Below are 50515 nucleotides of genomic sequence, written 5' to 3'. Positions count from 1 at the left end.
CGGTTCTACCACAGACTCTCATTTCACGTTTTGGAAGAGTAATTCATGATATTTACCTTTCTCTTTTGTTTGATATAAGTCCTGTGTGATGTATACTAGGGACTATTTTGCTTTGTTTTCCCTTTTTTCAGCATAAAAAAATAATTTATTTATAACTGCAAAATGCTGGTTGTGATATTGTAAGCTTCATGTGAAATATGACATGTAATATATTGATCTTATTCTTGCAAGATAAGATATTTGACACTTTAAATCAAGTTTTAATATGTTTAATGTGTATTTTACAGTCTATTTATTATATAAAAAACAATCAAATTTAAACTACGTTAAATTTAACTAAAATTTATAACCAAACTACTTAAATGGTGAAATAAGAAAGTCAATAAGCCTAAATCCTGTAAATTTCTTTCTTCCAAATTAGTGTGGAAAAACCTTTCATAAATATTTATAGGAGAAAAAACAAAATAAATTAAACTTATTGTATGATTTAGAATCAAATTATGTATGTCATTTTTTAAAAAATTAGATGAGAAAACTTTTAAAGAAATTAAGGTTTATAAATTTATTAAAACTGGTATTATTGCCCGTGCATTGCACAATTTTTTATAATTTTATTAAATTATTTTATTTAAAGTTAATTAGAAAAAACTATATTTTAGTTATAAAAAATATGTTTTTTTAAAACTTCATAAATATATTATTTATTAATTATAATAAAAATTATTATATCAAACAATACCACTGTAATTACATTAAATAAGATTATAAAATACTACCATTTCATTATGCTATTAATGTAGCTTATGCATTTATAATGCAATATTATAAACTATATTAAAAATAAAAATTATAAGAATTGACATGATTAAAATAAAATACAGTTTATTTTTAAGATTTTGTATAATTTGAAAAATAATTGTGACTAATATTTTTATATTTTGTCAATATTATAATAATAATTATTGTAGTTTTTAATTTTACCTTCACACTTTTTTATCTACCATTTTTTTAACTCATTCCTTTTATTTTTTTTTGTTTTATGCATTTATTATTGTATAATCTTTTACACATCAAATTTAAGTCACATTTAAAAGTAATTTATTTGTTATATATTACTGCAATAATAAAAATATATTTTTTATTTACATATGATTAAAATTAACAGAGACAAAAAATAATTGTAGGAAGCAGTAATAATGCTAAAGTATTTAGCTTGTAGATAATTTTTATAGAAATCTGACTTCAGGTGATTTTTTTAAAATTCCCAATAAAAACATGTTATACAACAAAAATAAAACTTAATAATTGAACTATGTTGGAACTAGGAGCAGTTATTCTCTTGTGAATTTTTACGTAAACATCATCACAGCCATTAAAATATTTAAATTACTTCATAATATTAATACAAATAATATTATAATATAATGAATGGCTAGAATTTTTCCTATACTTGGTTAATGAAATTTTTATAACAAAAAATCTAAACTATATTTATTGCATTGTTTGAGTAACGATAACAAAAAATGATAAAAATAAAATAAAAATATATAAATTATATTAAAAGTGTTATAAATATTATAATTTTTTTATAATTTTAAATATTATTCAATATAATAAATTTATTAATATTGAATAATAAATAAATTTATAAATTTTTAATCTTAAAAATATTTTTATTCATGTTAATTTATAATTTATTCTAATTATATAAATAAAAAATATAAATAAACGTATGCAAAATCACAAACCATGTAATATTAATATTTTCAAAAGAATATTCACCACTAAAATTTTTATAAAAAAGTGATAATATATAATTAAAAATATAGTTAAAGATGGAAAGATATAAAAGATCATCAATAATTGCCATATGAAAGATTAAAAAAAATTATATGCTTAAATAAATGAGAAAAGTAAAAATGAAAAGATATTTATTGCTTTGGGTCTCCCATATTTCAAAAATTGTAACAATTTTGATAAAAACTACATGGGGCCAAATGACCAACTCACGTCCACAAATCACACCTCAATTCCAAGTTTTAAAGTTTCACAATTGAACAATGTGTACATTGGATGACTTATCATTTGCTTAACTAATCAGACATTCGAATTACAGTCAAAACAGCATTCTATGTTTTTAGAAAACTCAATCGATTACGCTCTATGTTAGCCAGGCGGATCAATATTGTATCAGCTGTTTCTCCTTCAACCCATTTTATAGATTCCTGCTCTAATAGTTTTAATACCCGTAGTCGTCTGCGAGACCCTTTAGTGTTATCTTCATCATTTGCACCAATGATAAGCTTGAGGTACTCAAATGCTGATGGGAGAAAAGGAAATATTGCAATTACCACAGAATACAGGGCAGAAATAAATTTTACAAGAATCCAGAAGTTACACTCATCAGTAGTACAACGCCAGTACTTACATGGAATGCCAGAAAGGGAAGAAAGATGACACTTCAGTAGACGTATAGCCTCCTTTGAACCATGGTCACGCAAGTCAAGCACCATTTCTTGTGCTTCTGTAGTCCTGCCAACAAATATAATAAAAGAAATATTGTATTACCTAACATACAAATTTTCCACACAACCACCCCCCTTAACAAAGTAGAGGGAAAAAAAAAACCAATACTAATTTAGAGCAGAAGAGATTGACCTGGTTTCAAGAATCATTCTACTAGATTCTTCATCAGCTTCGTGAGCCTTGCTGAGGAAAAATTGCCCCTGTCATTACCATAGCATGAACAAATGAAATTATAAAATTTGAGTATGGCTAAGAATTTTCATTATCATTGAAAAATACGACAGTTGGAGCTCATGATATCTTCAACATCAACCAAACAAACTTTTCTTACTTCAAATAATGAAAACTAATCCTCGAAGCTCAATGGAACCTCCTTTATTATACCCTCTCTTGATTATTCAGTATTACTAATATAATCTGAATACAAGATATGCATCATTTCACACAGGAGTAAGCACCTGTTTGTTTTGGCCTTGAAAAATCAAATCTTCCATTTTCTAATAAAAAATACACTTCCTATGTGAATCTTTAACTGAGATTGATTCAGACATGCATCCCAATTATTTGCAGTGGTTTTCTACACAATTTTAAAACAAATGGACTCTGAACAGTGAAACAAATTTAGACCTTACCTGCCCTAAAAGTTTTTCTGCTTTGATTTGATCCCCCTGTGTAAATGCATCGACTGCCTGGAGTGACAAGTGACCCATGAGTGTACTTTACAGTGCCCAACGCAAAGAACCCACACCAAGTTATTCCACCTAGTAACTATTTAATGATCAAATGTGGGACAAAATAAAACCCAAACAAAGAATGCAACATACTGCTTTATAATATTCATTCATTGCCGCTCGATACTCCTTCACAGCTTTACGTGCATTCTGGTAGTCTTCCTCATCCTCTGGATCTGCCATAGACAGCATTCAGTCTTCAAATAAAATAAAACTCAACTTCAAAGCAAGATAAAATAAAATATCCATTTATTATGTAACAGGAGGTAAGAAAAAGAAAAGAGTGAATGGATTTTGCTTCTAGGAATGTATCTGCAATTCTTCCAAAATTCCAATTCTTGATCCACATTGAGACCAGTGAATCAACTAATTGCAAGGCAATCATGCTCAGGCTTAGGAAGCTTGTGCAAGTTATAGCAATGGCATCATAAAATATATTTTTTGAAGCTGAAAAAATCTCATACTAGATATATCTTGCACTCAATAAAATATAGAAACATCTGATTCTACAAAAGTCATGTTGCTCAACAAATGAACTTTAAAGAATAAAAAGAAAAGAGGAATCCAAATTACTAGAATAACATGAAGTACCATCAATATTTTCTAGCCGTGAGAAGTTCATGTCTATCTTGCATTCTTCGTTGTATTCTTTGGGAGGTTCAAACACCACATGTCCATATCGTGAATTCTTCTTCAAATCCTTTACAATTCTTTTAGGAGCCTTCTCAGGATGCCCATGATAATTAAACAAACTAGACAAGACTTCTTTCTGAAGATCATGTTTCCCTTTCTGTTGTTTATGTAATTCCATTCCCTTAGTTGAAACTATGTTTCCATCACTGTATTACGAAGCGAATACAAATTATGACCCAAAATGTGGCTTAAAAATGAGTGCTTTACGCCGTTGGAGCGTAATACCAATTTTAAAAAAGATAAAGTAGAATTCCCTGATCTTTAAAAGTGAATAGGATGTTGACAAAAGTAGTAGATATTAACAGAAACCAAAAAGAAAATATACCCTTTGGGATAATTTAAATCCTGAGACTTTTTTTCAGATGAAGGTGCTTTAGATTTTGCTTTCATATCTGAAAACTGCAAAAGGACAGCTAGCTTGAACAGCAATTAAGAATCTAGATGATCATTAGTACTTTAATATAGACATTAAGATATGATTTTCTACATAAAAGGTGAAAGTCAAAAGCTAAGAATATAAAACCATCACCAACAAAGTAGAACAAGAAGCTAGTTTTATTCTAGGATAATAATCAAGTGAAAGAATAAAAAACCTACAAAAGACGTAGACAAAGAATAATGAAAGAATTGTTAGAAAAAAATGAGCACAATATATTTTTCACAAAACATTATGTGATCCTTGCAAACAATTTGGTTATAGAAACAATTTATGTATATCATTAGACATCATTCAAGAGAAGACTGGCATGTGGCAACGACATTCACAACAGGAGGACTTGGAAATTCTGAATTCTATTCTATTTCAATACATTACAATTTACATGTATATATAGAAGTCTAATCTTAATATTTACATGAGAAAATATTCTAGAATATCTCCAAATAATCTCAGAGATAATGACAATGAATACATAGACAATAAATAGTAATAACTATGATATATCCTCAACATTCCTTCCTTAATCTGGTGAATGGATGTCTACCATTTCCTAATCTTTTAGTGAACATGTCTACTAGTTGATCTCGGAAAGGGACATAGGTGATGGTTATGAGACCACTATCAAGTTTCTCTATAGCAAAATGCTGATGAATCTCTATATATTTTTTTTCCTATCTAGTTTTATCAAATGGTGGCCATGGAAAAAATTGGTGACGGTTTTTTAACAATCTGCCATACATATGGTGGGTCATGGCATGTTTGCAATGTGGCAATGTCAGGTAAGCTGTTATTTGCATGGAGGTCACGGCAGTTATGGCAACTATGGCTGAAATTTTGGGAATCTGCCCAAAAAAAAATAAAATTATGTTTGCTGATTTGACCCAATTCCACACTGACCCAACATAAAAAAGAAATCCTAAAATGTAGACTTTCAACTTTGTTGGCCTCTTTTTTCAATCTCAGCTATGTCTTTCTCTCTTACAGCAACCTCCCATCTCCTTCTCTCACCTTCCCTGCTTCCAATGACCATGAGCTCCAGCAACCCTCATCTTCTGGTGAGTAGGTTTTTTTATTGCAGCCTTGTTTTATCCTCCTCCATTCCATTTTTCTTTTTCCTTCTCCTCCATTCTCTCTCTCTCTCTCTCTCTCTCTCTCTTCATATTTTTTGTTTCAACTTTCTTTCTTGGATTTTCTTTTTTTAGTGTTCCTTCTCTGTTTTCATCCATTTTTTATTCCAACACTGTTGCCTTGGTTTGAGCAGTAGTTTTCCTTAACATGGCCTAACAACAAGCTTCCTCAATTAGTCCTATTTTCCTAGTTTTTATCACTTTGTTTCACTTGAGGCTTGGTGGCTTTTAGTTTTTATTGAACTTGTGCTTTGAGACTTAGGCTATTATGTTATTATGAGACATATGATATTATTTGATGATTTTCTATCAATTAGATTCAAGATTTTGACACATGTAGTTAGTTTTTTGTTTTTATATCACATTCTACAACATTTTTTTATATATATTTCTAAAGAGAGAGACTCTCTCCTATTATTCACTGCTTGTAAATGTCTTTCACGTAGATCATGCACGTATTGACCAATAATGCTAACAACATATGCAATGATAGGTCTAGTATGAGAGAGGTTGATTAACTTTCACTAGTCTTTAATTTTGAACTTTGTCTACAATAGAGCTCTCCTCTCTCCTCCTATTTGGTGGCTTTGTTTTATAGTTGCTTCAGTAGCTTTGCATCCCAATATTCCAACTACCTTGAGAAGATCTAAAACATATCTTTTCTAAGAAATGAAAATTCCCTATTTGTAAGTTAAATTCCCAGATAGTACTTCAGTCTTCCCAGATCATTCATCTCAAATTGAACAATCAATTTCTCCTTCAATTTATCTTTTTAATTCTCATCATCACTTGCAATGATCATATCATTTAAATAAATTAAAAAAATGTTAGTGTACTAGTGTTTTATGAAAAAAATATGATCACCTTGACCTTGGCTATATCCTAAGGATACCATAGCCTGAGTAAATCTCTTGAACCAAGTATAAGGAGACTGTTTAAACCCATATAGAGATTTCCTCAACCTGCACACTTCCATTGACTTTGGTTACATTGAGTTGTTGCATGGCTTTTTTAATTTCTAGGGGTTAACACTTAAGTGTCCCAAAAATTTGTCCACTTTATTCGTAAGCCCTTGGGAAAATCTGTGAATAAGTTTAATCACCAAATGATTCACGCATCAAGCATCTTTTTATCCCATGGAATGATGCTGAACATATGTGAACAAGCTATGTTATTGACAAACTATTTTTTAAGATAATATTTTGAACATAGTTTAAATTTTTACAATTAGTCCAATTTTAATGCCTTAAATGATATTTTACAGAAAACAAATAAATATTTAGATTATCATGATATCATGCTTGATTTAATTTGTTAGTCAAAGTTTATCAATTTCAGTTTAATGCATTCTATTGTTTTGGTATATAAATTACCTTGATACTACTGTTTAGAAGTTAAGTTACGTGAAATATGAATTATATAAAAATAAATCACAGCAATTTTTTTTATGAATACTTATAATTGTTAATATTTTAGAATCTTCATTAATGATGTTGAATTGATACCACACCAGATCCTGTTGATTGGTGTGACCACCGGTAACAATGTGTTTGATTTGTTCCAAGTAGCGGTATTTCATATCTAATGGGGAAGAAATTCATTTGCATGTATGTGGTCCTATTATTTATCAGAGTTAATGTTTATCCTTTATTATTAAATACATGGTAATAGAACTCATCTACATGGTAACCATGTTTACTGTGTCAATTACGAAGTTTAGAATTCCTTCTTCAAATAATCTGTTTAGTAATCTAAAACAACCCATTGAAAGAACAATGAAGTTGGGAAGGTGTTTGTAACATAATCATTTCTGCATATCACCTAGAGTCATTTTGATGTTGTATTATTTGTGTATCCTTGCTTCTGTTCATATTGATTTTTTTTTAGGTGATAAAAAGGCAAACCATGGGAAAGCTTTTTAAGCTACATTCTTTAAGTAACTGGTATTATTTCTCATTTCACTGGTCCATGTGATGAGGGATCATGTATTCATTTTTTATTGTCAATCATGTTCTTGCATATTATATATTCACTTTTTATGTATGTTGTGCATAAACAATAATTGTCTTTTGAATTTTTGGCTTAATTACTAATAAACTGTCAATAAACTTAAAAAAAATTGCGTATCCCTTCTAAAAAGTTATTTTTTTTTATTATGCAATGATATTTTTGTCAGATATTGAAATACTAAGTATCATGCATATTTGCATTTGAAGTGGAGATGGAAAATGACACAAACTTTGTCCCTCTAAATTGTTCTAGAGAAAAGTTCAGAACAAGCAGTAACTCTAATAGAAAGTTCTCAACCTACACTTCAAGTTCAAGGTTCAATAGTAGTTTAAACTCAGCCAACTCAAGATGTGGAGTCAACAATTCAAGTTAGAGGAGGGAGTTGTTATGCACATATCATAAATTTGATAGTCAAAGAAGGATTTGAAGTAGTGAAAGGTGGGGTGCAGAAGATTAGGAATAGTGTAGTATATTGGAGTGCAACCCTAAAATGCTTGTCCAACTAGGTTGAATTGAACTTGTAAGATGCTTGACACTGCTATATGTTATAAGGATGTGTTTTCTCGGTTAAGGCAATGTGAGCCTCAATATACTTGTTTGCCAACTAATTCACAATGGGAATGCAGTCAAAGTTTGTGGGAGGTTGAAACTGTTCAAAAGCATAACAGAATTGATTTAACTGCAAATATTTATTTCCCAAAATTTGTGAGATCAAGTTGGCAATTTCCCAATGAATTCCCTCTCCCAATGAAATGATTCAAAAAATGGCACAAAAGATGTTGAAGAAATTTTAAAGCTATTGGACTGCAATTCATGAAATAATGGGAGTTGCTACTGTTTTAGATCCAGAAATACAAAATGGAGTTGCTTGAATTTTATTATAAAAAATTATGAGTGACTCTTTTGCACAAGTTGAAAGTATTAGGCAATTGTGTTGTGATTTGGTTTTACTATCAATTGAAAATGAATCAAGGATCTAGTTGTGGCTCTCCATGTTTAGATGTGGGTAATGTTGGTGATGATGCATTGAGTAACTATGATTTGTTCTTTGTTAAAAAGAAAAAGGCTAGAACTTCTAATCTGAAAACAGAATTAAATCATTATTTAGAGGAGGAAGTTTTACCAAGAATTGCAGATTTTGATATTTTAATATGGTGGAAGTTGAATGGAATCAATTACCCAATACTACAAGGAATTGCAAGGGATGTTCTAACTATTCCAATCTCCACTGTAACTTCAGAATCTGCATTTAGTACCAGTGGTCAAATAATCAATCCTCATCAAAATCGACTCCATTTTACTACTGTTGAAGCTTTGATGTGTGCAAGGAGTTGTTTAAGGAGTGCAGAGAATGGGAAGTAAAGTTTCATACTTTCATCTTCTTTATTACTATGTCTTATGATTTGCTTATTTTATTTTTGTGTGTATGTAAATGGTTTTTTAATTGTAATCTGTAGGTTCAGTTTGTTCAGATTGTAAATCAACTCAAGATATTGCTATTTTACTTAATGAAATGGAATATGATGATAAAAGTATTTTCTACTTGTTTTAAAAAGTATCAAATCAGAATTTATATCCAATATCTAAATTTTCTTCTACATAATATAGGTGGGTCATTGGTTGATAGTGTTGCTTAATGCTTAGAACAGCAAGATCAATTAGTTAGTAGGTTAATAGGTGAGTGTGGTTTGACTAAATATAGGTGATTTGATTTGTGGTTTTTTACTATTATGTATGGTTTACGGTTTGTGATGGAGTTTACTATCAATACATTGGAGTTTGCTTTGCTGTCCTACTTTCAAAAAACTAAAGCGGAATCTATATCACTGACCTACTATTCAGTTCTTCAAAAACTAAACTTATGTCACTTTTACATGCATTTACATCCATTGACTAATGACTATTCAACTCTTCAAAAAGCCAAAGATGAATCACCTATGCAAATCCATTTACAGGAAGTAACCCTCTCCCTTCCCTAACGTCTCTAATGAGGTGGGAAATCAAATTATAGCACCCATTGCAAAGGAATTTCAAAATTTACAAATTATAATCTCTATGACCAAACGTAATGAAAGTTGCGTAAGTAAACCAAGCAGAGCTGGGAGCATAACTATATAATCTTGGCAATCATACTTACTTTTCCTGCCGAATCACCAATAGCTTTCCTTTTGCTCAAAGCTGTAATTGATTGATCTAGTAGTTTTTCCAAGCTCTGGATTATTTCAACAGCTATTTATTAGGCATAGGTAACAAATTCTATTTCTAAAATGCACAACAAAAAACCCATGGAAATTAGAATTGACTTTAGAAAACTGAAAATCTGGGTAGTCTGAATAGGAAAACCATGATTATTAATAATTTACATGTCATTTCACTGTTTATAACAGAAAATGTTAAATAAGTGAATGATGATATCCTCGTCAGATTTACATTGTTTAAACCTACACAAGATTATCGATGCAGATTTTCTTTTTTTAGATTCTAATACGCATCCTGAAAAAGTGGGAAAAGAAAGCAAGAAACATCGACATAAGAAAATTTTTGTGTACCTTCGTCATATCATACCCACAAGTATCTGCATGTTTGCAATAAATCAGTCAGCAGTTAATACAAACTAAAGAAATAATGCAAATGATAATGTAGTTCAGCGGCCTATATGTGTTACTTGTCTCGGTCACTAAATTAATAATAGGTATAAACAATAACTGTCAGCATATTGAAGCATTTAGTAAATAGTCATTTCAATATTGTAACTAAAAGTAAGAATTGAGAAAACAAAGTAAAATCAAATTCATTTAAATAAGAGAATAATGGCACCCAAGATAGAAATTTGAGTGTTAAATTGGTTGAGTCAAGTCCAGGAAGGGAGCATTCAAGACTTGCATCAGATCAACCTACAAACTATTTGAGCTATTAAATGACATATGCAAGTCCATCATAATCATGTTCAATATAACTACATAATAATATAAAGAATTGAGCTATTAAAATGATTTGCCTTTTACAAAACTAGTTCTTCAGTTGAGTAATATATGAGGAAATTTTCTTAGAAATGATTAGCTTAACTTAGCATTGTAAGATATTGTATAAAGAAAAAAAAAATCAACACAAATGATTAATCATGATTCAACAAATCTGGTATGGCTAAGTTGAATAAACAAGAGTGGATAGGAACAACTGGAGTTTTCTACTTATCAAAAGAACAGATGACACAGAATGTCATATAATATTTAGAGAAAGGAGGTTGTAAATCAAAAATACATTAAGGAAATCTCAACAAAATGGGTCGTGAGAGAAAAACAGCTCCAATATCATTTTGAAAAAATAGCAAAAAATGCAAGAATTACATACCAAGAACTTCCCGTATCATGTTTCTGTCAAGCTGAAAGCCATCTCCAAGCATTTTAAATAAGAAATTTTCCATGTCCTGGTGAAGATCATGTTTCAAAGTATTTGGCTTGCTTTTCTCACGCCAGATTCCAGTCATTGGCAGCAAGTTTGCATCCAACTTAACTGGTTTAGTCACACCAAACGACCCATTTGCTGATGGCAAGGATCTAACATAATCCTTGCCAATAATGCTTGAAACAGCACCTGCTGAAACTGCCCGACCTTTCGGCCTTGTGTTTTTTCTTTCTTGGCAAAACTTTTCAAAAGAATATCCATCTGATGATACAGAAGACACTCCAGTCCCGGCATCTGCATCAGAAAAATGGGTGGCAGATGTTGAGGAGCTTCCCTGCATTCCATACAAAATCTCCCCAGCCAAATCTGCATCCCGGCTTGCCTTGCAATAGGCAGAAGCTATTTCTTCAAGAGAAAATACCGAGCCAAAGGCATCAAGCAAGCACTTCAATGCTTTCTCTTCATCACATTTGACTATATTCTGGCCAGAGACTTCCATCCCAATTATGCTTGAACCACACAGTAAAAAAAATGAGATAAAACAATAAAGATAGAATTTATCACTGTTTCAAAATTGAAGGCAACAGGCAAAGAAACACAACATCCCTGAATTATGCATGAGTGAGTTCCTGTGTCAAGAAAAATCAAAGCATCTGTGCTAGAATGCATGTGTGTATATGTGCATATACCCATGATTGTACTTTTCAATCAAGAAAGGTAAATTAGGAAAGAACCCCTAAAGATTAAAAGAAAGTACAATTACCACTGATAGGAGAGCGTTCGAATTGGAAAGTGAAGCCTCTGTCCGTAAATACAATTAATAAGAACTACAAAAAAGAGAGAGAAAACAAAGTTAAAAGAGCCTTGCTACCTTGGAAAATGACTCAAGCACTCAAAGTAACTAAACTAAAGGCCATCGAATCAGATTCTCAAGTCTTAACCCCTTTGTGCCATTTATTAACCTTGAAGAAAAATTATACGAGAAGAATCATCATGTTCCTATTGAAGAATTTTTATTTCTCAGATTCTAACATAAATAATAAGAACACTTAAAATTAGTAATCAAACTGTGCCCCATAGAAAGAAGATAGATAACATTGTACTCAAAGAATCAAAACGGCAAAAATGAAATGTTTGGGGGAAATGGGGGAAGAACGAAACCCATATGAAGTGTTCACAAATTCGGGGTTGCAATTCAGTATAAATAATATATATGTGAGAATCAGTGAAAAAGTGGCGAAAGGAATGAAGGAAGGAGCATACCTGGGAAAGGGTGTGGGAGAAGAGTGGAGAGTGAAGAGTGAAACGGAGTTTAGTGTCTATATATACAAGTTACAACTCCAAATAATAATTGAATGAGGACTTTGGCAAAAAGAAAATGTGCAATGGGACACAAATATGACACGAGATGCACTTCGCGCCTATCTACAACATCGATTTCTGATTTTTTTAAATTATTTTTTACTGAAGTGTTTTATTATCTGTCTGTGAAAATGCAATGTAAAAATTATGAATATATTTTCGTGAATACTTTAAATTATTTTAAATTAATATTAAATAATTTTTATATTTTTGACTTTTTTTTTAATATATAATCATAGACACGAAAATAGTTCTTTCTTTGTAAATATGCAGACCAGATTGAAACTTCCTTAGCACGTTTCTGTACAAAACAAACTACTTCGCCTAGAAGTTTTCCATTTCTCTCTCCTCGGAAGTTTAAATTAAGCCATAAAAAGGAAGAATAAAATTTGCACCTAACGATGCAAGATTTCATGAGTCATACCAGCAAATTGACTGCTATATTATTCATACCAATTGTATTATCCATACTTTGTGCAAGTTCGTTATGAATAAAAAATGTTAAATATTATCTAATAATTTTTACTATATAATATTTATTATCTAAATATATAAATAAAAATAATAAAACTCTAAAATAATATATGTGCCTTCAATAAATTTTAGAGAACTTCTAACAGCATGTTTGTTATAGCGTTAAAATTTCCATTAAATTATGGCAGGTTTTGTAATGAAAATTGAGAAAGGTAAATCGCATTTTTTTGGTATGTGATTTAAACCATGTTAAGGGGTAAACATTTTGATACTACTGTAATACTTATTCTCTTGCAGGTATTTTTCTTTCTTTTTTGTTTAAATTACAGGTAGTTTGTATGAAAGTTAATTTTATTTTTTATTTTTGATAAAAATAACTATACAAAAGTAAATATTACTATTTTAAGGAAATTCACTTTTATTTATTTATTATCCAAGCTGAGAAGTATGAAAAACTAACTAATATTCATTATTGTTTTTATCGCGTTAGTGTCTTATTGAACTCCAAAATTTTACTCTACTTTTTATCCAAGCAATGTTATAGAAAATTTATTTCATTTCATATAATTTGATTTTACTAATTATATATTAGATATCTAAACATAGTTGAATAGTGGAATTTTTATCATCTGTATAGGTTCACCTTTATTTTAAAAAAATTATATTCATAAGATCCAATAGTAAAACTATGTAGCTCTTTAAAATTTGACTGTGCATAGATAAATTTCAAATAAAAAAAAATCTTTTGTCAAAGATTATTTTATCAAAAAAAAAATTGAAAAAAATTCTATCACTGACTCATACTTCACATAATATTAAAAGATTATGACATAATAAGATTCAAAATAATTGAATTGTCTAAGTTGATTTAATTTATATACATAAAAAAATTATCTTTCCATTTTTTTCTTCTACGAATATTTATTAAAAATTTATCTAAATTAAATCTAAGTCATACTGATTAGATTAACTCATGTTCTTGTTAAGGTAACACGAGTCTTCAAGTTTCTGCTCCTGACGTCTGACGTTTTTCTAACCGTTGCTGACGTGGGAGGGTACCTGCAAAAGGCACTCCGATGCTGAAGTCAGGATTCGGTTCTGAGCAATAAATGTTATTTAATAATGAAAAGTCAACCCTTTACTTGTACTTTTACCTTCTTTATATAGGCACTATAATGGGCCAATGGGCCTGTCGAGCCAGTCTTCATTTTAGCCTTTTATTTAAAGTAAATAATATTTTAATTATTACCCTTAATTGGGTTAATTACCTTTTAATCCTGACAAGGGGTATCTGGCCTATTATGCCGAATAGGTACTCGGTTTCCTTTTCTTACAAGTAGGACTGAGTTGATATTTATCCAGTACACTAGCCCCCCAAGCCCGAAGAGGTACGAAGCGAGGGCTTTAAATATCAGTGTTAAGGCTACAATAGGTAGTCGGTTAAGATGTCTTTGACTATACCAAGAGGGGTATTCGGCTAGAGTAAATTTGAATATGCTGAGAGGGGGTATTCAATTTTTAGTGGACGAGTGATGGTAGTAGTTAAACTTGAATGTGTATCAGGTGTACACCAAAGGATATTCAGTTTAGTAACATAATGATACAAACCGAGATAGTAGATAAAAAATCATAATATAAAAATACATAATTTGTAAAGGAATATTCTAGAATGTTGGCTTTTAGGGTTTCGTCTGGCGGGTGTATGAAACGAAAGGGTGCCCAACCTTATCTGTTGATCTGAAAGGGATCTGACGGTTCAACAGGAGAGGCGTCTTTTCATTTGCCTGACACCAGATTCCCTATAAATATGTGGTGGTCCCTACATCCATTTTCTGCTCTGTACCAAAACCTGCACATTGTTGCTCCAAACTGAAAAGTGTTCAAAGATCTTCAGCTTTTCTTCCATACCGACTACTTGTAAGGTGCGTTTTAATTTCTCACTTCTTCTTCTTTCATGGCCGAACCTATTGAGTGGGAGGATTCTCTGTCTGATGTCTCGGGACCGAATACTGTCGAAGTAGACATTATGAACAGAACCGAGGGGAGTAGCGATGTTTCATCTATATCAAACAAGAGGGCTGAAGAAGCACAGGTCAGGGAATGCAGCAACGAAGCCCAGTCGTCTTCTTTGAGTGATACTGACGCTTCTGAACCCTTACTGAGTACTAGTCCCCCAAGGGAAATACAGGTGTTTCCCCCCTGTACAATACCTGGATATGAGTGGGTGCATGGTGAAGTGGTCGCGTACTTTTCTTGTTTTAGGAGAAATAAAAGTCTTCAACTCTTTGTAGATAATTGTGATATTTCTTTGTGGGAGGTGTCTGATCCGTATCCAATACACCTCAATCCCTGCCAAGGAGACGAAACCGAGAACCCTGACTTTGTTTTCCTGGGAGGTGTTGGAATGGCCGACACCTTCTTTATGTATGAATAATGTTTAGAGAATTAGGTATTAAGCTACCCTTTAATGACTTTCAAATGGGAGTTTTAAGGGTTTTAAATGTAGCGCCGACACAACTTCACCCAAATAGGCGGGCGGCAATGCAGGCATTTAGGATACTTTGTAAATTCCATTATATAGAACCTAGTGTAGGCTTATTTCTTCATCTCTTTTGTACCCGCCCATCAGACTTAGCAAGGTGGGTATCCCTAATAAGGCAACCTGAGTTGCCTTTGTTTAAACCTTATGCTTCGTCTTTTAAGGGCTTCAAAACCAGATACTTCAAGGTAACCGTGGACCCTATAGGTAGAAATTATTTTTTTGATAGCGAGAATAATCCTCTCTTCCCCTTTCATTGGACTCGGGCACCTCGCCGATACGACATATTCCCCGAGGACATGTTGTCGGCTAGAGAATTATCAGACTTGGAATTTTTAAGTCCTACCCTGGGATCTACCTGCCCGACACGTAATCCTCGTACTCAAGTCCCTGCTTCCTCGCTGAGATATGGAGGATATGTATTGTCTCGTTTTTAACTTGTATTTGGAATCAAGTTGTATTGATTTGACTTGTTATTTTTAATGCAGGCTTAATGGCTCAACGCGGTGTTGATGTACCGACCTCCCGTCGTACTCTGAAGCAGAGAATACCGAAAGGGACACCAATTGAGGAACATCGTCATCCTCAAATTGATCAACTTCCTGAAGTACCAAAGCCTTGCCCTCCTCCCCGAGACCTTGTTCTTGCTGAAGGCCAATCCAAGAAACGCAAGGACAAGGGCAAAGGCAAAGAGCCCGAGAGGGAGAGAAAGAGAAAACATGCCCACTTGGGTGGGCCGAGCGGTGTAGAGGGGGCCCGCAAGCAAACTCGAGCCGCGGCTACTGAGGGGGGAAGCAGTTCCTCCAACCCTGTAGTTCCTCTAGAAATGCTTGTCGAGGGCTTCCTGACAACCGGAACTCATACCGGCCGGCTGGCTGCTCCTAACCTGTTGTCTGATTCGGGGAAAGAACTGGTCAACAGCATAGAATATGAATCGTTCTGGCGCTGCTATGCAGAACTTCATGTACGATTAACAGCAATGCTCCGAAAGCTAGTTGTGGATCCAATTCTTGAAGTTAAGAAGTTAAAAATTGCCTATTCGGCTTCTGAAGAAGCTTTGGCAGAGAGCAGAGAGATTCAAGCCAGTCTTAAAGAGACCATTCAATCCCTATAGGGTCAGGTTAATCAATACAAGGAGCACTTCCGGATAGTGAAGGACCGGGTTCCGAGGAAACTTTGAGGGTCAAGGAGGAGGAAATGGAGTCGTTAAGGGTGAAGTCTTGTCAGATGGAGGAGGCCCTACGGGCCAAATCTACCTAGATGGAGGAAGCCTTGGCATTTGAAAAGCAAAGGGCTGAAACCGAGATGAAAGCCTTTGTCGAGAAGTGTTCTCAGCAAGTCGCTTATGAACATGAGTCCGGTTTTAACCATGCAATTCGCTAATACCATGGATTCTGCCAAGTTCCGGCCGATTTCCATTTTGACATCACGAAGGACTTCTTTGGCGGCAGGTTTATTCCTTACAACGAGGTTGATGATGATGTGGAGCCTGATGCCGAAGCCCCAAGACGAATCGTCGATAATGAAAATGTTGCTAATCCTAGGTAGCCGGTCCTGATGCCGAGGAAGGGGAGGAAAATTAGAGTTGTTTTCTTTGTATTCATGAGCCATTAGTGCTCAAATTTTGTAGCCATTAATTTTGAAATAGAATCTCTTTTTTCTTCTTCTCTTGTACTTTGTATTCAAAACTTGGTTATAAGCGATTTAACCTTGACCGAGTAAGGGTGCGCAGGAGGGAATTTAAATAGTTCATCTTTAACGAAGTAAAAAATATTTGAGTAAATTCTAATAGCGATTCAACCTTAACCGAATAGGAGTACTCGGGAGGTGATTTAAATAGCGATTCAACCTTAACCAAATAGGGGTATTTGGGAGGTAATTAATTAATTCGACCTTAGCCAAATAGAAATACTTGGGAGGGAATTTAAATGATTTATCCTTGGCCGAGTAGGAGTACTCGGGAGGGAATTAAATTAATTCAACCTTGGCCAAGTAAACACTTGGGAGGGAATTTTAATGATTCAACATTGGCCGAGTAGGGGTACTCGGGAGGGATTAAATTAATTCAACCTTAGCCAAGTAGAAATACTTGGGAGGGAATTTAAATGATTCAACCTTGGCCGAGTAGGGGTACTCAGGAGGGATTAAATTAATTCGACCTTGGCTAAGTAAACACTTGGGAGGGAATTTAAATGATTCATCCTTGGCAAGTAGGGGTACTCGGGAGGGAATTAATTAATAAAAAATGAAGTACTTGAAAGAAATGTTGATTCATAAAAAACTGTATAGCTGAGAAGAAGTATTTTATTGATGAGGTGCCTCATTAAAAACCTTCCCAGGAAAATCCCTTTTCACTTTCTTTTAAGAGGATAAAACCTGGGGGAGGAAAATAGTACACCGATTACAAATTACAAGCTTTTAACTGTAATAATGCTTTAAGTGTGTAACATTCCAGGTCCTCGATATTAGTTTTCCTTCTAATGTTTTCAACTTGTATGCTCCATTGTCTAATCTTGCCGCTACCCAAAAGGGGCCTTCCCAATTAGCTGCCAACTTCCCTTCTCGCCGATCCCTGCGTGCATCTCCGATTACTCGCCATACTAAGTCATTTTCATAAAATTGTCGTGGATTGATTTTGGAGTTAAATTTTCTAGCCATCATTCTTCTGCTCGCCTCAGTCATAATGGCTGCTTGGTCACGCATCTCATCTATTAAGTCCAGGTTGACGGCCAGAGCCTCTGCATTAGCCGATTCTTCGAAACTCTCCCTTCGAAATGAAGGTTCTCCAATATCTACCGGCACCATGGCATCAGTACCATAGGTAAGCCAAAAAGGAGTTTCCTTTGTTATGGTTTGCGGCGTGCACTGATAAGCCCATAGCACCTCGGGCAGCTTTTCTGCCCATTCTCCTTTTGCCGAACCCAATCTTCTTTTTAATTCATGCAAAATTACTTTGTTTGCGGCCTCAGCTTGACCATTAGTCTGAGGATGCTCGACAGACGTAACCCTGTGCTTGATATGAAGCCCTTCCAAAAATTCATTGAATCGCTGATCTGTGAATTGCAATCCGTTGTCTGTTATTAACGCATGAGGGAGACCGAAACGTGTGATGATGTTTTTCTAGGTGAATTTCTATACATTATTGGCCGTGATGGTAGCAAGGGGTTCAGCTTCAATCCATTTGGTAAAATAATCCACAGCGACAATTAGGAATTTATACTGCCCTTTTGCTAAGGGGAAAGGACCGAGGAGGTCCATACCCCAAATGGTGAAGGGCCAAGGAGAGCTAATAGGGCGAAGGGTGTCAACATGTTGATGTAATTGTGAACCGTGTTGTTGACAAGGAATACATTTCTTTACAAACACATGGCAATCTTGGGAGAGTGTTGGCCAATATCACCCAGCTCTGAGTATTTTTGTGGCCATGGTTCGTCCACCCAAATGGGTACCACAGATTCCTTCGTGAATCTCCCTCATGACATAGTTTGCCTAGTTGTCGTCAAGGCATTTAAGCATAGGTGTTGAAATCCCTCTTCTGTACAAGTCTTTGCCGAGAAGGAGGTATTTAGTTGCATGCATTCTTATTTTCTTGGCCGAGTCTAGATTATTTGGCAGGCTGCTATTAGTAAGGTATTGGATAATGGGGGTCATCCAATTGTGAGGCACATTTTCTACATCCAGGCACTCTTGTTTAGCTATGCCCGGTTTAAGGATTTCCTGGTGAATGACGCTTTGTAATTGGCCAGGTTTTCTTTGGCTGGCTAACTTAGCAAGCTTATTGGCTTGTTCATTCATTGCTCTCGGGGTGTATCAAACACATACTTCATCAAATTCAGCTTCTATATTTTTAAATTCTTGGTAATATTGGAGCATGACCGAGTCCTTCACCTGATATGTTCCATTGACCTGTTCGGCCACTATCTTTGACTCACTCCAACAAGTGACACGTTTTACTCCCACATCCCTTGCCAATTTGAGGCTAGCTATGAGGGCTTCGTACTCAGCGTGATTATTAGAGGCTTTAAATCCAAACTGAATGGATTGTTCAATTGTTACAGTGTTTGGGCCTTCAAGTATAATTCCTGCTCCACTACCGGATCTGTTTGATGATCTATCAACATGCAAGTTCCACATATCCCAACTGGTGTGTGGTTGAGCCGTGAATTCATTGATAAAGTCGATAAGTACTTGAGCTTTAAGGAGGCGTCGACTTTCAAAGTGTATATCAAATTGGGATAATTTTATTGCCCATGCTACCAACCGACCAGCCAACTCAGGTTTTCTTAAAATTTTAAACATTGGACAATCTGTCCGTACCACCATCCGATGACTCTAAAAGTAATGTCTTAACCGACGAGCTGTGTGGATTAGGGCAAGCACCACTTTCTCCATTAATTGATACTCGGGTTCGGGACCTTGGAGTGTTCTGCTAACGAAATATACAGGAGCCGGTTTAGGCATTTCTTGAAGTAAAACCGAACTGATGGCGTTATCTGATATGGCCAAATAAACAATCATGTCCTGATCAGATTTCGGTTTTGTTAACACAGGCGACGCTGCTAGCATATGCTTGTATTGGACGAAGGCGACCTCACATTCGTTGGACCAAGCAAATTTTTGGGATTTCTTTAATAATTCAATGAAAGGCCGAGACCTCTCAGCCATTATTGGCAAGAATCTAGCGAGGGCTGCAATCCGCCCGGCCAGTCGTTGAACCTCTTTGACATTCCGAGGGCTGGCCATTTCGATGATGGCTTTACACTTATCAGGGTTTGCCTCAATCCCCCTTTCGGATAACATGAAACCCAAGAATTTATCATTGGCTACACCAAATGTGCATTTTTCAGGATTGAACCTCATACCATGCTTCCTGGCTTCGCCGAATACCTCCTCCAAATGGTCGAGATATTGCTTCAATGCGAGGGATTTAACCACCATGTCATCGACATACACCTCCATGCATTTACCCACTTGTTTCTCAAAAATTTTATTCATGAGTCTCTGGTATATCGCCCATGCATTCTTTAAACCGAATGGCATTACACGGTAGCAAAAATTTGTTGAATTTGTGATGAATGTCGTTTTCTCCTCATCCGGGGGATACATACGTATTTGATTGTATCCAGAATAAGCATCCAAAAAGCTTAGTACCCTGTGACCCGTTGCGCCATCAACCAGGGTATCAATGTTTGGTAGGGGGTATGCGTCCTTTGGGCATGCTTTGTTGTGGTCCGTGAAGTCTGTGCACATTCGCCATTTACCATTGGATTTTTTAACCATGACCACGTTGGCTAACCATGTTGAATACCTGACTTCTCAGATAAAGTGGGCCTGTAGCAGCTTACCCGTTTCTTCTTCTACTGCCTTTACTCTATTACTGCCAATCTTCCTTTTCTTCTGAGCTATCGGTTTGGCCCCCTTATAAACCGATAAGTGGTGACATAGAAATGCCGGATCGATGCCAGGCATGTCCGAAGCTGACCAAGTAAACAAATCAGCGTTATTCAGCAATATTTCCTGAAAAACCTGCTTTTCTTGTACATTCAACCCGACCCCCAAATACCTTACTTGTTCCGGTTTTGATCCAAGTTGGAAAGGCTGCTTATTTTCATTGGGCTCAACCCGACACCCCTCATCTGTTCTAGGATCCAGTTCCACATCCAATTCCTCTCCCAGCCGAGGGGATACAATGTTGACATCTCGGCTGCCCCCATGGAAAGGCTTAAGACGTAGACTTGCAAAATAACATTCTTTAGCTATCTTCTGATCAGCATGAACTGTAACGATTTGGCCTCTTTCAGATGGAAACTTCATGGCCAAGTGTGGAGTGGATACTATAGCCTTCAACATGTTTAGGGATAGTCTGCCGAGTAGTATATCATAGGAGGTATTCGCATGCACCACAAGATAAGTGACTTTTACTCACTTTCCCTCATGCTCTGACCCGAACGAGGTATACAGGTCAATGCAGCCCCGAGTCTCTACTCTTTCTCCAGAGAAACCAACCAACGGTTCATGATATTCTTTGAGCTCTTCTTCTGGGATGCCTAATTACTTAAACGTATTCCAGTACAGGATGTCAGCCGAGCTCCCCTGGTCAATTAGTGTTTTCTGGACGGTGCAATTAAGAATATCTACACTAATGACCATGGGATCGTCCTGCACTAGATCGACTCCTTGAAAGTCATCGTCAATGAATGTAATGGGGGGTCCAGATTCTGCTTCCCAATGAAACATTATTGACAGAACGGACCTGCCTGAGATGCCTTTTCCTGGCCGAATGAGCGGGTCCTCCACCTGCAAACCCTCCAGCTATGGTATTAATCACCCTTTTAGGATACTTCTCACGTTCATCGTATCTTCTAGCTGGGAGTTCCCTGGACCTACTCCTCTGTCATTCAAATCTTTTGTCATCGGATCTGCTCGGCGATTCAGGGTATTGATCTCTTCCTCTCTTAATTTGACCGATGGGATTTGTCTGTACAAAATCTTTTAAATGTCCTTCCTTGATTAATTCTTCAATCTTATCTTTCAGCGATGTACACTCCTCAGTGGTGTGACCCCTATTCTGATGATATCGGCGAGACTTGCTTTTATCTGCCCGAGGAGGGGTGTTGGCACGTCTAGGCATTCTCAATATTTCTGTAACCAATGTCTGATCAAGTACTCTGGACCTACTAGTGTTGAGCGTAGTGTAGGAAGGGTACTTAGGTCCTTGGGGCGGCCTTTCAAGTTCATTTCTTCTCTCATTTCCCTGCCTAGCCTTGAAAACTTCTCTCTTGTCTGTATTTTTTGAATTGGACCCTTGGTCCATCCGTACCTGGTTTTGGTACTCGGACAATTCTTCCATCTGCATATACTTTGCAGCCCGGCTTCTTAACTCGTCTAGGTCGACAGGTGATTTTTTACATATCCTATTAACGAAAGGTCTTGGCTTTAAGGCCGTTGTGAGGTGGTGCATGGCCACTGCTGGCACTAAGTTATGGATCGAAAGGGTCACTTTGCCAAAGCGTTCCATGAACACTATAAGTGACTCTCCCTTTTCTTGGCGAATGTTGACCAGGGCCAAGAATGTTAAGGGATGAGGTCAGCTTGTGGCGAACTGCAAGTTGAACCGTCTTGCGAGTGTTGCAAAAGAGTCGATGGATGAAGGGGGGAGTCGGGTGAACCAACTGAGTGCAGGTCCTCGGAGTGAGGTGGAAAAAATCCTACACCATAAAGAATCGTTCTCGGTGTAAAGACCGACTTGGGTTGTAAAGACATCCAAATGTTCTTTAGGGTCAGATGTGCCATCATATTTATCTATTGTTAAGCCTCTCCAATTATCAAGCAGCTTAGCCTCCAGTATATGGTGAACAAATGGGCTTCAGCTTACGAGATCGTCTCGATCATTTTTAGCTTCAGATTGATAAACCTGTTTTGATTTCTCTTGCAGCGCCGAGGATTCCCCTTGATCCTGGATGATAGGTGTATTTTGGGAAGGGATATGTGTTCTAATCTCCCCTCTCAAGCTAGCATTTTCCCTTCTCAGAGCCGAGAGCTCTAGTGCATCCTTATCTCTCTCCCTTTTCATCTCTGCCATTTCTGCTTTGAGCTGTCTTAGTACAGCTAAAAGGCTCTCATCGATCCCTCCTTGCATCAATACTTCAGGTGTCAGTTCATCTGGTGTAACATTCTCCAACTGTTGCCGAGAGGTTCCTCCCTGTTAAACATGTCCTTCCTGCTAGCTTCTCGTTAGTACCATGTTTAATTCTGAAAAATAAGGTTAATCGTGCCCCACGGTGGGCGCCAAAATGTTCTTGTTAAGGTAACACGGGTCTTCAAGTCTCTACTTTGACATCTGACGTTTTTCTAACCGTTGTTGACGTGGGAGAGTACCTGCAAAAGACACTTTGATGCTGAAGTCAAGATTCGATTCTAAGCAATAAATGCTATTTAATAATGAAAAGTCAATCATTTACCTGTACTTTTACCTTCCTTATAAAGGCACTGTAATAGGTCAATGGACCTGTCGAGCCAGTTTTCATTTTAGCCCTTTATTTAAAGTAAATAATATCTTAATTATTACCTTTAATTGGGTTAATTATCTTTTAATCCTGACAATGAGTATCCAGCCTATTATGCTGAATAGATACTCGATTTCTTTTTCTTATAAATAGGACCAAGTTGATCTTTATCCACTACAATTCATTTAAAGTAAACGTAAAAAAGTTTAAAATGGTAATGAAAATTACTGTTTGTTGAGATATCTATAAATTATTATAATTTTTTATTATTTTAAAAATTAAAGAATATTAACGTTTTTTTTAACTAAACTAATACCTCGTAGATTTTACCGGAGCTGTAAAGAGATCATCGTATAAAATAATACTTACATGTAAAAACTAATATTAACACAGATACACACACTATTGGCTTTTTCCATTTCACAGCAGCAACCTGAAGGTGCAATACTACCCAAAATACAAATTCAGCAAACAAGTGATGGCTTCTATCTTCAGTTTTTCTTGTCTATTTCTGCAACTATTTCTCTAATATTATATCATTTCATTTTAATATTTACGTTTATATGAAAATACAAAAAAAAATGTATATACATCTTTTTAATCGGTATCTTTAAGGAAACAAAAAAATATAATTTTTTTATATTAAAAATCATGTTTTCTTTTAAAGAAAACTTTATTTTTAATAATTATATATATATATATATATATATATATATATATATAATTTGTTGTATCCTTAAAATTTACATACGCGAGTATATTGCATGAATAATACTGAATACATTAAACCATGATGCGAGGCTTTTTAAGAAGTCTACACACTAACTTCTTTCGCAAAAGACGGGAAACATACACGTTTTTCTTTAGTCACAGAAGCAACATGATAGCTAGTTAAATGCAGAAAAACCGGTTTCAATCTATCACAAGTTTGCACTTGGTGCGCCATTTTCTAGTCCTCAAACCATGCAATTGAAAGTCTTGGAATTTGATATTTAAACACTAGACATTCACAAATCATGGAGCAGCTAAAAATGGCCACATCAAGATTGATAACATACTTGGGAATTTTACTCATTCTAAGTGTGGCATTTTCCTCTGAAGCTAGCAGGCTCCCTCCACCTTCAGGCACAGACCCTGATTCAGGTAAGCATGGAGATGGCACTGGAAATCCAGGAAGTGAAAAGGGTCCTCTACTTTGTACACCTCTCAATTGTGCAAGCCCCAGTGGATTCTGTGGTGTGACATACATCAACTTGGAACCTGAACCCGCCGGCCACCAAAACAAACAACACACTATGGCTATGGCTATGCCCCCCATTTGATTACTAAATTGATCCAAGATATTAAATTCTTAGCATGATAACTAAGTGAAGTCTATGAAACTGAAATGTGTATGGATTTGACCATCTGTAATAACGGCTTGTACTTCAATATACTACCTATAATGAACATCAATATATATATATATATTGAAAAATTATGGAAAGGAAAAGAGGGAGCATAATTAAAGATGATGTATAGCAGTATTGCCTGCATCTTACATGACTGATTCTGCTGAAAGAGTTACTAGAAGTAACATACATTAATTCTACCACGCAACTCTAAAGTTTTTGCAGTGTCTATTACTTGGGGGTAAAATGGAGAAATGCATCTATCCTACAAACACAATTTCTTGAATATATTTAGTTATTATTACACCAAGTTTGAATTTATTCATACTTTTTGAACAGTGATCAACTATTCTCCCTTGACTTCAGCAGCACCAGCCCAATTATCTGCACTTCCAGTGCGAGGAATGCTGGGAATCTTTGTATACAAGTCCACATGAAAATACACACTCAAGATGTTTCCACTGTCATCTTCATGCACAACACCTCGAACCTTATGCAGTGGATGATCAAAGCTTGTCAACCCACTTCCATTGATGAAAATGCAGCCTGCATTCCAATTGAAGAATTGAATGAAAATTACAATGCATCTCTAATGATTTAGAGAGTGAATAATTAGTAAAGTTGAACTAACCCGGAGGAAAAGGTGCACAAGCTTTTCCACAACCCTCGCTAATGATTTTAGGGTCATCAGAACAGACTAAGGATTCATCTCTTGCCAATCCCCATTGAAATTCCAAACTTCCTTCACGGTCCTAACATTGGCAGCAACGATGTTAAAACCAACACTAACCAAAAAAATCAAGTAGAAGAGGCTTTTCTGACACAAACCTCCAAGCAAGCAGGTTCATTAAGACAAGAATACAACCTTGGCTTAGAGATTAAAACAAAGTCAAAAGGTAACAATTTGTCATGAGAAGTTAGAACTCACCCTGGCTACAAAAAGGGTGTTTGTTCTTGCATCAAAGATGATGAATGCAAATTTTCCATCAAGATGTTTAACAACTTGGTCAGGTGGGTAAGGAGCTCGATCTCTCAAGGTCTTATAGGCTTCCACCACAATCATGGCTTCTGTTGCTTGTCTTGGGAGGCCATAATGATGTCTAAGGTCAGCAATGTTTGCTAGAGTTCCCACAAAAATGCAGAAGATATCATCCAAAACAACAATGGACCTGAAATATTCACAGCAAAGAGGAATTAGCCAACTCAGAAAAAGAGAAATTGTTGCAATGACACGGTTTTCTATAGATTGAAACAAAACTACACATCCAGTTGATTCCTGAGTCAAGGGTAGAGACAGATTTAAAATATAAATACAGGTATCTTGTTCTCTGATTTACCGTCATACATAGTAGCTATGTTTTAATTGGATGCCATGGTTTCCAGTGTAATTTTGGTTGAAACGAATGATTAGAGTTCAAATCTAAGAGCATTGAACTTAGAGTACTATTAGATACATTTTTCTTATAGAAAGTCATTAATTTCATAGCCAGTGCATATACGTGAGAAATAAAAATAGAAAAATAAATTATATACACTTAGGATCTACCTGGGGTGTATAGGACTTTCGTCTTGATGGGACAGAGCCATAAAATTCCCATGTGGAAGGTTATAAACTGTAGAATCTGGCAACAAAGATTGAAACTTGTCAACAATTTCTTTTGGGGTCTTTGAATCATTGGATCCCATTGCCGGAAGCCTCAGCTCCTCCGGTGGATTTCCAATGGCTTTTGCGAACACCGCCAACATTTTTGCTGGTTAATTTAGCAAGTTCAAGGGTTCTTCACATTATGTTATCCTCAAATATGGTTTAATTATAGACTTACATAGGACAGTGGGGCTTATCATTCAACTTTTTTTGGTATGAAACCATTAAAAAATTCATAAGCTTACAAATAGTGGCATTGGAAAACATGTATGTGGCAAGCTCACAGGACGTTTCAGTTTACGTGGTGATACGTGTAATAATACATAACCAAGATATACGTTACATGCAGAGATAGTGCCAAAAGTCATTGATCTGTCTACAGTTTACTCCAGTCTTGAAGACTAGTCCAATTAATGTCTGAACAATTATTTTAATTGTATTATTAAACATTTACTAAATAATTACTTAAATTAGTATTCTTTTTTCATTTTAATTATTTTCAACTATATAGAATATGATCATATGATAAAAATTTTCTCGAATCCCAAAATCTCTATTGTGCTTATCCGGAAGCATGGACCAGTCCATTCCAATTACGTCTTTCCATGAGCAACTTTGGTCTATTTATTTCATGTACAGAATTCGCATAACAATATTTGTGACTGATAATAGCACCATTCTAACCACGCTTATCCATCAGCAGCTTTTGGACTATTTCGAAAAGAGTATTTATGTGGCTGATAGAATGGCCTACGTGTTTCTTCTCCTGACAAAACTGGGACCCATATTTGTAGTTATATATCACATGATAAGGAGTTGGGTACCTACAATTTAGACAGTGACAAATGAAGCTCTAGAAGAAAAACATTGATGGGTTTTAAAAGAAGTCAAATTATACACACAACATCATATGAAAATGGTAGTTTACATTAAATTGCTAAAATCTGTATTGGATAAACGTGATTCAACGTCATTAACGGATATTCTAGAGTCTAGCGGTGAATCATGGCATAGAAAAACCAAATTCAATTCCAGAAGCATCGAGGAACTACCACTTATTAGTCAAGGTGTTTATTGATGAACTAGTATACCTTTTCCGAGTTATAGGCAATGCAAGCATAACACAGTATATCAAGCAAAACAACAATCCCATGCCATGTAATACGAAAAAATGGAACTGGCCATCGAAAGAAATTTAAAGAAGTCTCCAATGAAAAATGTTAAATCGTCTTGGTATTTTAGTCTACAACTCTTCTTATTTACAAAAAAAAAAAAAAGTGACGTGTCTTTTAAATTCATTGATTAGTCATAAGTCACTTTTATATAAGTAGAAGAATATATAGAATGACATTATAAAAGGATTTAGCATTCTCAACTTTGTATAGTTTGAAGGGAATGCACTTTGATATGGTAAATTGTAGTCACAGGTGAGTCATTAATTCCTTAAGGACACGTTAAAAGACTACAATCATTTAAAGAAAAAAAAACAAGAGTGAGACCAAGAGGAAAGATAATGTGGAGTGTGGGAGACAACTCACGTGTCACAACAATTATTTTGAAGTAATCATGTTAAATTCCAAGATGATGATGCCATGATACATGAAAACAGAAATTCATGAATCCCCAGCAACGTTTAGGATTAGAGACAGATGTTAAAAAAATAAAAATAAACATTCAACGTTTAGTACACTGTAAACTTAAAATACTTTACTTTTATTTAATACATTTCACTGTCTGAATGCAGCAACGCATGACAAAATATGCTCCTTGGCATTTGTCTTTTACTTTTGCCTATTTCTTCTTTGTTTATAAAAGTCATCATTGCTCATGAGGAAAGAGTGAGATTTCTTATCCTGATTTGATGATTAAGCACATACTTTCCCTCCTTTTGGTGGTGCTATTATTTTTAAGGGATAACATTGAAAAAAGTATTTCTCATTGTAATTATTGTACCAGTAAAAACAACTACTCGCTTTCTTTTTTCCTGATCCACAACTTCGCACTCAACTTCCAAATTTGATTACCAACTTAATAATTTTCACATAAAAACCCAAATTGGGTTTGCTTGAGCACCTAGACATAATTAGGCTAGAACTTCAATTATTCAAATTGAAGTATATCATATATATCACCCACTAAGAATGAATGATTGATGGTTGCAACAAGAAAATTATTTCTGAAACACGCACTGCATAAGTTCATACTTCCTAGCTAAACCGCATTCATCAATTTCTAAATGGCACACAATCAACCAGCAAATCTCCAATTGATTTTGTCCGATGATGCTTGTCTTTTGCTGCCCCGTGGCTACTAGTTTTTATTTCCTTGTTTTTTGTCTCCCTTGTACCAAGAGAAAATGGGTATTGCAAGATTAGAAATAGACGAAAGTTTCTCCTCTTTATTTATATTCACTTACAAATAAACTATACTAGCTTGATGATTCTTAGCTAGGAAACATGCATAGGCTTTTCATGCAATGGTATGTATGTGAAGACAAACTTTAGAACTTATAAAGTTGTCATCTACATATACATTAAAGAAAAGTATGCCATCATTTCATTGTCCAAACAGCAATAATATAAGCTACAACACTAGTCTAGAAAAGTATGCCATCATTTCATTGTCCAAACAGCAATAATATAAGCTACAACACTAGTCTATGTCTCCTCTATGAGAAGAAGATCTAGCCCAGTGGCTAATGCCAGCATCTTCTTCAATCTCTTATTTATGCCCCACCGAAACAAGCATCTTAAAGAAACCTGTCTAGAACATGAATAAGGACCATGATAAGCATTAGGAGCTCTTAGAAGACAAAATGAAATTGAGATTAGTTGGAAAGTTATTGGGATCACCAATATTTAACCAATTCATTTGGCTAGGATTAGAACACCACAGGGTGCAGGAGCATGCTTCCCATCCTTGAACACAAGGTTTCCTCTGACAAAAGTATCCAAAACTTTTCCCGATAGCGTGCTTCCCATATAAGCAGAGAGGTTCTAAATACCAAAAGGTCATAGTTTTGCATTGAGATTCATAAAACCAGTCAAATATATTTTCTTTGTAAGAAGCAAAATCATGTAATACTAACAGGATATATTGGTAAAGTGGGAAACACTCGATCTTTATGAAACAGTGAAAACTCTTTTTTTTTTCTTTTTGTTGATGGTTTCTCCCAAGAGAAAAAGGAATTAATAAATAAATAAAAATAGTCTAAAGTGAAAGGAACTTCTTTTCTACAAAAGTAGTGGGAGAACTAATTTAGTTCCTCTAGCATCAAACAATAAAACTACAGCAAGAAGAAGCCACCATAGAACAGTTTGAAATGGTTTTAAGATTTGGCTTATAATTAAGAACAAGGAAAGTCATAGACAGAATGAGCTAAATAACAAGATTATGAAAAGGTAAAATTAATCTATATGTCCCTACATTATTTGGGAATTTTAAATAGATTCCTATACTTTAAAAGTTTGTAATCAGGCCCCTGAACTTATAAATCATTTTTAATTGGGTCCCTGACTAGGGTTCCGTTAAATACATAGACCTAATTGAAAATTTTCAATTAGTTCAGAGACTAGGTTGCTGGTTAAATTATTAAATCCCTGAACCATTCAAAAATTTTTAATTAGGTCCATACATTTAATGGAACCTTAACAGAAATGTGGTCAAGGACCTAACTAAAAAATATTAAGTTCAAAGATCTGATGCAAACTTCTAAGCTATAGGGACCAATTTAAAAATCCCTAAATAGTTTAGGAATTTACAGATTACTTTAACTAAAAGAAAAATTGAAACGTACAGGATGTTTAAGGAAAACAGGATAATCATCATTCAGCTCAAACTCCACCTCTGGTTGCCAAACTACAATATCTGCATGGTTTCCAACTGTGATGGTCCCCTTTAGCATAAATGGATAATTAGTCAGATTTGAACTGAAATTATTTTCTAAGAAGCGTATATGTATGACTTCAGAATATCATTAGTAAAAATTCAAGTGCCTTATCATGTGTGCATTTCCTGGAAAAAGAAAAAAAAAACGCTAACAAATCATGGAGATAATAGTTTTTTATTTTAATTTAAAGTGCAATCTTTCAGCAAACGATAATATTTTCTCATAAGATATCAAAAGGACCATTTACTATCTTAGAGGAGCTTAAATCTTTGTAGTAACAATGAGGTAAAGCATAAGGTTCATTTCTTTTAGACGATCTGGTGCCAATGAGGGCTAGCTATATTAAGATTGAATAGTATGAGTTAAAGGCCTTGAGTTCAATCCATGCTCTTCTATTTATATTTTTTAGTTACTTGCTTCAAAGGAATAATGGTAACATTTCTCCAAGTAGAAATGAAAATTATAAAATTAGAATGCAATTTATATAAGTTAAACATATTGCAATAATTATTTCATTAAATATATACAGAATCAAGAGAATAAAAAGTTATTACTAATTATACTATACTAAAATGTCAAAAGGCAAAGAAAGAAACTAAAATTATGTCACCTTTGATTCTAAACCCACAAATTCTGCAGGTTTCTTGCTCCACAATAATGATAATTGTTCCAGAGTTAGTCCATATTTCTTCCCATATGACCACGTCACTGGAAGATCAAACTACAAGTCTCCCAATAGGACATGTAAGTCTTTAGATCAATAATAGCATTTATAAATGCAACATAAAAAAAATTCAATTAAAAGCCTGAAAAAAGAAAACTAACACATGTTGTGTGTTCTTAAATGGTTTCATAATTTTACCTTTCGGTGTCCAGTTCTTCACTTACTTTGGGCATGTAACAATATTGGTTCGGTCTTTTACTGAGTTTAGGTATTGATTGCAAACTGTCGAATTTTTTATTATTGCAGCTTTAAGAGTGCTCAATAGGTGTTTGTTTAGAGGCTAACATGAGCTTTGTTTCACCATCACTTGGTTCTGCTGGTAAGTTCTTCTCTGAACTGTGAAGTCAGCACTTCTAGATCATGCCTGCGACTTCGGAGGTGTAATTTAATCCAATGAGGCATTCTTGCTGCAGTATCTAGAATTTTCTTGGGTGGATGACTGCGGTTAACTGTTAACTACAATGAAGGAAAATTGATTCCCTGTTTAGTTTTCTCTGTTATCACTCTCTATTTACTTAATAGTACCATTTCAGGTGGTAGATCTGCTAGAAGAGCATTTGAGTTTGGAAGAACCTATGTTGTTAGACCTAAAGGTAAACATCAAGCAACTATAGTTTGGTTGCATGGCCTCGGGGATAATGGCTCCAGGTGATATGACATTTCCTGTTTCTCTTTCCAAAGTTATATTGCTGCATTTATTCATAGTTGGAGAATATGAATTTTTTTTTTTTAATTAATTATTTTGTCAGAAAGAAACAAAGATGAGTCAATTTTGTCTGCTTTTCATCTTAAGTAACTTGGGAATTAAAAATAAAGTCTTGTCTTTGGAAGACAGAGTTTTAAAGTTGTTTAGTGGAAGCCCAAGAATGTTTTATATTACTAAAGCAAACACTATTAACTTCAAAGGGGGACTTTCAAATTGATTAAAGGAAGTAAGATCACGTTCTGACCAGAAAAATCATGGACCAAAATGTTAAAGCTTAATTAAGTATTTGATCATTATAAAAGTTGCAAAATTTAAACTTAGTCCCTAATCCCTATAAAATATTTTGTTAGGATATAGTTCCTATTTTTTTCACAAACTATTATTTTAGTCCCTTTAGATAATGTGGTCCATTGAGATACTACCAAGTGTCCGTTTTTAGTTAAATCACATAAGCTAAAGAGATTACAAACAATAATTTGTGAAAAAGTAAAAACTATATCCTAACAAAATACTTTATAGGAACTAAGTCTAAATTGTACAACTTTTGTATGGACTAAATACTTAATTAAGCTAAATGTTAATAGAGTCAAGGATTTAAAGACCAAAGTCCAATATCAGAAAGTGTGTCAAGAAAGGTAAGCAAGAATGTGCAACGATTACACCCTATCAATATTTTATCTATTCATTCTCATGTTAAACCTATTGAGCTCTCATAGGCTTCTACAATAAGGAATGGCCTTATATTAAGGCATATGCATAGGTTTGATCCTTGGAATAAGCCCCACTCTTCCCTTCCCAATAAAATACAAAATCATTCCATTATATGATAGAAAATACTTAATTATGAATTGATTAACAAGAAAATAACAACCAAGCTCAAGCCTGAACATAAGATTTAAACCATGCACATGTGAAATACACATATTCATATACAAGTTCCTTCCATTGGGTTAATATACATACTTCAATGGCATAGAATTTGTTGTGTAATGTTCAAAAATTTAAAGATCATATATATAAGCTACAATAGACAGGCTGAATATGTACAGTTCATAGATAAGTAGGGAAAAAGAGAAAATTACAGCAGTTATACAATCTACTTCACTGCATGAAAATTCACAAACCTGCAAATTTGATATGCCTCCCCAAGCCCTCAAGAAGTCGCCCTCCTCAAGCAGCTTGAGTTCAGGCACAGTTGGTGAATGATCAGAAGTTAATAGGTCAATGTGTCCCCCCTGAAATGAAGAATTAAACAAGTAAAAATTATGAGATCATAAATGATTAAAGCAAGACAATGTACTTTGTATTATGGAGAGGAAGCATACTAATACAGCCTCCCATAATTTTTCTTTGTTGAATGCATCTCGAATGGGTGGGGAACACTTAAAACGAGTATCTCCAGTTGGTATCTTTTCAGCCGAGAAAGCTAAGTAATGGGGACAAGTCTCAACACTTATGCTGTCACCTCGACTTTTTGCTTCCTGTAGAATATAAATATATAACAATGGCACTCAAATCATGGATTCATGGGAGAAGAAAAGGAAGGGAAAAAGGTGTTTTAAATTTTCGTAATAGGTTTTGCTGAGTTCATGAAGAGAATAGAATCATGATTTATTATAAGAAATAAAACTGATATTTATGTTATTTGTAATTATCTCAAGCTTAAATGTTATGCAATTTATGTTTAATTGTACATCTTACACTAGAATTAATTTTAAGATGTGAATAGATACTAAAGAAACATAAAAACACCTAGTAATTTAGAATACTTTCAAAGATCAAAAAACACCGAAGTCTTATCTGAACAATGTTAATGACATCTTTCTTTGTATCATATCTCTCTCTATTCTCCCATCTCTTGGTTCTCCTTTCTTTCTTGTTCTGTTTGTCTCTCTTATAAACTGGTAAATTCCATATTTAATTTTAACTAGATAACTCAATGCAAACATTATTATCAAATAACTTTGTAAAATGCTGTCATGATTGTCGATCTACAACAGTGTTTCATGCGTACAGACATACTAATGATAAAAGGACCATACAATACCTTAATCAGATCTAAGGAAGCACTTGAATCGGACAAGTGGACAATGTGAACATGTGCTCCTTCCAATGGACCGCCAATTCTAGTGTCCTTTGTAACACCAACAAGTTCTTTAATGGCTGCCTGTTCCCTGAAAATGTTAAGAGCATTAAAAATATATGAATTTGTGCTCATCCAAGATTCCAAATGAAGTGCATTATAGAAAAACACACTGAATGGATATTTCGTATGTCGGTTTTTCTAACATGTGTCCTAGGGAGCAAAATAAAAATTCAATAAATAGAAAGATTTTATGGAAAATTGTAGCATTTAATGCTATTAATGCATTGAATCAAGTAATATCCTATGATTTCCAGTAAAAGCTTACAATATATAAGTTCTTACCAAATTGGGCCAAAGCCCTTGGCAAGCTAATTCAGCCACGAAAACTAGGGACAAATTTAAGCAATAGTCTAACTGATTTCATGGTTTGACATGATAGAAAGAACAATCATAAAAAACCATTTATCTGAATGAAGTTATGGCTTAATGGCATATATTTATTCAGAAAGAAAAACCTTAGATAATGTCTAACCATGAAGGTGGCCTGGTGTCCAGATAGGTCAAGTAAGAACGTGGATCACCAATATCATTAAGCTCCAAATGATTTTTAGAATCTAGTTGAATCTCAGAATGTACAACTAAAGGCCTTCTGTATCTAGCCAGCACAGACAATCCCTCCTGGCAAATACATATACAAAACAATTGAACAAAGCAAAAAGGAAAGATACTCCTTAGTGTAAAGTAAATAGCATTATCCTACAAGATCTTTTATTTGTCAAAAGCAAAGTGGGCAGACTACAGTATATCAAGCAAAGCAACAATCCTATGGCATGTTAATGTGAAATATGGAACTGGAAATGCAAATGAATATGAAAAAATGCAATGAAATGATTTTAAAAAATCCAGCTATAATTTAATTTAGTTTGGAAGGAAATACCTTGATATGATCAATAGTAGTCATCGGAAAGTCATTAATTCCAGAAGGACACATAAAAGACTACAAGCATAAAAAGATAAGGAAAAAGAAAAAAGTCAGACCAATAGGCAACAGATATTATCAAACAGATATATGATGGGTTGCAAAAACTGCAATGCAAGAAATGTTTGGCTGATATTATATATATCTTTATTAGAAGAGAGAGGTTACTGTGGAGAGAGAACTCATCTCCTGACATATAGTTTGAAGAAATCAAGTTTAATTCCAAGATGATAAGATGATAAATGAACACAAATTCAGGAAATCCCTAGCAAGATAGTGCCAAACCACTTCAAACCCTAGAAATTTCCTGTGTCCATAGATTCTCAGCGCTTAAGCAAAAAAAAATTCAAATAGATAAAATATCTTAGTCGATCACACCTAGTAGAATAAGGCTTGTGATTATTCCTAGATGCAGTATCTAATGTAAGAATTAACTTCTTTTGGAAAAAAAAAACAATTAAACCGTGAAGTTGACCCCACAGAATATGTCCTTGACCTCTAAGCAAAGTTGCAATAGTAAAGCAAAAGCTTTCAAATGGTTACCTTCACACCTAGCACACCAGCACTTAAGAGACCTTCAAGAATACTTTTATTAAGAGCATTTTCAGGGACTAGGCCTCCCCAAAATCCTGTAGAAGATTATACAAAAAAAGGATCTCAGAAACTCAAATAATTGTATGCCAAGGCAGAGTGTGTTCATCATACCAGCATCCACATAGATTTTATCCTCCGCAGCTTCAAGCTGCAAACAAGTGAAAACTTATGTCAGGAAAAGGAAAACTTATTCAACAGTTACCACAAGCAACCTAGCAAATTCAGAACCACCATGTATGTCAGAAGGAACTCCTTCTATCTCTGAGATGAAAAGATTCATCATAAGGTGATGAATATTGTTAGTAATTATTACCATATATAAACTTATTACTTTAAAAAAGAAAAAACAATACACGTACCGGATCAAATCACTCATACCTTAAGTTTCAGTGTTTCCTTAGACACAGTTGTAGGGTAATTGTTTAGAGGCATGTCAACCACTGTCGTTACACCACCTGTTGAAACAGTGTTGGAACATATCTATGTAATGTACATGAACCAAACTCAAAAGAGTTATTCAAATTAACAACAGTTGACACAGAAAGAACAACTACCATTAGGAAGAGAGTAAAAAATGATTAAAGAAATCCACTGAGTAACATCAGATGAGAATTGATAAGTCATAATAGTATCATATCGTCCTTGCAAAGAAAAGTTACTGTTTTCCTTGTTCTAAGCTAGAAATCTAAATGATCTTAAGAAGCATAGGAAAAAATATTAACATTTCTCCTGAAATATTCAATCAAGTTCTAAGGAATACTACTAGAGAAGAAAATGTGTAGATCAATAGAGGAAGAGCATCTGCATACCAGCAGCGGCAGCTCTGGTACCAGTATCAAATCCTTCCCATTCCGTTCTTCCAGGCTCATCAAGATGTACATGCCTGCCGAAGTAAGCAATTTAAACAATTAAAGGAGGGACAACACCCAGAAATCAAAGATATAAAATGAACCAGCTGGAATTCCACTGATTACAAGGATGGAATTGATGATCAACTCTTCTAGTCTATCATTCCTACTCATAATACAATTTGTTTTTCTTCTAAACATTAACAAATACAAGGAAGATATGAAACTGTTTTCTTCCGCTCTTTTTTATTTGAGTTTTAATCTGTCTTAGTTTTTTATTTTCCCAAGTTTCCTTTAGTTGGTTAAATGTAGGGTGTTCACGAAGTGCAAGTTAAGCAATCAAAATTAGTAGTATAAAATCAGAAAGTAGTAACTTATTCTGGCAGGAAGTAAATCCTCTTCAGTACCGATTTTTATAAATCTTCTTAGCGAGCCACTACTTTTATAATTCATTCTAATCATTCGAAATGAATTTTACTTACAACAGCTACTACCAAGATTAATGAGACAGATATCAATCACGAAAAACGTATTGCAACCACATTTCCCATATAATTTTAATATTTTTTTATATTACAACAGCAATAGCAAAACATTTTTCCATTAAGTGAGCTACATGGATTAAACAATGCCAATGTGTTCTGTCAAGAGCCAAGTCTTCAAATAGCCCATTTAGATGCATCTTAAGTCTTTTTAATAGTCTCTAAGTTGGAGTTTTTCTTGGTCTCCCACTCTCCCTCTAACTATAACTACTAGTATAGATCAACTCTTAACCAATGCTTCTATTGGTCTTCTTCATACATGACCAAACCATCTTGGATGCAATCTTACTATATTTTCATCATTAAGTGCTATTCCTACTATCTCTCCAATAAATTCTTCCATACCCAAAGTTATTATTACACTATTCAACATTTATCTATTTATTTAGAACATGCATCTACAGAACAGTGCCAGAAATAAACAATGAGAAGATGATTTTCAGATCTTACACATCAATCAAGCCAGGCATAACAACAGCATCTCCATAATCAATTACTTCTTCTTGCATAGACTTCCCCTGCTTACCATATCCTTCGATGATAGACACTATTTTCCCTTCCTTTATCTCCACTGTCAATGGTCCACACATAGAATCAATTAACACGTACACACAGTGATAGCCTGGTAAAAGATTTGCATGTACCATTGATACAACAAATGATCAAGAGAAAATATTGTCTTCACTATATTGTCTTTGAAAAATGTTAGCAACACACTGTTTCAAATACTTTCTCTATTATCAGACAAAATTTATTGAAAATCGTAAAAATTATGTGGGTCCCACCCTTAATTTAATAGTTCTCACTCATGCTTTATAATTTTTTTATAAATTTCAGCCAATAAATGAGAATGTGTTAGAAAGGGTGTGTTTTTAGCCTTCCTTATTGTCTTTTTTCATTTTTTGTTTCAGGCTAATATGTAGGGAATGGAAGTATTTATCTTGGATCTTTACCCACAACCTTATATTTTTTTTAAAGTCTACCAGGTATACAGTAATACAGTCAAACACTAAATCCCACAACCTTATCCTTACACGAAAAGCTTTACAAAAGATAAGATCCTCTCCCGTTGTTGCGGAAACTGCACTTCCAATTTCAGATTGGCTTAAGTGATATTGGTTTCCCTCGAATTTGGAGAAAAACATTGGAAAGTTTCAGATACTTCTCCTTTCCTCCACGAAACCAATATAGCTTAAGCGAGTTTAAAATTGGAGAGCTGCAGTTGCCGCTATAACGGGAGAGGATCCGGGTCTGCTTTACAAACAAAACAAAGAGAGAAAACTAAAGAATATAATGATCCAGAGTTAAAAAAATGAAACCTGAACCAGAAATGATCCCTTGTGGGGTCACAATGCGTTTGCTCGATATCCAGAAATGGCGATGAGGAAGAAGACTGCACTCATCCCTTGGTAACTGTGGCATCAAAAAGACATAACTCAACCCTCATTACACAACAACCAAAACCCACACCCTCTTCAATTTTCATACCTTTTCACCATGGTAACTGATAGATTATCATAACACAAACCTCAAACTAGTCAAAGTGACTAAAAAAGAGAGAGTTAAGTCAAAAGTTGTGTTAAAAGGTTAACGGTTTTTAAGGTTTGATGGTCTTGCAGACATAATCATGAATCAAAAAACATGAGAGAAAATCAAAGCGTGGATGACAGTGAATAGATTGTGAACCTTTATGAGAGGATATAATTGTGCCTTGTAAGAATCCTGCAAGTAGAAGAACAACACGAAGGAAACCAGAATTGTTAGCAAAGGTAATACCCTCCACAGAACTTCCATTTCTCACTTCACACTCAGTGTTGTGCTCTGTATCTCTTTGTTTTGATTACATATATCAGCTTAAGACATTTTTTTTATTTTATTTTTCTATTGGTCAGAGGACATTAAACTAGTAGGTTACATTATCATTTTGATGTAATTTAGGGTACGAACCACAAGATATCAACTTCAGATTGGTTAGTCTAAACAATGGATTGTCAGAGTTAAATCAATAATTGAATTAAAGATAATCAAATTGTATAGATTTGATTTGATTATTAATCAAATCAAATCAAAATATATTAACTTAATTAAGTTGATTTGATCTCTTAGGTTAATCAAACCGGTCCAAACTAAAGAACAAACCTGCCCCGTGAAGAATACTAAAAGAGAATATAAAACGACACACTATCTCACTTCGCGTTCACAAATGTCAGCAATAACACTCGGTGGCGCACGTGGACCACCTGCACGGGCTGTCATTTCGGTATCATTCTACACGAAAAATAAATTAATAAATATTTAAAAAAAAAAGTTATGACATGTATGCATGCACTGATGCGCACACACTGAGAATATGGGAAAATAAGTTAAATATGGAAAATAAAAATTGAAATTACAGAAATATAAAAGTTAATTGCAGAAATATGAGAAGTGAAAAACATCAAAGGCAATTTTTGGATAAACAAAACTTCATTGATGCGACATAAAAATTAATTGATGTGTAACAGGACTTTAAAAAGTTATTATTGGCCACCTTTTACTGGAAAAAGCCTCGTGAAGGAATTTATGTGTTAGTTCAAAAAAATTGTTACCAGCGACTTTTAGATTAAGAATCTCTATAAATTTCCACTGTGGAAGATAGACAGAGAGTTGCAATGTATATGTTGATATTGTTTTAAGATTTGTATTTTTTTTTAATTGTAATTTGTTTATTTATTTGTTTACATTAATATTGTTGTTATTGTTTTAAGAGTTGTAAGTTGTAATGTATGGGTAAAATTTTGTTGCACTAATATGAAACCACGTTGATAATTTGAAATAACTACGTTAATAATTATAAACAACCATTGTCTTCTAGAACAAATACAAATGTCCTAAGTTCAACAACATCAAATTATGACAATTATATTGATAATTAAAAATAATAATATATAATGAAATGACCATAATAACTAACTACTAAAAATTTAGTTATGGAGTATGAAAAATGTTTTTAGACGTAGTTTTAAATTCGATAAATTTTTTATCTTTATGTTCTTCTCATTTCACGCATATTTATTTTATTAAAGAAATAAACATATTTAAAATGACCTTTTTTATGGGACACTTTAAGAAAGATTAGAATAAAGTCTTAAACCTTTATATTGTTGTTATGAGCTTTCATTTTTTATCATTTTAAACTCTTTCTTATAAACTTTATATATTTCATTAATTATATAAACATTATTAACATAAGCATATTAATCAATATTTTAACTATAACAAGTATGAATTACATCACAAAACGAATATATATAAAATCACCACAGTCACATTACTTTTATCTAAAATAAACTTTATATTCGTGTTTGTTATATCTCTCCACATTTTTGTATTAGCTCATAACGAATATTAAATTCACGCTTGATTCTTTAATAACTTACAAAATGCATAATCATTTGTATAAGTATTTTTAAAAGCATAGAATATGCACATATTTGTTAACTTTAAAATACAAGAAAGTCATGAGTTCGTGAAAGTCACGAATTACCCATGCAAACGATCAATTTATACAAGTAAAGAGTCTTTAATCTTTGCAAAAAAAAAAAATTGGCCGCTTGATGCAATACATGTAGAATGCTCTTAAAGGTTCCTACTATCTATTGCTTTTTGTTTTTGCATTAATTAACCCGTACCGATCAAAAAATGATGTCAACGCTATCTTGCCTCACAACGTGTTTGCATAAATTATAAAGGAAAAAAAAAAAGTTAAGCATATGCAAGTTCATCTTCAATAATAACAAAAGCAATTGACAATATATTTTGATTATCATCTTGTGTAATAACCACTAATAAAACTCCATTATATATTATCATATAAATGTGTCTCATGACCTTACACGTAAGTTACAGTGTTTAAATACTCTAATACAAGAACCAAAACTTCAGAATATTTGATATAATATTTGAACATTGGAAACCAATTCATCACAATGGTAGGTCAGTGCAACATCTACAACAGATCCTGGAATAGCGCCATACATTGCTTCATACCATTGTGACAAACCTTCAAATTAAACTTTTCACTAACCAAAAACTTTTTTAATTGTCTTTTGCTTTTTTATTCATGTTTTTTAATATATTATTGTATTATATTGAGACTGAATTTCACCTATTACAAGTTTTATCTTAAAAGAAGGGTCATATTCTATCATTGGCTTGATGCATTATGCATAGTATGAAGAAGTCATACACAATTTATTTCATACCTTATACCTCGTGCATTTAAAATAAAATGTATATGGTTTTAACTAGAACATTTCATAGTCAACTCTTTTTTATATACTATAATGTTCAATTGTTCATATAACAATTTTTTTATCAGAGAATTGCTTTCCAACATATAATTTTTGTTCAGTTCTTATTCTACCTTTTTGTTTGACGTGATACTTACATATGCTTTCTCATCATTGTTTTGATAAATGCCAACTTTAACTTTTTTGAAAATAACATACAACTCAATGACAAAAATTAGAAGATGACACTTTTGATGTATTTGAAATATTTGTTGAACATCATCATCATTCATTATTAAAATTGTATGATATTATATGATACCACCGAATATCAATATTAGATACCAATATATTGAGTAAGTCAATACTTCAATTTTACAAATGATACATTATCTATTTTTATATACAAGTGTTAATTTTTTACACCTAAATAACATGAGTATTGGTAAGAATATTTTCATTAAAATATATCAATATTAACACACTTATTTTTTCTCAACAAATAAACACACTTTACTTCTAAAAATTTTCACTTTCTTTCATTTGCAATTTTCTTCAAACAAAGAATACAATATTTACAAAGTTAATAATCAAAAGTCCTTAATAAAAAAATTTTATTTTAAAAAACATTAATGACAATTTTTTAGTAAATTGACATTTTTTTATTATTTTAAACATTCAAAAGTCGTCAATAGTACTAATTGTGATTTTATTTGTCATAATTTCATATTTAAAATTTTGTTAATGACAACTTTTAAATCTAATTAAATTTCTAATGATAAAACGTATCGACGATGTTTAAATTAAATCATATTTATATTTATATAATTTTACCAAAAAAACTCATTTTTATAATTTTAGAATATAAGTATCATTAAAAAAATGAGTCATGAGAATATATATGTATAATATTTTTTAATATACATCATGAATTTAACTTCATTAAGAATAATAAATATGTTAATTTTTAACAAAAAAATTATTATTCATTAATTTATTAATATATACTTTTAATTACGTGTTAAACCAAATCTCTCATGCCAGGTAATATATGCACTTAGTGGTAATCTATAATAAAATAAACATCCTGTGAATTTCAAATTTCTTTTGAAATGTAATGCCATGACTAAGATTGAAGTTGTAACACATAAACAATCTTAATAATATTAGTTTTTCAAATAATTAATATTTAAATTTATCAAAATATTAGCACTTAATTTCATCATAAAAAAGTCATAATCATTTATTAAATTGTATTCACATTTCTTTAACAACTAAAAGGATAAAAATATGCACACCATTTCTGTATTTAAATGTTTAACACAAATAATGTTAACTTCTTAAATTTGCAAAATGTTCAAAGAACAAATGAAAGTAACTGGGATTTTCAGAATAATGGAGGCTTATCAGAGAAATTATCTACTAGAAAATGTTGTAACTTCCAGTAATCTATAACTTAACAATCTGATAATCTAAAAATAAAGAAATAAAAATTGAGTTAGATAAATTCAATAAGGGTACAACAACCATGATAAAACAAAAAGGAAAAACAAAATAAAGTACCTATAAGTGGTTTATAAATAAAAATTTAATTATGACACGTTAAATCAATTAAAATAATTTATTTAATCAAAAGTTTTAAAGAATACTAATATAAATCAAAAGAAAAATATTTATATGGATATTCAATGATTTTACGTTTTTTCAATTTATTTTAAGAAAAGTACACATAGATAAATAAAAAAACGAAAAAAAACCTTGAAAAATACACCATTATAACCTTAAATATAACTTCAAAAAGAATTTTTATAAAAATAGTAATTTTAAATAATAATTAAATAAAATTTTTATCAATTTTTATCTTTAACCAAATAAAATAAATCGTTTTATCTTTTTTTATTTTTTATTTTACTTTCTTTTCTTTCATTCATAAATCATTGATCAAGGCTGTAGAGAGAGAGGTACTGATCCAATATCCATTGTAGGCCTCACACGGGTTTCACGTGCTTTTTTCTTCATCCACCTATTTTTTCTGCTCTACCTGTAAGTCATCACGACATCATCGAAGCTTAAATAATATTTCTGGTCTTCATAAAATTATTAAAATTTTATTTTATTTTTATAATATTTTTATTTTAATCCTTAATTAATATAACATTTTCAAAATTAATTATTCTCTTCAGTTATTTTTTGCTAATTGCTGAAATTATCATATTATTTAAAAAGTTAAATTTATTTTTAATTTTAATAAAATTATCATAATTCACTTTTTAGTCTCTATAAAGTTATTAAAATTTGCATTTTTTCCCAATAATTCTAACTTCATTATTTTTCTTCAAAGTATAAATACAATTAACATGTTTTATATCTCTACTTAATGCTCTTATTATTAAAATTAATTTTCTTTTATTTTACCGACAATAATTGTGATACTACAATGTGTGTGTTCCACAATTTAGATTTAAGTTGTGTTATTCTTCTTAAATAAGTTGCTAATAAAGAGCGAAAGAGATTAAAATATAATTTTATAAGAATTAAAAGTAAATTTTAATAATTTTGTAAAGATTAAAAATAAGTTTAAAATTTTGAATAGTATAATAACACATTAGCAATTAAAATAGATTAAGTAAAAGTAAGGATTAATTTTTCATTTTACATTAATTATAAAATAAAAACATACTTAAGCCTGTTATATCAAGTATTAATTTAGTAGTGTATAATGAGTGGTCATTATACAAGAGAAAATATTTATTTTAACAAGTTTCTTAATAATTAAAAAATTTACAATAAAAAATTATTAAATTATTTGTTTATTAAAATTTTTAATAATTAATAAGATTAATATACTTATAATGAAACACATAATGGGAAATGAACTGAATTTATTTTAAAAAAAACAATTCAAGAAAGAAAACTTGTTTTGTTTTGTTTTGTTTTTTTTTTTTTTTTGGTAGAATAAGAAAACTTGTTCAAACATTATAAAGATTACATTAGTTATATTCTTAGTTTTTCCCAAGATATTCTAACATGTCTTTCTCACATTTAAGGCTGGATGTTTAGCATGTGATGAAGTTTGTAGTTAACCATTTACATGTGATCAATCTAATATTAAAATTAGATAGATTTTAATACTACATTAAAAATAAATAAACCTATTCAAAATCAATATAAATTATCTTAACACAAACAGTTAACAAATATTTGGAAAAAATCTTTAGATGAACGTACATTAATATATAGAAATATATTGTAAAAATAAATTGTGTACAATTATTGTTCGATCATAACGTACTATATATTTACCACCTTTCCTGTAGGCCCATTTCTTTTGTTAACAGTTTTTTTTCTCTTTATTGTAAGCATGTCTGAAAATTTTAATAATAATTAAATAAGTTTAAATAAAAATAAAATTTAAAAATGGTATGTGTTGTTTAAGTCATTTTAATGATTAAGAATACGATTAAATATACATGCGTTTGTTGAATAAAATTTTTTTAAATGAAAATTTATGCCGTAACTTTAACCATAAAACTAAATAGAATAAATTAAAACAACAAAATAAATAATTATAAAAAAGTTGTTAACATAATTAAAAAAAATTATAAATCTTAAATGATTTTTATTAATTATTCATAAATTCTTTTAAATATACACTTTTATTCAATTTTTTTTTGCAATTTCATTGATTACCATATTTAAGTATCTATAAATAAAAAAAAATTATGAAAAAATATACAATTATTGTATTAAAGTTATAAAAATATAATATACTTTTTTTTAATAAAATTTTACTATTATTAATTGTTTATTTTTATTTCTTATAGCTCACATTAACAAAATCCTTTTATTAAGTATGTAATAGCTAAACAGTACTATCTCAGCATGCCAAAAGCCATCACACTCATCTTATTACAAACTAACGCTCAACCTTTAGAGGAAACTTGAGGGTTCATTCGTGGCTTATTAATTCATATATATTACACTTAAAAACTTGTTATTTTTTTTTATACATTGAATAGTTTCTTGTTTATTTAGACGGGTTTAAATAGTTTCTGTTATAACTTTTTTAAACCTTGACAAATCACTATTGAATTTGAATATTACCACAATTGAAACTGTAATTGTAACCTTTTGCATGCTCATATATATTTCATCATTACCAAATATTCAAGTAAAGTATAGAAAAAACACTGTAACGAATACAACTTAGTCATATTTAGGAATCTTTTACTGTTAAGTAATAATTTATAATAAATTTAGAAAAATATTTTTTTAAAATTTATTATATTTAATTATAGAATTCATTAATTATATTTTATAGTTATATATTTTTTCTAAATATTGTTATACTATATTAGGATTACTAATAAAAGAAGTCCCAAATCACTACAGTAGTACATATTAACTGCGTTTATGTATTCAAGTTAAGAATGTTAACTTTTAACATAATGTTTTTTTATTATATCGTATAAGTGTAATAGTTTTACACAGTGTTGTTGATCGAGAATGTTAAGTTTAAAAAAATAAAAATAAAAATACAATATTTATTAATTTTAAAAATAAATTATTTCTTAAATCCTAAAATAAGAAACAATTTAATTAGATGTATGTAATGTTATTTAAAATACATCCATACATAGAGTGCATTAAAAAAAATCCAAAAATACTATTTGAAGGGTAAACTTTAATTTAACACAATAACCCATTTAGGAAGTACTAATTTAACACAATCTGATTCGCCATAAATACAGTGCACTAGAAAAATAAAAGGTTATTCATTCAAAATGGAAACAGGGAACTCCGTTGACCATTGACCATTAGCGTCGTCATTTTTTGGTTTTGGTTTGGAGAATCAGATTTGGGCGAGAAAGGAAGAGGATGATGCCGCAACAGTGGGCGTCTCCCTGTGGAAATCAATGCACAAATAAATACGCTGCTCTTACAAAAATCCCTTGTAAATCCCTTTTTTCTTTTTTATATTTTAATTTAGTTCTGTTGTTACATTATTTTGCATTTATCTTAATCATTTATTTTTTGGGCTCAATTATGGAACCCTGTGGTTACTCACGAACATTGAGGTAACTCACATACACGGTGCATTATATAGTATATACATAATTATGGTTTACGTAGGAACAAGACGCATTCATGTAATGTAATGAATTTAGGGCATTCCTGTTCATGCTTGCTTTCAGTATAAGTAGACACTTTTATCGGTTTTTCGATTTATTCTGGTCTTAGGTCATTTTGGGTTTGACTCAAAATTCGTTGTTTGTGTTTTGTTTTATTATTATCACTCTCATAATATAACATACTACTGGTGTTGTTGTAGGGCGAGTGTTCTGCAAAAAAGGGTGCAACTCAGATGGGGATACCTGGGAGGAATGTGAGATCATTTTGCTGCTTTTATCATTTTTCCTTATCAATGGCTATGCAGATAAATTTGTTTGTTATGGACTTCAATTCTAGCTTCTTGGGTTTCTGAATCAATAATGGCATAATAGTTAGTGATAGAACTGTTGTTTTTTCCTGTCCAAAATAAATTGTTATTATCTTTGGTCTTCGAAAGTGTTAACTTTCTAATTTCGTAATAAATTGTCAACTTCTATTCAGTTTCACCCCTCAAAGAACTAATTTATATGGATGATATCATTCAAGGACCAAAGCAACAAAAATTGCCACTATTGGGACCAAATCGCATATTAACTCTTAAAAAGCATTGTGAAATTTGTTTTCATTTAACAATCCTAGAGGAGCATAATAATATCTTGGGTGCAAGGTAGTTAAAATCCTGATTTGAATGGTAAAATCTGAAGATTTTATGATTTTGGATGCCTTATCAATTTAAATCGTTGGTAAAATCATGGCTGCATAAAATCGTTGTAAAATGCCGAATTAAATCGTAAAATCCCTCAATGGGATTTTACAATTTCACCTTGACTCTGAAAATTTCTCAAAAAGTCTGATTTGTTGAATCCTAATGCAGTTGATGCTTCTTTCATATCTCTTTTTATTGAACCCAATTTGCCTCTAGCAATGTTGAACCCTAACGCTGTTGTCAATTCAACAGTCCTCCTAGTGTGTGCAGCCTGGACTACAGCTAAACCCAGCAGTGTGTGACTGCTGCATTTGAGTCCGGTGCTGCTGTTTTTGCATCTTTTCTGTCTGGTCTATTTTTTACTCATGCCGATGCATGATGTTCTTATAGAATATGGATTATGATTTGTGAGTGCTACTTTATTTAAGTGCTTTTACTAATTTAAAAGTTTTTCTCCCCTAATTTATGCTATTTTATATGCATAATATGAATTTGTAAGCATATATATGAATTTTGTAAAATCTTATGATTCAATTTACGATTCTACGATTTACGATTTTCACTCCCCTTTACTATTTAAAGTAAAATCCGGATTTTAACTACCTTGCTTGGGTGGAAGGTTATTATTTGAGAAGAGATATATTACCTTATCTTAGTCATTCACTGTAACTAATACTAATTAATAGGACAAATATCAGAGCATGTTGCTGATGTATCTATGTCAGATAATTGTCTGCACTAGTACAGCAACCTTCTAGCCATATGTGTGCTTCCTAGGTGTGTTGGGAGAGCAGCTGAACTGCTGACTAGTGATGGTATAGTTCAATTTGAAGTATCCAGTATGCCAACTTGAGTTGGTTGACTTAAGTTTGTTAATTTCATTTGCTATTATTTTTTTTCACAACAATCTACACATGTTTTACCTCATTTATGCTTTGAAATTTATGTGTTTTTATCTTTTATGCAATTTTATCACATTTTATTATATAAAATTCTTATCCCTTATAAAGAGAAGCCCTAGCACAACGGTTAGAGTTGCTGCTGTGTGACTAGAGGTCACAAGTTTGATTCATGAAATCAGCCTCTTACAATACAAATTAAGGCTTCCTACATGGACCATAATAGATCCGTCACTTCCCTGCACCATGTCATGGTGGGAGGGTTTTAGAGTTTTTAGTATATACATACCTGTAGGTAGAGCTATGAAAATTGTTGCAGCTGTATCAATATTACAGAGGGCTCCACACATCGAACTAAGACACAGATTGAACACAATTGCAATACAGGAATAGGAGCTTAGTTTATATTCCTTTTTTGTTGTCATAGGTCTTAGCACCTTTTGGATAACCTGACTATGCACGAAACCTTCATATGAGAGCTGAAATGATGATTATAAAAGTAGCTATTTCAAGTTGACAGAATTCCATTCTGATGTATGAATGATAGATTATTGCTCAACCAGGTTTGGAAGAATGCAATCAAATATGTTACAAGGACCCTGTACTAAAGGACCAGCAATGGAGTGCTTATATTGATCGTTCCCCAGGTGCTGCCAGTTATTCAGAGGTATTTCTATTCTCCTATGCCTCTTTTACTTCCCAAGCTGTCAATTTAGTATTTTGCAACATGCAACATAATTTATTGCTGCTTTGGTTTCTTCTAATAGAGTTTTCCTTTAATGATTTCTCCTTGCACAAAAATTTTAAGGGTAAATTTCAATTTACTATCTTAAAGTTTTGTCAAAATTAAAATTTGTGTATCAACTTTAAAAAATTGCAAATTTACATCTATCAAGTTTCCAAAGCATGGATTACATTCCCTTGATTAGTATTTTTTTCACCTAAATTGCATTGAACTCACCAAAAATCCAAGATGCATTGAGATTTGTCTTCTTAAAATACTAGTAGCATTAGGAGAGACTGTTTTGTGTAAACTGTTGACAAAATAATGATCCAAGACAACGTCAATTTTAGTTGTATTTAGTGGAAAACAGAACACTGAAATATGCTATGCACTTGATTGGTGAGTTTTTGGCGAAGAAAATTAAACAAGGCAAATGGCCTCTTCATATTAGTTGCTTAGTTTCAAGATTTAATGCATACTAAATTTAGTTTGCTTTCTATTAGAATGTATAATGAGTGAATTAGGACAGCTATTAGTCATCAGTTAGTTGGACTAGTTAGTTAGTGTTAGGATCCAATTGTAAGGTATGAAACTTGAGTTCCACAGTGGAAGTATGGAATTATAAGGCCTTGGGCTCTCCCTACAATAGCCAACTTATTATGATGTGGTTCTTCCAAGGTTCTTATCAATTGGTATTAGAGCCTTCTACTACGTCTCCTAGTTGCAAACGAGTGGTGCAGGTGGTTACACTGGCATTGCACTGTTTGCCCAAGAGTAGTCAAAGGGGTTAGTGCACAGCCAACCTGTGTGCATGCTAGGGCTGCATAGCATGGTGGAATGGTAGGATTCCATTGCAAGGTATGAGACTTGATGTCTCACATTGGAAGCATGAGATTCTAATGTGGGGTCTACAGGGCCTTGGGCTCTCCAACTACAATAGCTAGCTTTTGTGATGTGGTTCTCCCAATGTTCTTATAAGTTAGTTAGTTTGAAGAAATTAGCTATATCTCAATCAAATTGGAGGAGGACATTGGGTGAAGTTGATAAGTTGTGCAAGTGAAAGGAGAGATCTTTTTTAAAGGGGAAACCCTCGGGGAAATTTTATTCTCTATTTCTGTTCTGTTCTTCAATAGAGTTCTGTTTCTCTCATTATTGTTTTTCAGTTTCCTTTTTTTTTTTGTGGTGATTTCATGTGTGTTATACCCCCATGTATTACAGTTTTCCCTTGTTTTCTTACCAAATCCTTCTGACTTACTGCTAAGTATAAATCCTTGAGTGCAAAAGATAAACATATAGCATTCTGTAATGTCTTGTACCAATGCTACATTCTTTGATTCTTGGTGTTCATTGTACATTTTTTATGATTGAAACTTGACCACTATTTTAATTGAAAGTTTACTTTGGGTTTGAATGGAGCTACGCAGACATGTTATTGTCATTTTGGTCTGTGCTTGCCAGATAATGTGCCACAATTGATTATACTGCTTGATTTATTTTAATATATTCAATTAACTAGTTGTTTGGCCAGCATCAGAATCATTGAACTAGTCTGCTGTCTGGATTGAGATTTTCATCTCTTAAAGCTAGACAGATTTGGGAGGCGTCAACATTTTTTTAAGAAAAATCTGCATTGTTTGTCCAGAGTTTTCCCCCCAAAACTCAGTCCCTCTGATACTGTGCCTGTTCTAACAATATTCTAATGATATCTTTTGACATCGGTTAGGGAATGAGAATTTACAATGTAACAGGACGGCATTTTGGCTTATGGATGAGTGAGAAAATGTAATTTAGGCAGACAATGCAAGTGTTGTGGTGTAAGGAAGTCAATGAAGGTTTATTTTCAAATTAATTTGGTCATAGGACGGAGGGCAAAGGAGATACGATTCATTAATGATTGTTTCATGTCAGTTTTTTGATTGGTAATAAATTAGTATTTTCAGTCAAAACTTTTTTTTTATGAAAGTTGAAAATATTCGAGCTTTGTTTTTTTTGCATATCTCTTCTTTGAAATCCTAATATCCATATGTAGGGAAGTGGAATTCACATCACACAAGGGAAATTCAGCACTATTAGTAAATGGATATGCT

The 50515-nt window shown here is 32.8% G+C and overlaps 4 protein-coding genes across 11 annotated transcripts in view; 1 reads left to right on the top strand and 3 right to left on the bottom strand.

Annotated features, from left to right (window-relative positions):
* Positions 1 to 1915: 1915 nt before the first annotated feature.
* Positions 1916 to 12256, bottom strand: LOC113848829 (putative nuclear RNA export factor SDE5). 4 transcript variants are annotated; one of them, XM_027478205.1, is made up of 12 exons: positions 12195 to 12220; positions 11695 to 11758; positions 10878 to 11440; positions 10076 to 10101; positions 9664 to 9738; positions 4276 to 4349; positions 3849 to 4096; positions 3351 to 3433; positions 3159 to 3215; positions 2659 to 2726; positions 2429 to 2532; positions 1916 to 2320 (listed from the first exon to the last, which is right to left on the bottom strand). In XM_027478205.1, exons 3-12 carry the CDS (start codon positions 11428 to 11430, stop codon positions 2130 to 2132), a joined length of 1479 nt encoding a protein of 492 aa, XP_027334006.1. In that variant the 5' UTR covers positions 11431 to 11440; positions 11695 to 11758; positions 12195 to 12220; the 3' UTR covers positions 1916 to 2129. The 4 variants fall into 4 exon arrangements, with proteins under 4 accessions (XP_027334006.1, XP_027333995.1, XP_027333994.1 ...); XM_027478194.1 differs by having other exon boundaries at positions 1995 to 2320; positions 3351 to 3445; positions 10878 to 11450; positions 11697 to 11732; positions 12195 to 12256; XM_027478193.1 differs by lacking the exon at positions 12195 to 12220 and having other exon boundaries at positions 1995 to 2320; positions 3351 to 3445; positions 10878 to 11450; positions 11697 to 12092.
* A 12610-nt stretch (positions 12257 to 24866) lies between these two features.
* On the bottom strand, positions 24867 to 26623 carry LOC113853007 (stem-specific protein TSJT1-like). The gene is made up of 4 exons (XM_027483436.1): positions 26250 to 26623; positions 25632 to 25872; positions 25335 to 25455; positions 24867 to 25249 (listed from the first exon to the last, which is right to left on the bottom strand). The coding sequence occupies exons 1-4, from the start codon at positions 26447 to 26449 to the stop codon at positions 25050 to 25052; spliced, it is 762 nt and encodes a 253-aa protein (XP_027339237.1). The 5' UTR covers positions 26450 to 26623; the 3' UTR covers positions 24867 to 25049.
* Positions 26624 to 28637: 2014 nt separating this feature from the next.
* On the bottom strand, positions 28638 to 38857 carry LOC113867679 (allantoinase). Of its 5 annotated transcripts, none has more exons than XM_027503108.1 (16): positions 38403 to 38612; positions 38036 to 38129; positions 37167 to 37287; positions 36136 to 36209; positions 35705 to 35781; positions 35438 to 35474; positions 35276 to 35361; positions 34691 to 34750; positions 34286 to 34431; positions 33715 to 33841; positions 32993 to 33148; positions 32792 to 32902; positions 30848 to 30958; positions 30145 to 30243; positions 29201 to 29344; positions 28714 to 29111 (listed from the first exon to the last, which is right to left on the bottom strand). In XM_027503108.1, the coding sequence occupies exons 1-15, from the start codon at positions 38508 to 38510 to the stop codon at positions 29216 to 29218; spliced, it is 1536 nt and encodes a 511-aa protein (XP_027358909.1). In that variant the 5' UTR covers positions 38511 to 38612; the 3' UTR covers positions 28714 to 29111; positions 29201 to 29215. The 5 variants fall into 5 exon arrangements, with proteins under 5 accessions (XP_027358934.1, XP_027358941.1, XP_027358909.1 ...); XM_027503115.1 differs by having other exon boundaries at positions 28729 to 29107; positions 38403 to 38857; XM_027503133.1 differs by lacking the exon at positions 30848 to 30958 and having other exon boundaries at positions 28638 to 29111; positions 38403 to 38593.
* A 6928-nt stretch (positions 38858 to 45785) lies between these two features.
* The window catches only part of LOC113853086, a 5835-nt gene continuing 1105 nt past the window's right edge, over positions 45786 to 50515 (top strand). Inside the window, exons 1-3 of the mRNA XM_027483538.1 lie at positions 45786 to 45941; positions 46320 to 46373; positions 48268 to 48371. Coding sequence (XP_027339339.1) covers positions 45866 to 45941; positions 46320 to 46373; positions 48268 to 48371 — 234 coding nt within the window. The 5' untranslated portion in view covers positions 45786 to 45865. The remainder of the gene's footprint in view (positions 45942 to 46319; positions 46374 to 48267; positions 48372 to 50515) is intronic.

This window comes from Abrus precatorius, unplaced genomic scaffold (assembly GCF_003935025.1).
Source record: "Abrus precatorius isolate BTA unplaced genomic scaffold, Abrus_2018 Scaffold10, whole genome shotgun sequence".
Taxonomy (NCBI): domain Eukaryota; kingdom Viridiplantae; phylum Streptophyta; class Magnoliopsida; order Fabales; family Fabaceae; genus Abrus; species Abrus precatorius.
Note: the sequence above shows the minus strand (reverse complement) of the source record. Positions and strands in the feature narration are given on the sequence as shown.

Excerpts from the sequence above, each read along its gene's own strand:
- LOC113848829 (XM_027478194.1), bottom strand. The coding sequence starts at position 11,430 with ATGGAAGTCTCTGGCCAGAATATAGTCAAATGTGATGAAGAGAAAGCA. Across the intron at positions 10,102-10,877 it reads CATGATACGGGAAGTTCTTG|ATACTTGTGGGTATGATATG; the intron begins GTATGTAATTCT and ends GCAAACATGCAG. Across the intron at positions 3,446-3,848 it reads ACGGCTAGAAAATATTGATG|TGTCTATGGCAGATCCAGAG; the intron begins GTACTTCATGTT and ends AAGACTGAATGC.
- LOC113853007 (XM_027483436.1), bottom strand. The coding sequence starts at position 26,449 with ATGTTGGCGGTGTTCGCAAAAGCCATTGGAAATCCACCGGAGGAGCTG. Across the intron at positions 25,456-25,631 it reads ACACCCTTTTTGTAGCCAGG|GACCGTGAAGGAAGTTTGGA; the intron begins GTGAGTTCTAAC and ends TGCCAATGTTAG. Across the intron at positions 25,250-25,334 it reads TTGTGCACCTTTTCCTCCGG|GCTGCATTTTCATCAATGGA; the intron begins GTTAGTTCAACT and ends ATTGGAATGCAG.
- LOC113867679 (XM_027503115.1), bottom strand. The coding sequence starts at position 38,510 with ATGGAAGTTCTGTGGAGGGTATTACCTTTGCTAACAATTCTGGTTTCC. Across the intron at positions 38,130-38,402 it reads AATTATATCCTCTCATAAAG|TTACCAAGGGATGAGTGCAG; the intron begins GTTCACAATCTA and ends TTGATGCCACAG. Across the intron at positions 29,345-30,144 it reads CTGTTTTCCTTAAACATCCT|AACCTCTCTGCTTATATGGG; the intron begins GTACGTTTCAAT and ends TTTGGTATTTAG.